Source organism: Pleurodeles waltl, chromosome 4_2, assembly GCF_031143425.1.
Source record: "Pleurodeles waltl isolate 20211129_DDA chromosome 4_2, aPleWal1.hap1.20221129, whole genome shotgun sequence".
Classification (NCBI taxonomy): Eukaryota; Metazoa; Chordata; class Amphibia; order Caudata; family Salamandridae; genus Pleurodeles; species Pleurodeles waltl.
In genome coordinates this window covers 62,262,984-62,335,072 of record NC_090443.1, presented here as the reverse complement: position 1 = coordinate 62,335,072, position 72,089 = coordinate 62,262,984, and positions in this window count along the sequence as shown.

Below are 72,089 nucleotides of genomic sequence, written 5' to 3'. Positions count from 1 at the left end.
GTGCGACGGGTGCTACTGCACCCGCTGCACATCAGCATTGCCGCCGGCTCTATTACGAGCCGGCAGCAATGTTGATGTGACATTTCCGCTGGCCCAGCGGAAATGTCATAATAGGGAGACAGAAATACGGCCGGCAATGGCGGTATTGTCTCCTGCGGCCTCGGTGGTCTTTTGAAAAGACTGCGAGGTCGTAATGACCCCCTTAATCTGTTATGAGGGTGTAATTGTGTATAGGTCTGTGTGATTCAAAAATGTAGGCTCCCATTTGGTGTACGCAGTCTTGGTTCATCTCCATCACTGCCTATAACATACAACACTGTTGCTCCCCGGCTAAGTTTGTATTATAACTATATAAACCCAAACATGTTTTTGCATTATAAAGTTATCCCACTTATTCCTCTCTGTGAATGCCCCTTCCTTTTGAGCTCTATGTGAACATCTGTCATTTTTTAACATTACATCGAAGTCCTATATAATTTTCTTTATCCGAGTATATGTGCCACATATTTAATAGAGTTCATATAGGTCTCCTTCTCGATATGAGAGGGAGCACTTTCTTGTGTTTATGTGGGGATCCTGCCCATAAACATCTTTTTGTTCCCTAAAGTATTTGTTTATTATGTGTCTGATGTTGCTTTTAGTAAGAAAATACACCTTTACAATGGCTTTCTTTTCTGTGTGTCAGGCATGCACGCAGGTACAATATTCACTTGGTACAAATCATCTTGCTGACATCTGATACTCTCAGGCTTGGTGGATAGCCTTGAAGATCCGGCAGTGCTTAGGGCATATTTACAAGCCCCTTTGCATCGCTCTTGCACCACTCAACGTGTTGTAAGAGTGACACTGCTGAAAAATTAGATTTATGAAGCCACACAAGGCCACTTTGCGTGGCCTTAAGTGGCTTAAAAATCTCGAGTAAAGCAACCAGGTGCAAATTGCTGCATTGATTACTCTGCACAATTAAGGCATTTCCATGGGTGAATGGGTGCTCCCATGGAACATCCATGGATTTTGAAACATTACCCGATTTACCAGCAGTGGTAGACCTGGGAATGTGCCAGGAAACGTATGCCTTCCCCAGTGAGGCATATTGAGGAGAAATGTCTTTATTTCTCCTTGTTGTTTCCTCTTTTTATGAGGAAAAAGTCTAAGGGGATTGTTTTTGTGCAGGAGGGCACGCCTTCCTGCAGAAAAATAATTCTGCATGGAACAGAGGCACCCTAGTACCATGGTGCAAGGGTGTCTTTGTTGGCACTAAGCTTCCAAAAGGGCGCTAGTGCGGGGGAAAAGGCAGGAATGCACCGATTTGACTTAAATACAGCACATTCCTGCCCTTTACCTGTCACACAGTGCAGGGCAGCAAGTAGTCTTACTGCAAGATAATCTCATACATATTCCCCCAAGTGTTTGAGTGGAAATTATTAGCAAAGCCAGTAGATCTGGCTTTAATGTGTCCATGCATGACAATACAGTCATTCATGAAAGTTGTTTGTACGTGTTAGTGCATTAAAGTCAGACATATTCGCAATGTGTTGTCTCATACTGACTGATAATGTCTCTTCCCACATTGTGTAAACTGGTAGCCCCACTATTGCCAATTAATGTACTAATGCCCCCCCCCCCATCCAGAGTTCGGTTCTAGTTGCACACCTGGGTATATACCATGCATTTGGAGCATAAAAAGGCAAAATGATAGTAACGGCTAGAATATTGCTTCATCTTTTAAAAATAAAGCTACATTTAGAAATGCTCCAACATTCCATTAAAATTTAAATGTTTGCATAGATTTATATTTTGTGTATTAGTTCGATGTACTCGTGTTTCTTATTTTTATGTATTGTTTTGATGTTCAAATCAGTCTTAAATGGGGTCTCCAGCATCCTGTAATGCTGGAATGGAGGCCCACACAAGAGAAAAGTTTAAAAAATGCTTCACTAGAACAGTGTTAAATTTTTTAACAGAAACAAATTAGTACCATACCCAAGGCTCTATTTACTGAATAGTGAGAGACACTGCCCTGCTCCGGTGTGGCCCACTCACAGCCAGTGCAAGAGACTCGAGTTGTTGGTTTTTCTATGTCAAGTCTTAGGGTTCGGCTTCTGCATACAGAGACATTGGAATTTTTCACACACTTCATTGAACCAGGCCCTTTATGGGGAGCACATTGGTGACTCTGTGATATCCCAGAAGTTAAATGCTTGCCTCCACTGATGTAAATCACAGTGTAATCAGCTGCTGTATACCAGCCAGTTTGACGCATCAGCTAGCGTGACCACCCATCCGTAATTTCCACGGACAGTCCGAAATTGGAGACTGATGTCCATTGTCTGTGATAACTTCCTTTACAGAGGCAATTAGTCCATTATTTGGGCAATGCAGGATTTCACTCTCCAGTGCCTGCCTAATAGGTGGCCGGAAGGCATGGCCCATCCTTTAGGGCTGAGGGGCTATGCCCCCCACCTTTTGCCCCTCATGAAGAGTGTCTGTCAGGCTGAACAAAGGTCAGCCTGACACACACTCTTCATGTTCAGGTCATGCAGCCAGGAGCAGACATGCGCGATTTGCGCAGACTCCTGGCTGCCTAAGCTGAACTTTGCTGGGCTAAGGAGGTCACAGCTCCCATGGACGTGACCTCCTCGGCTCAGCAAAGGTGCCTCGAGGCCCTCCCCTGGGTGACGAGGAAAGCGTCACCCATTGACTTCGACCTGGGCGCTTCAGGTTTAAGCCCTGAAGAGCCCAGGGCGAGTGTCAATCAGTGACACTTCGGCACAGAGTGGGGTGGGGTCAGCAGTCTCACTGACCTCATCCCACTCTTTGACGAGGCTGGGACGGGTCAGCCAATGAAAGAAGGCAGCAGTCCCAACCCTCCTGGGACCTCCGAGGCTGAAGGTGTGAGAGATAGAGAGAGAGAGAGAGAGAGTTCTTTTAGAATGAATGTTTGGTGCGTGTGTGCATGTTTGAATGTTATGAGTGTTGTTCATGGATGTGCATGCGGCGTGAAAGAATGAGTGTGTATGTGTGATCTTTTAAAATGAATGTTTGGTGTGTGCGTGCATGTTTGAATGTTATGAGTGTTGTTAATGGATGTGCGTACGTGTGTGTGTGAAAGAATGTGTGTGTGGGTGCTTCCCGCCCTCACCCTTCCCTCCTAAAGCTGCCGGCCACCACTGGTGGACAGAGCGTGTAAGGTTTCCTAGGATTGGCTTCTGTGACCCTAACCAATCCTAGGGATCATCACCCTGCCCCCCCACCCAACAGAATAATTGAATTAGTCCTGCAGTTACTTTTAGGGATACCGAGTGCACACCTTCACTACTTATTTTTCCTTTGTTCCAGTGTGGGTGAGCCATAAGGGGGCTTATTGTTCCTGGCTTTCAGCTCCCACTTTTGAAAGACCAATAACATAGCTAGCAACAGACTACTGTTCCAGACGAAAAGAACTGACCACGATTGTGACAATCTTAGCTTTTACAACTGAGAAGTTAAGGTGTCTGAGGATGGTTGTTTTACTGTCCCATCAGTCCGCATAACTCTCACTACCACGGCCTCCTCCGCTTTGCGCAGCGCCTCGAGGCACTCACTCCCCCACAGGATTAAATTAATGTTCAGCCTTTGTTCGTTTGTTTCAAGTGAGGGTTTTACAAGGGCAGATACTCACCTCGGGACAAACCTGAAATGTCAAGTTTCATACTGCTTGACCACATTTGGTGATCCTAGGTAAATATGTGTAATAAAAAAATCCTCCTTTATCTGTGTGGTGTATTTGAGGTGGCAGAGCCGAACCCAGGGTCTTGTGTGGCTTTAAGAGCCCATGCACAAGCTGAGGGCCCTGAGAATATTTGCCAAGTAATTTATGTATTAATGCATTTCAATGCTCTGATGGTTGGTTCCCCAATGTCTCCTTGGGATGGGGCAGAGAAAATCCAATTTTTTAAAAAGGGCAGTAGGTTGCACCCGTCCAACTATCAGCCTTGTTGACAACTCACAGAAGCTATTCAATCAGATTGTGCTGGGTAGGTAGCACGATTGGACGGACGAAGTGGGCTTGCCTTCCACCTTGCAAGCTGGCTTCAGGGATGGTGTCAGTACAATTGGTCAGGTGTTTCGGCTGCAACTTATTTATTTGAAACATGTTACTCTGGGGGGAGGCTGTTTATATGTATTGTCTGTGGACCTACCAGAATATCTCATTGATGTCATCATTAGGCTTCACACCAATAATTTTGCACAGGTCAGGTGTGGCCCCCTTGGTGAACTGACTGACTCCATTTCTGTTACTCGGGGTGTAAGGCAAGGGTGTGTGTCAGTCGATGCCCTTTTTATTTTATACGTAGACAATTTAGTGCTCCATCGTGGACTGTGTAATAGTGCTGCCCGAGTCTTCCCAATGGAAGGGTCCCAGCACTCTTGTTTTCTGATGATACCCTCTTAATTTCAAAATCCCCACATGAGGATTCAAAACTTCCTGAACCAATTTGATATCTTTTGTAAGCAAAGAGGTCTGGAGATTAATCTCTCTAAAACGAAATACATGGTCTTTAACACCTGCCCATCAGCATGTTCCCATCCAATCTTAAACGGTGTCTCCCTAGAACGGGCTCACACAATTTGATTCTTTCAAGGTCACGCTCACAGAGCAGTTCATTTGGTCTCCCCATATACAGAAGTGTAGACTAAAGTTAAAGCAATATTCTGGGGGTGTTGTGAGGTCTTTAGGAGGCTCCACATTGCGTCCATTATGTCCAGCTCTCCAAATATACAATCGGCAAGTTTTTGGGGCCTCCTTATATGGTGGGGAACTTTGGGGCCATGAGAATGTATCCATTTTGGAGTTAGCTGAAAAAAACGCTTTTTGCGCCTCCTCACCAATCTTCCGGTCAGCACTCTGGATGTGATTTTTATGACTGTAATTGTCATTCTTTGTCTTGCTTGTTTATGGTTCTGTTATTGAATGAATTTTATGTATTTTAGTTATTTATTGTCTTTTACTTGTTTTATTGCATTTTATTTATGTACTTTTATGGCAGATATGCCCAATATAGATTTTTGACATGATGATAATTATACTTAGTACTTAATGCAGGCTACTGGAGCGTCTAAGCTCTGTAAGAACAGCAGCTCCTATTGTCATCCAGAGTTTGAGCCCCCTTGCCTGCTTCCAAATGCGTTGACCTACATACTGCCACAAATATCTGCAGCAGACACGTTAACCCACTGCACTATCTGCGCAAGGTGCGTATTTGAAACACTAATCGACCTCTTCTCATGCAACAGACTCATAAGAGGTCCTTTGCTGCTTCTATAATCTGACAGAGCTGTCCTTGCACTGTCTTTTAAAGAGTTGGTTTCATTTCCTAACATGTGATATCCTGCTTCCCACCTTCTCCCCCTTTCACCTTGAACTCAGAGGCAGCTGCACCTTCAGCTTTTACTTCAAGCTCTCACTGAAAGCTCCACGTCTGCAAAACCCGATCCCAAGCAGAGCGAGTGACAATACCCCTGCGAAGAACAATGCCCCTTTTGACAAATTCGTCTCACATACAAGCGCTGCTGGGAAGGAATGCATTGCTGGGAGCCGTAGGTCACAGATACAACCCAAGCCTCAAGACTCTGGCATCCTGTGCTGGCAAGGGGAGATTTCACGTGTCTCCCCACTCCAGGTGCTTGGAGGACTGGCACCGAGATGGTGAGACCTCTAGTTGTGTGCCACTACATACCCATTCGTTTGTCCCAGTTAATAGTTAAGGGCAAAGATTGCCGGAGGACTACAGATTATTAATAAAATTACATGTACAATAAATACTATATTGCTAAAAAATGCAATTAACGTTTTTAACCTAAGAAAAGAATAACAGCCACCGTTTCCAGCACAGTGATGGAGCAATAAAATGTATTCTATCTGTAAAGAATCCGCACTCTCTAATAGGATACTTTCTAGCTATGGGACTGTCTGAGCGCTTGTGATTGGCCAAGGGTCACCTATCTGTATGGGCTTATCAAAGTGCTACAGGGCTACAAGTCCTTCCTTCTGGTTAACTGTATGTATAATCGCAGCAACATGGCAAAAGCATAGAAGACCTTCCGCATCCTGGAACATGTATGCTTGGCACTAGGATACATGCTCTCACTCCAGCCGGGCTTTCGGCGTAGGGGGTTTCCACAGGGATTAAAAGGCTTCTGCCTGTAAGAATGTATTTGTTCATAAGATTGACATAGGAATGCAAAGAGTCTTAGGGGGTCATTCTAATTCTGGCGGGCGGCGGAGGCCGCCCGCCAGAATTCCGCCCCATAATACCGCTCCGCGGTCAGAAGACCGCGGAGGGTATTATGAGTTTTTCCCTGGGCTGGCGGGCGGTCTCCAAAAGACCGCCCGCCAGCCCAGGGAAAAACTCCCTTCCCACGAGGATGCCGGCTCGTAATCGAGCCGGCGGAGTGGGAAGGTGCGACGGGTGCAGTAGCACCCGTCGCGTATTTCAGTGTCTGCAAGGCAGACACTGAAATACCTTGCGGGGCCCTCTTACGGGGGCCCCTGCCGTGCCCATGCCATTGGCATGGGCACGGCAGGGGCCCCCAGGGGCCCCGCGACCCCCCCTACCGCCATCCGGTTCATGGCGGCTTTCCCGCCATGAACAGGATGGCGGTAGGGGGGGTCAGAATCCCCCATGGCGGGGCAGCAAGCTGCGCCGCCATGGGGGATTCTGAGGGCAGCGGTAAACCGGCGGGAGACCGCCGGTTTACCCTTTCTGACCGCGGCCAAAGCGCCGCGGTCAGAATGCCCTGCGGGGCACCGCCGGTCTGTCGGCGGTGCTCCCGCCGACCCTCGCCCCGGCGGTCAAAGACCGCCGGGGTTAGAATCAGGGCCTTAGTTTGGAACGAAAGTCCTGCTCTTGTACGTTTCTCAAAAGCCTTGCAAACCCACCCCCACCGCCTTGGCAGGTCAATAATCATGTGAGGGTTCTACTATTTCAACCAACCTTGAGACATTAGAAAATGGCTCTGATAATAGGGGTTGTTAGAAATGGGGTTTCTGGTTGGCTAGGGTATGCACCTAAGCCAGGCAGAACCCTCCCACTCTAGTCAGGGCAAGGGAGTTAAACGTCCAAGATAACCCCTGCTCACCCCCCTGGTAGCTTGGCACAAGCAGTCAGGCCTATCCCAGAGACAATGTGTAAAGCGTTTGCACAACACACACAACACACGTGACGCACTATCCACACCACAATGGAAAAACAACACCCAGTTATATGAAAATATACTGTATTGTACACAAAGCAATTATTAGACCAAACACAAAATGCCAGTAGTATCCTGGTACCCAGCAGTTGTCAGAACGTTACACATTAGTTACTCTGCGGAGCCAGCAGTAGTCACACATAACATACAGGTTACTTAGGCCCTGATTCTAACCCCGGCGGTCTTTGACCGCCGGGGCGAGGGTCGGCGGGAGCACCGCCGACAGACCGGCGGTGCCCCGCAGGGCATTCTGACCACGGCGCTTTGGCCGCGGTCAGAAAGGGTAAACCGGCGGTCTCCCGCCGGTTTACCGCTGCCCTCAGAATCCCCCATGGCGGCGCAGCTTGCTGCGCCGCCATGGGGGATTCTGACCCCCCCTACCGCCATCCTGTTCATAGCGGGAAAGCCGCCATGAACAGGATGGCGGTAGGGGGAGTCGCAGGGCCCCTGGGGGCCCCTGCCGTGCCCATGCCAATGGCATGGGCACGGCAGGGGCCCCCGTAAGAGGGCCCCGCAAGGTATTTCAGTGTCTGCCTTGCAGACACTGAAATACGCGACGGTTGCTACTGCACCCGTTGCACCTTCCCACTCCGCCGGCTCGATTACGAGCCGGCATCCTCGTGGGAAGGGAGTTTTTCCCTGGGCTGGCGGGCGGTCTTTTGGAGACCGCCCGCCAGCCCAGGGAAAAACTCATAATACCCTCCGCGGTCTTCTGACCGCGGAGCGGTATTATGGGGGCGGAATTCTGGCGGGCGGCCTCCGCCGCCCGCCAGAATTAGAATGACCCCCTTAGTATTCAGCAACATAAGCAGTAGTCAGGAATCACATTACTGCACAAATGCACTTGTCATAGAAATATTATAAATGCCCATATGAGGAACACTATAAAACATATGGCAAGTCAGGAAAACACATTAGCATGTTATGCCCATAAAAAGAACATCAACGCATGTATGTAGTACATCATAAAATAAGCAGGTTAGCATATAAATCCAAAGTGTCCATACTAGGAACAAAAAAAGAAAGTACCTGTTTTCATGATGGAAGGCACTTTCAGTGCCAAAAAGATCAAAATGGGGCCCCCAGCGCTCCGTGTGCTCACTCTGGGGCCCACTCTGATGGTTGAGGGAGGAGGGAAGTGACATACACTCCCTCTGGTTTTATAATGGGCCCCTCCTGGGGCCTGTGATCTCTGCCCCCCCCCCGGACCTCCACTGGCCCTACAGCGAGGGGGGCTACAACAATGCCTCAAAAGAACAAGTGGGGCCACACAGGGAGAGCTGCAGTGAGGGGGCCTCCGGCGAGGCTTCTACCCTGCCTGCGGTCTCTGCCCAGAATCGTCAGGGCTTCAAAGGGGCAGGGGGAGAATCCGATGAGGCTTCCTTCCCTCCTGCCCATGCACCATACACTCCTGGGCTTTGGCGGGTGGGGAGCCTCCGATGAGGCTTCCTTCCCCACCCGATCCTCTCCAGCCTAAGCAAAGCGCTTGCCTCGGCTGCGACGGTGATCGGCCCTAAGTTAGGGCCTTCTGGTTCACTGGGGGCGTTCCTCAGAGCAAACCTCGCCCGGGGGCACCAATAGGAGCACACTTGCTCTAGTTTCTTTTTTTTCAGGTTCTCCTCGTGCCCTGGGGGCACAGAAGCAGCGCGTCACTTGCGCTTTGAAGAACAACCCACCCGGGCTGCGGCAGTGATCAAAAACACAAGCTTTACCAAGCTCAACGCCCGGGTCACGGCGGTGAATGCTGGTGGCAGAAAAACGCTTTCCAGCGCTGGGGACAGTTCCTTGGGTACCCGACCGCGCTTTAAGAGCACTTTTAAAATCAATAGATGAGCGCTCCTCCAGGCGCTAGATTCATGTTGCAGGGGTCCAGGCCCATGGCACCCAGCCCATGGGGGACAACATTAAAAGAGAAAGGAGCACAGGGTATGAATTATAATTACTAGGGATAACTATAACTGGTGATTTTCAGTGCTTTGACCTTTAATTTTTTCAATGAATATATCGGTGGACAAATTAGCATGATCAAGCTTCATCACTGTGAAAACTCTGTGGCGTATCTTCCCCATCTAAAATTTTCACACAAGGTCCAGGATGCTATCTCTCTTGTACTGTCTAAACTGGATTACGCCAATGGCCTCAACCATGGATCATCTCTATGAACTCTGAAAAGACCACAACATATTAGGAACTCTCCCACATCTCCCCTGCCTTGAGGGTCCTACCTTGGTTATTGGTTGCCAGATGATCCACCTTCAAACTGCTTTATATTACTCGCAAAGCAATACATGGAACAAGACCACTTTTCATCAGGAATAAAATCCCGAAATACATTTAACATGGAACCTCTGCTCAAGATTGGCACCTCGCCTCAAAACCCCACAATGCAATAAAAAGACAATAGACAATCTTTCTCTGCTCAAGCAGCCAAACTATGGAATTCATTACCCTCAAATATAAGATCCAGTGATAACTAGAGTCCTGAAGAGTTGGCTCTTTCCTACATAACCACTATACTCAACACTAACGTACAGCATATCCCTGTGTACGTAAACCTTTATAATTTGATTATAGGTATATATCTAGATATGTGTATGTCTTTGTACAAATATGTATCATAGCTATGTTTTTTTTAAATACGTAGATACTCTTTAGGCCTGCTTAACAAATGTATATGTTACTTATGGTTATTTATATATATATATATATATATATATATACATATATATATATATATATATATTCACTGCAAAAACAAAGGTTACAGGGATGTTATAGTTAGGTTCTGAATTTATTCACACAAAACCATAGAAATTCAGCAATTATAGTTAGAGTTCTTTCAAGTATCTATAACTTGCGCCCTAATGTAACAATAACTTGCACCCTTTCCATGCACATTTTTCTTATCAATAATGTTATTGAAAATGTTGCAGTGATATCAAAGACCCCATACAAGATGTCACCAATGACATAATATGTGGTGTAATTAGCTAATTAGCTGTTCATGGCGAAGGCGCACATTATAGTTACCTTAGGGCTCTGTAATTGGCTGACCATAACCTGACTAGAAAGTTGCGGCTGCCATTTTATGCTATCGGAAGGGGTCCCTGGGGCTGAAAATAGAAATGATAAGTGGTATAATGGGTCAGGGTGGTGGTACCCCGACCAAGGGGTCTGATATATAATGATGTTTTAGGGTCAAATTATGGGTTTAAAATGATTTTTCTTCACCATGCCCGATATTCGTTAATATCCTCGAATATTTGAGAATAGTCAACGATAATCAAGGATATGCAAAAAAAGTTACAAAAAATATTCACCAACTCATTCATACACTAATTCATTCACTCATACATGTACTCAAAGACTAATGCACCCACTCACACACCCAATCAGACACTCATACACCCACTTAGACCCACTCATAGACTCACACACCCACTTTCAGACCCACTCAGATACTCACACACCCACTCACAGATCCACTGACAGAGACAGGCCCTGTGTCCAAACTCAATAGCGCGAGGCCAAAGGCTGAGCATGGTGTGGGGTTGGCTGGTTATAAGGACTTGGCTGCAGGGTCTAGCCACAGACCAGGCCCTGCGACCAACACCTGCTGTGCGCGGCCAATGGCCGTGTGTGGTGGTGGTTGGGATAACGCATAGTAATTGAAATTACTTTACATTAAAGAACATGGAAATTTACTGAAAAAAAACAAAGGTTTGGGGGACTTTTTAGTTAGGTTCTAAATGTACTCATACAAAACCATAACTTGCGCCTTTGCCATGCACAGCTAATTACTACACCTATTCTATTATTGATTACATCTTAGATGGCATCTTTGATATTATCACTGCAACATTTGCAATAAAATTAGTGAAAACTGTGCGTGACAAGGGGGCGAGTTATAGTTAACTTAGGGTGCGAGTTAGTGAGTACTAGTTACTTGACATACCTATAACTATAACTGCTGAATTTCTATGCTTTTGTACGAATAAATTCAGACCCTAACTATAAAGTCCCGCTAACCTTTGTTTTTTTTCAGTGATATGTACATATATATATCATTGTATGTTATATTACACTGTACTCCACTGCACTCTATGCCACCTCACTCTACTCTGCACCGATCTGTGCTGCTGCACTCTACACCACTCTATTTTACTCTGCAGCACTCTACTCCACTGCAGCAAAGTGCACTATACGCCACTCTATTGTACTCTGTAACATTGTATGACACTGCACTCTACACCCCTGCACTCTACACAACTATACTCTGCACCACTCTACTCTATGCCACTGTACTCTATGCTACTGCACTCTGTGCCATGCCACTCCAATTTACTCCATTCCACTATACACCAATCAACGCCATTGTATGCCACTCCACTCTATGGCACTTCAACCTACGCTAGTCTACTCTACTCCACAATACCACTTTAAGCCACTCTGCTGCACTCCACTCCACATGATGTCACTCTACTCCATGCCATTCTACTCCACCCTACTTCACTCTACCTTACTTCACTGGATGCCACTGTACTGCACGCCACTGTGCTCTACACCACTCTTCTCTATGCCACTATACTTTATGCCACTCCAAGCAACTCTACTTCACTCCACTCTGCAATACTCAAACCCACTCTACTCTACTCGACTATGTACTGCGCACCATTGGATGCCATGCCATTCCACTTTACACTGCTCCATGAGCTATTGTCGTGAAAGTACTGTTGTACTTTTGAAATTGGAAACAAATAGATGAAAGAATGAATACCAAAACAAAGACTATTATATGATTAGAAAGCAATTTTTTTATTAAAACACATAGTAATTAAAATAAAAATAAAAAGTTGAAGATAAGATCAGGAAAACTTAATTTATGACCTCTATACAAAAAGAATGTAAAGTACACAAACCTTAGAAATTAAAAAGTTATAGTTATAACGTAAAGTTCTAACTTCCACAACACAAAAATGTCTATAACTCACTCGCCTCTGTACAGAATGTTGTGAACTAAAACTCACTCTGCTGTCATGCACGGTGTCCTCGTAAATGATGTCATTTGAAATGGCATGAGTGTTGTTATGAATGTTATGATGTAACAAGCTATGTGTGATGGAATGTGAAAGAGTATAAGCAGTGCATAGGGAAGGTGTGACTTACAGTTGATTTAGTCTGCCTACTGAGTTCACAGCGCTCTGGACAGAAGTTAGCAAATTATAGAAAGTTTTGGAGGGGGTGGAAATTATACTTTTAAGTTATAACTATAACTTTTTCATTTCTAGGGTTTGTGTAGTTTACATTCTTTTTGTATATACATTATATACATAATTAATTAGGTTTTCCTAATTATAACCTATATTCAACCTTTGGTATCTATAGTTATATATATATATATATATATATATATATATATATATATATATATATATATATATATATATATATATATAACACACACACACACACACAGCATGTACATACATGTAAGAATATTTACATGGCCAGACATACATATATAGGTAATGCCTAAATATACATATTCTTTTCGAAACATTCCTTTTTTATGTATCTCTCTCTATAGATGTATTGTAAGGCTTTCTGGAATTGTTACACTTGTAAATGTTGATGATGTACTACTGGGTGGCCCCTTTCATATGGCTCACACTTCACCAGTATGGTGAGTAAATAAAACGCAAAAACCATCCTGTGCAGCATCCTGTACAACATAAACTGTGCTCTCCCATCCATTGCCTTCCTTTTTCAGTGGGTGTAAATGGCCCTCCAGCTGTTGCTGGCACCAAAGAACCTCCGTGATGGGTGACTTGGGTCGACTGAAAATGAATGAGGGAAAAGTTTCATTACAGTATGCAGTAGGAAAGAACCCCCATCCCGCCCCGTAGACTTTACGAAGAGATTTTTACCCCAGAATCATGGCATTTACGGATATATGCAGGGCGTAGCTTCGGCGATGGGGGGAGGGGGTGTTACACCCACCTAATAAATGTAATTTGTGATAAGTAGTTGTGTGTAGGTGCTTTCAGTCGGGATAGTGAGGCGGGTGTCAGTCGGATTTCACCAGGAATTTTTACACACATGGACAAAAACGCACACACACTTTCACCACCTCTCTCTGTTTGGAAAGACTTCAAAATGTTGATTATTTCACAAAATAATGTGCTTTCTCTCACTTAGTACCCCTGCCTATCCCATTCCTCAGCCTTTCCACCGTCCCTGAAGCCCTTCTCTCGCACACTGCTTTGTCCTATAATGTTTTAAACATTATGGCCCTCATTACAACGTTGCCAACATACTGCCGCCGTGGCTACCAGCCATCTACGCGTATCATGACCGCCAACGGTATACCCCCAGAATGCTGGCAGAACACCGGCGATGGTCACGGCCACGGACAGCGGTAGGGTGGCGCTGCTGACAGCAGCACTGCCACGCCAGCAAAACACCTCCGACCGTATCATGACCAATGATACAGCCTGGTGGTGTTTTGCTGGTGGATGCTGCTGCTGACAGCAGTGCCGCAGACTGTCTCAAGCCGGAGGACCCCCTGCAAGCAGGTAAGTCGGGTTCTCCGACAGGAGAGGGGGGTGGGTGGTGTTGTGTGTATGTGGGGGGTGTGTGTATATGTTTTGGAATGCGTACATGCGAGTGTGAGTCGCATTTAATGCATGCGCAAATGAGTGATTGTGAGTGTTGTGTGTTGTGAATGCATGTGTGTGACAAGGTATGTTGATGTGTATTGCGGTGTGTGGGTGTGTATGTGTGCACATGTGTATATGGGTGAGCGTGCGGGTGTGTATATGTGCGAGGGGCAGGAGAGGGAGGGGAGAATGGGGGAGGGCACTCTGGAGGGGGAGGGGGGGCGGGGGAGACCCTTATCAGTGCCAGGGAAGGATTCCCTGGCACTGATAGTGCCTACCGCCATGGTTTTCGTGTTGGTAAGTTTGGCACGAAAAACCATGGCGGTAGGCCGGGTCGTAATCCCGAGGGTGGGATTGTGAGGGCCACCGGGCTGGAGACTGAAGTCTCCAGCCCAGCGGCCGTTACCACCCTGGCGGTCAGTGTGTTAAAGTGGCAGTCTTTGATGGCAGTTACCGCCAGGGACAAAATCCCTTTTTTTTTAACCACCAGCCTGTTGGCGGTATTAACGCCACTTTAACACCGACCGCCAGGGCTGTAATGAGGGCCTATGTGCCAGCGTGGTTGTTGGGAAATCAGACGCTCGGAAAGTGTTAGCTTCAGAGTGAAAGTCTTGATGATCATTATTTTATAGCTGCCCACACCGCCAGCCTGTTGTCCTCAAATTACGCAGAATTTCATTGTTAAACGTTTATGAGAAATGGCTGGCAAAGCTACATATAAACTACTTCTGGATTCAGAAAATATTCTTAGAGCTTTTGCTTGGATTTCTTAAGCGAAAAAGAGACATCTCTCAGTCCAAATGTGCAGTTCATAACTCAGAAGAAAAGCGTGGAAGTAGCGCGTTGAGGCTTTTGATGCCACTAGGGACACCAGTTGAGTCAAAGAAGGGGGTATGACATTCCATGGATGCTCCCAGAAAAAAGTGAGTTGCTAAAGTTAACTATGTTGATTGATTGATTCATTTGTTAGCTCAGTGATGCACCATATCTATTTCTTTATTCATCCATTCATTCAATCTCTATTGCATTTGCCTTGCTATTAAGTACCTATCATGGTGTCCCATGATATATCGAGGCTGCTCCCACTCCTGAATGTCTTTGGCAAGTGGAGGGCATGCTCAGTATTAAGCCGGGCTACAGGACCAGGCGCTTCTGGCCAAGTCCTGCCTTAAAAACCGAAGGTGCTTATTTACAAGCCCCTTGCTTGCGTCACTTTTTCCCATTTAAATAGTGATGTGCTGGTGACTCAATAGGTTTGTAAATAAGCCACAAAGTATTTATACAGCTGCTAGAACCCTTTTTCTTGGCAGGGTAGTAGGGCCACTGTCAAATCTAGACACCATTTAAATGCCCCCTCTTGACATTCAGGCCATATATGATTTTCGGCTTTATCCAAGAACACGCTACATTTTTTTCTTGTTGTAATTATTCTTTACGATGTTCCTCTGTATGTTGTCATCTCAGTAGTGACCTCTGCTTTGTAATAGTTTGGGAAAGAGGGGACAACACCAGAACACTCTTTGTTTTGTGTGAAAATGGCTGCTCTATTGAAAACAGGTGCACTTACAATTAACAAACCATGGCCTTCGCCTCACAAAACTAAAAGCTCAGTACACTGCCAATTCACCTAACAAAAACTTCCCCCTATCCTACCCTGCCCTCCCACCTCCGTGTAATCTTAACCTTGCCATCTCTTACTGCCTTCATCCTTTAATACTGTTTTCCCTGTCAAACCTGTTTTGTTGCCTTAATTGGCTCCTGATGCAACCTAACAATTGAACTTGCAACTAGCATAACTCCTAATGCTAAGCTTCCTGCCTGTCTGACCTGTCCTGCTGTTGTCCACCCCACTTCAGTTCTCAAAGTGTCCTGCCAGGTTCGCTATTCATACCTATTATCGTTGGCATGTGAACTCCACTGTGTCACCTACAACAAAATGGTGACCGTACCACAAAATGGCGCCTCAAATACCTGGCAACCCCCAGCCCAAGGAAGGAGCCTAACATAGCCCAAAGCTCATCCCGGGCCGTACCACCTTCCCCAAAATTCCTGGGGGGGGGAGACCTCTCTGCGTTCGGCAGTCGCCCCTCCCAGCCCCATTCTGCAGATGCGTCACATGTTCAGGCAGGTTGTAGTATTGCTACAACGCTTTTGCACTGATCAAAGATGCGGTAAGCACCAGGAATAAAATAAGGTTGACAGTCAGTGTAGCCTTGGCTTTTTCATAGCTTGATGAGTTATTTGATGAAGCCCAGCAGTGGAAATAAAAAGGGCCTCAATTCTGTTGTCTGATGATAAACACTGCAGATGCTGAATCAAGCCCTGCAGTCTAGTGACTTATAGTCATGCAGTACCCACACACTGCGGAGCTACAAACCCAAATTTCCAGACTACAATCACATTGTGTTTTTGATTAAGTGCAGATTTCTGATGAGACCTACTGCAGAGGCATAGTGTGTATCCGTGCGTGCGTGAAGTAAAGCTTGATATATCCTTATCAGCAAACAAAAGCTGAACAATTGTCTTTGCCAATGCGAGGTTGCTCAAGATAAATAAGCATTGGTATGGATAAGATTATACTGAGCTTGACTAAAACACACAGCACAGGGGTAGGATATGCTGCTAGATTGCAAGTGGAGTAGCCGTATCGATGCTGGCTTCTATATAGCTGTGAGATATCCAAGACAAACATTTGCGTATCGAACACATATTTAAATAACACCCTCTGTTCCTCTGGGCAGCAGTAAGGTTCTGACCTGGCTGCTCAAACTGGATCTTTTTTTCTGTAGTGAAGAACTCTGGTAATTTGCAATTATCTTTCAAAGACTTTCGAGTCTCAGAGATAAGAGGATCAGGGCAAGCTGAAGGTGTGATGGGGCTCAATTCAAACAAGCACTGGCAAAGCTCTTAGGTCTTGCTTACGTGAGAGCTATTGGCTTTGGCCAATGTGATTTAGCCATGTTGTATACCAGTGTGGCTTCTGTCCAGAATGGCTAAAAGTTAGCGGTGTACAACAGAGTGGTGTAGAGTGGAGTGTCATAGAGTGTAGTGGAGTGTTGTAGAGTGGAGTGGCATAGAGTTTAGTGTAGAAGAGTGTCGTGGAGTGTAATGCCGTAGAGTGGAGTGTCATGGAGTAGAATGTCGTACAGTGGAGTGGCACTGAGTGGGGTGACATAGACTGGAGTAAAGTGGAGTGATGTGTCGTAGAGTAGAAAGGAGTGTCCTTGTGTGGAGTGGCATAGACTGGAGTACAGTGTCATACAGTAGAATGATGTAGAGTGGAGTAGAGTGCCACAGACTGGAAAGTAGTGAGTATCAGAGACGAGTGGCATACAGTGGAGTGTCGTAGAGTGTCGTCGAATGGAGTCTAGTAGAGAGTCATAGATCAGAGAAGTGTAGAGTGAAGTGGTGTGCAGTGGAGTATTTTTGTAAGGTGGAATGGAGTAGTGGAGAGTGGAGTGGCATAGAGTGGAACAGAGTGCCATAGAGTGGAATGGCATGGACTAGAGTGTTGCAGTGTTGTACACTCGTGGAGTGGAGTGTCATAGAGTGGAGTAGAGTGGAGTGGTGTGGAGTGGCGTAGAATGTTGTAGAGTGAAGTAGTGTTGCAGAGTAGACTGAAGTAGTGTAGAGTTGAGTGGCATGGGCTGGAGTAGAGTATTGTAGAGTGGAGTAGAATGCCATAGAGTGCAGGTGAGGCTCATCCGTATGGGCGCAGGAGCGTTGTCCCCCGCCAGCAGCAACCGCTGCAAATCCTTTTACATGGAAAGGATAATAAACTCAGTTTATTATACTTTCCATGTAAAAGGGGTGGGGCATTGGGGATGGCTAGCTGAGGGGAGTGCACCGTGCACTCCCCTCAGAGCGCATGTGTGTTTGGCTGGCCGTCTCAGTTGCTGGGCTGGAAAGAGCCTGCACAGGCTCCCAGTCTGCCTGGGAGAACCATGGCTGGGTGCTCCCAGCCAATCCTGACGCTGCTCAGAGCAGCATCAGGATTGACACAGGGCAGGCTGGGAGCCTGTGCCTGCAGCAGCGACTGAAGAGGAGTGGCGCAGGAGCAAAGCAGGTGAGTGTTTTTTAAAATTCTTTTTTAATTAATTTTCTCCTTCGCCCTCGCGCTCCTCCCCCGCACCCACCACCCAGCCCCAGCCACGCGAGCCGCTTCTAATAGAGTGTCATGGAGGGGAGTCGAATGTTGAAGAGTAGAATGGTATAGAGTGTCATAGGATGGAGTGGAGTAGATTGGGTTTTCGTAGATTAGAATGTTGTAGAGTGGAGTGGAATAGAGAGGCATGGAGTAGAGTGGCGTAGAGAGTGGAGTAGAGTGGCTTACAGTGGAGTGGCGTAGAATGGAGTAAAGTGGCATGGAGTGGTATAGAGTAGAATACTGTAGAGTGAAGTGCCATAGAGTGGAGTGGCATAGAGTGGAGTAGATCGTTCTAGAGTGAAGTGCCATTGAGTGGAGTATTGCAGCGTGGAGTAGATTGGTGTAGAGTGGAGTGGCATAGAGTGGAGTGACTTAGAGTGTCATGGAGTGGTTTAGAGTGGAGTAGTAAAGAGTGTCATACAGTGGAGTGACATAGAGTGGAATAGGGTATCTTAGAGTTGTTTAGACTGAAGTGGTGTGGGGTAGAATGGAGTCTAGTGGCGTAGAGTTGAGTGTCATTGAGTGAAATGCTTAGAGTAGAGTACAATTGAGTGGCATAATGAGGAGTAGCATAGAGTGGAGTGTCCAGGTTAGAGTGGCCTAGAGTGGAGTAAAATGTCACAGAGTAGAGTGTTAGAGAGTGGCATAGAATGAAGTGTCATAGAGTGGAGTAGGGTAGGGTGGAGTGGTGTAGAGTTGAGCTAAGTGGAGTGTCATGCAGTGCAGTGGGATGGCGTAGAGTGGAGTAGCGTGTTGTAGAGTGAAGTGGCATGGAGTGGCATAGAGTGTCAGAGTGTTGTGGCATATAGTGGCACAGAGTGTAGTAAAGTGGAGTGGCATCAAGTGAAGTAGAGAGAAATGGCATAGCGTGGAGTGGTGTAGAACGGAGTAAAGAGACGTGGATTGGTGTAGAGTGAAGTAGAGTAGAGTTAAATGGAGTGACATAGAGGGGAGCAGTAAAGAGAGTCATAGAGTGGAGTGCAGTGGAGTGGAGTAGAGTGTCATGGAATAGCGTAGAATTGTGTGGCATAGAGTAGTGAAGTAGAGGGTCGTAGAGTGGAGTGTTGTAGATTGGAGTGACATAGAGTGGATGGAGTGGCATAGTGTAGAGTGGTGTAGATTGGAGTGGCAGAGTGTGCTAGGATTGAGTGGAGTAAAGCGTTAAAGTGTGAAATATTGTAGAGTGTGGAGTGGAGTGACAGAGTGGCATGGTGTGGCGTGCAGTGGAGTAATGTGTCGTCGAGTGGCATAGAGTGGAGTATTGTGAAGTGGTGTGGAATAGAGTGGAGTAGAGTGTCATAGAGTGGAGCTGTGTAAAATGAGTAGAGTGTCATTGAGTGGCGTATCATTGAGTGGAGTGGCATAGAGCAGAGAGTTGTAGAGCGGAGTGGTATGTCATACAGTGGAGTGTCATAAAGTGGAGTTGCACAGAGTGACATAGAGTCGAGTGCTGTAGATTAGAGTGGCATAGATTGGAGTCACGTATAGTGGAGTATAGTGCTGTAGAGTGGAGTGGTATAGAGTGGAGTAGAGTGGAGTGGCATAAAGTGGAGTAGCTTAGAGTGAAGTGACGCAGATTGGATTGGCCTAGAGTGGAGTAAAATGTTGCAGAGTAGTGTTGTAAAGTGGAGTGGTGTGGAGTGAAGTGTCATTGAGTAGAGTTGAGTACCGTAGGGTGGAGTGGAGTGGTGCAGAGTTGAATGGAGTAGAGTGGAGTGGAATGGCATATAGTGGAGTACAGTGTGGAATAGAGTGTCAGAATGGAGGGGCATAGAGTGACAGAGTGTAGTAAAGTGGAGTGGCATTGAGTGAAGTAGAGAAGAATGGCATCGAGTGGGGTAGAGTGGAGTGGTGTAGAATGGAGTAGTGTGGTACAATGGAGTGACATAGAGGGTAGTAAAGAGGCATGTAGTGGTGCAGAGTGAAGTAGAGTAGTATAGAATGGAGTGGCATACAGTGGAGAAGCATAGAGTGTCATAGATTGGAATGGCATGGAGTGAAGTAGAGTGTCATGGAGTAGCATAGAATGGCGCAGCATAGCGTAGCGTGAAGTAGAGTGTCACAGAGAAGAACACCCAGGGGGCTGCAGAAGCTAATGTGCGGATTTGAGCAGTTTGTGCCATCAAGGATTATGATAATTAACAAACCCAAAACATTCACTATGGCTTGTGGCAAGAAAGTAAAGAAATGCAGAAGTTTCTACATTGAGAACATGGAAATTAATACTGTTAATTGCTTTAATTATATGTGGGTATTGTTCTCTAGCAATGGGCAGGGGGACCAGCTGGTTTGTTCAGGCAGGAACAAACTAAGAAGAAATTCAGGTGCTATATTCATATTTGCTTGTAAACTAGGGAGTCGTCCCATAGGCACCATGTTGAACATTTACAGGGCTAGAGTTGTTTGTACGGTAGCATATGGTGCAGGGGTGCTGGGTTACACTAAGAACAATCCCCTACAAATAGAGGAGAACTGTTTTCTAAAACGCATGCTATGTTTACCCACCTCAGCCTCTAATTGGATCACACATCAAGAAATGGGAATACATTATTTGGAAGATGTGCTTCAGGTGAGACCTCTGCTCTTATGGCACAGCATATGGTCTAAGGAAACCACTAGTTTTACAAAAGGTCTCATATTAGACTGTATGAAATTAGATAATGCCATGTGTATACCATGGCTGGCTTTTATTGATTCCTCTTTTAAATCTGTTTTTAAGAGATCTATAAAACCTAAACCAGAGGACGTGCTATCACTATCTAGAAAATGTATAAAGGACACTTTTATGCAATATAAGGCGGACGATAGGAAGCTAATTGAATCTACTAAAACCATTGTTGGCCTTTACTTGTCTTACTCATTGGTTGCAAGTAGGTTTGGCTATCTTTCCATAGCCACCAACATATAGCACTGGTTTATTTTAACTAGACTAAGACTGGGCATTGCGCACCACCTAGTAGCATTGCCCACAAGAGTCTGTTAGATGCACTTTGGATGCAGTTAGTAACAATGAACATTTCATTTTGTCTTATTAAGTAAATTCTATGAACATCTTAGGATCTTATACCTCAAACCGCTTTTTAATGAACTTAATACAAGATCTTACCAGAATGCATTGGTATCCTTGTTAGCCTTAGACTCCCCAAATATGTGCTATAGGGTGGCAAATTATATCTTGAAAACAATTCATGTTAGGAAAAGCCTTATTACACTTTAAAAACTTGTTTTAAGCATCTATTGTATTTTTGTAAATGGTGACAGAATGCAGCTCGATTATTTATGTTATGAGTCTTATTGATTTATTGTCCTATTGTTTTATTACATTTTATTGTTTATGTGCTTTTATGGTTTACTCTTGGTATAGCCGAATACAGATTATGAGCTGAACTGAACTCAGTAGAGTGTTGTAGATTGTAGTAGCAAAGAGTGGAAGAAGTGGCATAGTGTAGAGTGGTGCAGACACAGAGTGGAGTAAAGTGTTAAAGTGTGAAGTATTGCAGAGTGTGAAGTGGAGTGACATAGAGTGGTATGGTGTGCAGTGGAGTAATGTGTCGTATAGTGGCATAGAGTGGAATATTGTGGAGTGGTGTAGCATAGAGTGGAGTAGAGCGTCATAGAGTGGAGTGGTGTAAAATGGAGTACAGTGTCATTGAGTGGAGTGGTATGGAGTGGCATAGAGTAGAGAGTTGTGGAGTGGAGTGGTATGTCATACAGTGGAGTGTCATAGAGTGGAGTGGCATAGAGGGTCGTAGAGTGGAGTGCCGTGGAGTGGAGTCACGTAGAGTGAATATAGTGTTGTAGATTGGAGTGGAGTGGGACAAAGTGGAGTGCTGTAGAGTGGAGTGGCATAGAATGGAGGGTCATAGAATGGAGGGTTGAAAAGTGGAGGAGTGTTGTAGGGTGGTGTAGGGTGAAGTGGCATAGAGTGGAGTGGCATAGAGTGGAGTAGAGTATCATAGAGTGGAGTAGAGTGGAGTATCATAGAATGTGGAGTGGCATAGATTGGAGTGGCAGAGTAGAGCAGAGGTTCATGGAGTGGAGTAGAGTGTTGAGTAGTGTGAAGTGAAGTGGGATGAAGTGGCATACAGTGGAGTGGCATAAAGTGGCATAGAGTGGAGTAGAGTTTTGTAGAGTGGAGAGGCGTAGAGTGGCATAGAGTGTCATAGAGTGGAGTGACTTAGAGTGCAGTAGAGAGGAGTGGTGTAGAGTGCATTGGTGTAGAATAGAGAAGTGTCATACAGTGGAGTGGCTACAGTTTCACAGAGAGGAGTAAAGTGGCATGGACTGTCGTAAAGTGGAGTGCAGTAAAATGGAGTAGAGTGTCATTGAGTGGAGTGCCATGGAGTGGCGTAAAGTATAGTGTTGTAGTGTGATGTTGAGTGTCATAGAGTTGAGTGCCATAGAGTGTTGTAGAGTGGAGTGGTGTGGAGAGGTGTAGAGAGTAGTGGCATAGGGTAGAGGGGCATAGATTAGAGTGGCAAATAGTGGAGTATATTGTCGTAGAGTAGAGTGGGATAGAGTGGAGTGGCATAGGGTGAAATGGCTTTGAGTAGAGTTGTGCAGAGTGGGTGGTGGTAGAATGGAGTAAAGTGGTGTAGAGTGAAGTAAGGTGTTGTAGAGTGGTGTATGGTGAAGTGGAATAGAGTGGGGTGGCGCATAGTTGGGTTAGAGTGTCGGAAAGTGGAGGAATGTAGAATGGCATAGAGTACTGTAAACTATATGTGTGGAAATCAACATCATCTAGTGTATTGATATGTTTTGATTGTAATGAAATATTTGTTTCCACCACACTTCAGGATTAGGGAAAAAATTGCTTCGTTTGTGCTTTCCTAATACTGGCATATTCTGAAATATTTGTGAGTTCATTTAATGGCATTTAAAATGTCTTTTGTGGTGGAAAAAATAACATCCTACAGCCTTTCCTAGCATGATTGTCACATAAATCCAGTCACTTTGCCGCCAGAGAAAGAAAACATAACACACCAATCTCTCTTAGAAGATGTAGCCTAACATGTATCCTGTATCTTTTCACAGCAAATGTGACAATATAAAAACACAGTTTAAAGGCTTGTTTATTGCTCATTCACTTCTGAACTCCAGCATGGTAATTTTGGGGGCTGCTTCAGGATCCCCCACTCCCCTGCTTTCAGCACCTATGGCATGGGCATACAATTGAGGAAAAGGATTGTTTAAGCTACACTATTAGTAATGAGCACCAACCAAAATACACAAGCTTGTAGATAGGACACAGGCATGCAAGATTAGTAGCAAAGATAAGTAGAATCAGTAAAGCTGAAAGATAGGATGTGGGAAACATATTCCATGGAGTGTCTCACCAAAAACAAAACAAAGAATTCCCAGAAAGTGAGTACTTGTGGAGGAATGCAGGGAGCCATTCACATAGGTGGTAAACAGGCTATGCTCCACAGGCAGACAAGGACAAGCTGGACAGCCTAAAACAAATAAAGCAGGCAAATTTAAAGCAAGCAGGTGTGAGCTATAAAACACAGAGCCAATGGTAAGAAATGGGTGGAATGCATTCCTGAAGAAGCTTTCAGCATGTCCCAATATGTCTTAGCAACTAGACAACTGCACTGTCTGGTAGGCTTTGCCCTAAAAAGGAAGGCCCCTCATCTGTAAAATTCAGGGTGAATTGGCATTACCTACTACAGGATTCCAGTAATATTAAACTGTAATCATGTTCAGTGTAAAGTAATCTCTTCTAATGATATCTGGAAGCCAGAGCGTAACCTTTACAGATGACCAGTAAGCTGTCTGTCATGTTTCTTCAACATTTAGGAGTACATGTTTGGTTGCATACTTTGAGTGTTTAGACAACAATTTCTTGCTATAGCTGACTTACCCAACCTAATTCCAGGAGTGTTGGATTTATGTGTAAGTTTCAGGATAACTACTACCTAATGAAAAGGGGGAATGTAGCTAATATGGACATCTAGAAAATCTGGCATGGTTCAAGACATCGTTGGCCTACAATGGACTCCCCCATGAAATAGATATCCTTATGAACATATGCTTCTGCAACACTAAAGACAGTCTCCTCGATTGTTCTAAATAATGCCTCTTACTGTTCTATATACTCTTTCATACACCAATACTGTATCTCCATGGTGCCAGCTACCCTCAACATACAGTTCTATATCATGGGCATCCAACATAAAGCCAGGATGGCCAGATCCATGGCAAATTTTAAGATAACCACAAAACACAAATGTACATTTAGTGGATCTATACGGGGCTCATTCACATAGTTTATATTTGCCCTGAAAATCTGGCAAGCACACAGTCCTCTTGGAACTATGTTGGACATCCTTGTTCTAAATGCATTCTTTTGTAGCATCCTCTGTACAGTTCTGACTTAGTGAAAACAGGCATGTACGTTGCTTTGTAAATAGAGACATGCACCATGTCTATAATTCTGAATGCCAAAGGTGAGGGATGTGAAAAGCTGAAACCACCAAGCCTGGCCACTATGCAGCACACTTGGGTCCAAATGTCAGGTAATACTTGAACAAGCATTAATAATGCCTTTTCTTTTTTGTTCTTGAGTTTAGATTTTGTCTTTCCACCAGCAATGGTTACTTTGTGGATTTTTAGTGCATTATTGTATAATCTTAAATTTTGAATTAAGCACATAACATAATTGCCAGATGCCCAGTTCACAGCAGTCTTTCAAAGCACAGCTCAGAGAACTGTGGTCATTCCAGCTGGTAAAAATGTTCTCCTTAGTTGCTTTTCTCTGTCTTACTCCTCTGCTCCTCTTTCGATGTGTACTCTTCTCTGGCTACTCAGAGACCTCTGACTTTGCTGAGTAAGAAATGGTGACCTGTGCCATCTGCATGTTTCCCAGTGAACCAATCAAACCTATAGCTGTGATCAATGGATTGTCATCATAAGAAATTCAGGATGCTTCTACTGAGCGGAAACACACATTTTATGCCCAACCATAAGCTCATAGAGAAGAACAGCATATGGGTAGCGCTTAAGCCCCTCTCAGTACAGCTTCCTAAACTTTTTTTTCTGGTCATTGCACACAGTCTGAGAACAGCTGCAGTAACTAGTCAGACCTGAAGAGTCAGAGAAAGGAAGAGTGATAGTGAGAAAGGAGTAAGTTAGTGAAGATGGTTAATCAATCAATGCGTCACCGACTCCCAGTTGAGATCATACGGTTGACTCACACGACGTGTAGAGTGAAGAGTAAATTTTCTTGTTGTGAAAATCTTTTACTATTTCATATCCTTTTTAGGTTGAGCTTGGAGACCTGTTGTGTTCACTTTGTGGGCTTAGAGCCCACCCACTGCTTTTCATTTGTTTGTTTCAGTGCGCTTTAAAAATCCCTGCTTTCAAGTGGGTATTTGTTCCCACTTGTCCCTCCTTTTCATTGTTTGTTCCCTCCCATGGAGCAGGCCCCCAGGACTTGTAGCCTCCCACTTGTGTGCATTTAGGAATGTTATTGACACTACTTTTATCTTTTGTTTCTGCAGGGAGCATGGGAAGGCTGCCTGGTTGCACAGCTGCTCCTCCTGCTGCTCCTCACCCTGTGCAGCCGCTGACTGCCCCTTGTGTGCGCAGAGCTCGGGTCGACCTCTGCTGCTTCTGCTTTTTTTTAGGCACGGGGGGATACAGTGATGTGCCCATAATCACAGACTGTTGAGCCGATGTCAGGACTGGAACTCCGTTCCCCAGTTACAGAGTTTGTTGCTTTGTCTGTAAGGAATCAAATATTTTTTAACGGGGATCCGTGTTGACTATAGTCAGGACATTCATATGTTTTGTCTTTTGTCTCCCCTTTTTAAGAGGGAATTCGCAAATGTGTCAAATGGACTAGAATTAATATTTCTATGATCTTTCTATACAGGAGTTAGATGATTAGGGCTTAGTGGTCCAAGCCCAGAAATGCACACAAACTACAAAAAGCAACAGGAGCTTCCACACTTCAAAGAATCCAAGCAGAATAATGAACAAAGTACCTTACTATTGTTATCCACATTGGCTTGTAGTTTTGTTTTCTCAACTAAGGGTAATCTTTGATTCTGATGGGTAGAAACGAAGTGTGGCCATACATTTCAGTGCAACTACACTTTTGTGGCACGAATTATGAGTTAACAACTTTGCCAAAGTTTTGTCCCAGGTTACCCCACCATATAGCGACTGCAACCTATTAAGGATTAGACCATACCATGCCTGGTTCTTAAGTGAGTGTACCAGCGAAAATGTATCTTGTTGTGAGTTAAAATTAACATTGTATCTTGCATTTCCACGTGTTTTCTTTGAATGCTGTAAATCGCTTTTCATCTTTGTTTTGTATTGGGCATATTCATATCTGATTGCTCCTTCTCGGATAGGGCAGAAGAAATGACTCTGTATCCCTTCCACCCTCAATTACGGTGGATGTGCAAGGTAGTCTCCCTGGGTTTCCACACCTGCTCAGTCTTTTTGAGTGATTTAGTCAAACGCAAAAAGACCATTATTTCATATTGCTTTAGAATCTGGCTCAAAAATCATTATCTAATAAATTTATGTATGGAATGCACTTTTTGAAAATGAGAGGATGAATGTGCAACATTCACAAATTGTTATTGTTTCACATCTGGCAAGGCTAAATCCCCTCCCTTTGTTGGTTTGTAGAGTATGTGAAGTGCCAACCTTGGTGCTTTATTGGTCAAAATAAATGCAGAAAACTCTCCCTCAATTTTTGTAAAAAAAGCTTTGTGTGCAAAAAACATGGAACTGCAGTATATAAAAAAATATGTAATTGGGGTAAAACCGACCTTCTAATCATAGCTATTCAACCTATCCAACTGCTCACAATCTCTGCCACTCCAAGAATTTGTCATCCAAGTTCTAATATCTGTTCAGTTCTCACTCCCTTTCTGATATTAGCAGAGATATAGGGGAGAAGTTTAAATGTATCAGCCCCATCTTGTCTTATTTCTGGTGACTGAGATGAGAATTGTATCCCACCCCATTACAAAATCATTATTTTTAATTTCTTTTGATCTTTCTTAAGTATTTAACCATCTTTTTTATATGTTTTACAGATGAGACACCTTTCATCGAGGCAGCTGGGTACTCAGATTACTAGTTCACTCTTGCCACGTTTCCACGTCAACCAGCAATTTATCATCCCTTCTTGTTAGTTTGATTTTTATTTCCTGGCTAAGGACCACCCTCCCACATCCCTGAACCAACTCTTTACACTAGGAATTTGGGGGCTCACCCAATGTATTGTCTGTCCTCGTTTAGCCAGCAGAAGTATAAAATGTTCTCCTTATCTTGTTCTTTAACCGGACAGCTCTTATATCTATGAGACACTTTTGTTGCTGCAATGCTAAGTCCACTCTTATGCCCTTTCTGTATCTGTCAACTACTTGTCTCCTATAATCATTCACCTTTGCGCAATCCCACATCACATGGTAATAGGTTGCCTCTATTTGCTAACATTTTGGACACCTTTTCCAGTTACATTTTAATATGGAATTTCACCTGTACTGTTCTATTGCTTCTGCAGCCACTATAGCATTTTTATTGGCAGCATTTAGAAACAGCAGCATATTCAGTTAGGTGTCGTATAGGTACTCGTGCCGTGTGGCTAGTTTATGATAGGGAAATCCAAGTTCTGAACACTCCACCCATTAGCATCTTATCCATCTCAGCGTACATGTATTTCTTTTGCAAGATGTAGAACACTTTCACAACATCTATCAATAGTATTCATGGGCCCCTGCAGAAAGTTTTTCAACGGGGTCATGATTTTTACATCATCCATCCTCCAACCCTTTTTGACAATGTCAAAAATGGCAGGGGCATAGTCATTATTACATAAAGTGCAGGCATGCAAAGGGTTGCATGCCTGTGCTTATGCACGCCTGTGCTTTATGTGATAGGGTTACAGCAGGCTGTACCTATATCCAGGTTGGAACAAGCGGCCCACCCTTTCCCCCCTGTGGACACCCATGCTAGTATTCATGTATTTGGGCGGGTGTCAGATGAGTGATGAGGGGCTTGGAGGAATCTTCTGAAGGTAGTTATAGTGCCAGGTCTTGGACTGAAGGCAATGTCAAGGGGGTGTATTAACCTTTATGTTAATAGTGTCTAGTCATGAATATTTTGCTCAGTGCTTTGTAATTGGAAATGTCATTGACCAGTGCCTATATGATGCAATGTATGCTTTGTCTAAGTCCTGTTTAGGTAGGGACACAATTACTGTCTCTTTAGTCATATGTCAGAGACCCCACTCTTTCTTAGCAGTGTTATTTACACATACCATTGTTGATGCTAGCTGATCAACATACGTTATTTAAAATTCCGCTTGAAGTCAGTCTATGTCCGTTGTTTTCCCAGTGGCTATACTTTTATCCAAGGCTCCCACTACTGATTCAGTGACCGCTACCTCATTATAGTGTACTGTGGCGAGTCCTGCATTTTGCAACTGAACCATCATCAAGTGCCCATCCGTCTGTGTGCGGAGTATTACAGCCTTTTGTAGTATTCTGTAAAGGCATGGTTTATGTCTCTTCGCACCTCTACTCTTTTGGGTCCCCATAATGGGGACTCCCCTTCTTTCTGTGCTCGCCGGCTAAGCCAATAGCCTTCATGCTGTATTACATGCATTGTAGGATCATGCCAGGTATTCTTTATAATTAAAATATCTAAGTTTTTCCACAAGATGTACTAGCTTTTCCCTTTCCTCTATTAGTAACTCATGCAAATAGGTCAAGTCTCCTATTCTCAAGGTCGCTCAGTGTTACTTCCTGCTTCTCAATTTCACATAATAGTGACTAATCCCTACCCTTGTCTTAATGCGGACCCTCTTATTACCATTTAAAGACCCCCCATTCAATTAAGCAATGTCCTAATTTCCACTGAAGTAATTTCGAATTGCTTCTCCTTTTGTCTCAAAACACCTGGACCCATATTTCAGAAAAGTGACACTTCATTACATGAAGTGCCTCTTTTCTTGCACCCCATTGCGCCCCCCTAACACCACCATGTGGGTGCCATATTAATGATACTGCGCGCCATGGCACACGTTAGGATCAATAGTGTCTTCATTTCTGACCCTATTGTGGTACTTTGCAGGATTAGCTCCAAAAACGTTGGTGCTAATCCTGCAAAATACATAGGCCCAAATTTAAGAAGGGACGTGTGCCACCTAGCACCACAGTAGCGTAATTTGTTTACGCTAATGGGGCGTGCAATGGGTGTTGCCGTGGGCGTGCCACAGCAACACCCATTGCATTTTGACGCTGCCTCAGATTTATGAAATCACGTAAACCTGAGGTAGCACCAAAATCTAATGCCACCCCCAGGGGTGGCGTTAGCAGGGCGCAACGAGGTGGAATGCTTTTATTCCTCCTCGTTTTTTGCTTTTTCTATGCGTGCTGCATTCTGCTGTACGCATAGAAAAAGCAAAATGCCAGAAATGATTGTTCATGTGCGGTCAGGTGTCCCTTCCTGCACATAAACAATCATTTGAAAATTACGCTTTGGCACTTCTGTGTGTGCTGCATTGTGCAGCACACTCAGAAGTGCCAAAGCGCCATTAGTGATTGTTTATGTGCAGGAAGGGACACCTTCCCGCACATAAACAATCACACCCCTCAACACAGACATCCTTGCACAATGGCAGCTGGCAGCTTAATTTAGCGCAGCGCAGGGGGAAATGCAGGGGTGCGCCGTTTTCAGTTAAATACGGCGCATCCCTGCATTTCTAAAGTGACACAGCGCGGCGCTGTCAATTTTGCCACAGCAACGCATTGCACCACTTTCCAATAAATCTGCCCATTAGTGTCCAGTGGGCGTCTCGTGTTTCTCACCGTTCATCTGCAGTTCTCAAAGTCACTTTAGGCATTTGACTTTCCCTCCTGGTCTAAGACTAGTCACTGTGCGGGTGTCCCTTCTCCTGCTGCCTCCATAGAGTCACCTGCCAGTGCATCGTTCCACAGGCTCGTTACCACTGTCATTGTTTTATCTCTGTTGAGCTGTACCTGTAACTGTGTTGGATGTCTGGGGTGGATCTTCTTACTCCTTAAAATCTTTCTCTGTTGGGTGTGAAAGTTGCTGCCTCATGTTGACTGCCCACATCTGTTGTTTATTGTTCAGCCCGGACCCCAACTTTTTGCGGATCAGTGAAGCAAGCGCATTCCATTGTCCACTAGGACTTTCAATTTTTCTGGGAGCAGAAGAGCATATTTAACTCCCTTCTCAGCGTCGGTTTCAGTTCTATAAAAAGGCTCTTGGCTGTTGAACGGCAGCTGTGAAATCTGTAAAGATCATAATTTTGCTTTATCTTTTTTACATTGAAGCAACCTTTCTTCTGTGCCTCATGTAGTAGACTAACCCAATAATGCAGTAATCTTGCTACAGCTGGTCTGGATGGGATGCCTGGTCAGTAGCTGCCGTGAATGCACCATGTGTGTACTTTCCGGTTCGTAAAATGATTCCAGACCTTCTGAGGCTGCACGTTGCACCAGCTGTTGCTCAAACAACGTGCTAGTGCAGTTGCGTTCACTCTTTTCTGGGTCCTTTGCTCTATATTCTGGAAAAATAGCACCCTTGGTGGGCTCGCTCACTTGCTTCTCAAGTTTTTCAGTGGTGGGTTTAATTATTGTGGTATGTGTTGTGTTTGAAGAAAGCTTGCTCTGTTGACCATGCTCTTATCTGTTCAGCATGTGAAAAAAGCTTCCTGGCTGCTGGTCCTGCTGTACCTGCTGAACGAAGCTTGCACTGTTTCTCACAATTAAGTATATATTTTGACTTTCAGTGAATCTCACCCTGATACTGTCTGGTAATGCCTGAGTGATAGAAGCCTGTACAGCTGCTGTCTGTGTGAGAGAGAAGAGTGCTGTGCTGCTGCCAATATCTTTCCTCTTGTGTGTGTGCATAGGATCATAGCATTCCTATCTCATCCATATCTATTGTCATGGCTTTCTCTTTCCTCACCGCACTTTACCTGTTACTACCCCATCCTCTATCATTGCTACTATCTCCCCAGTCCCTCTTTCCTGTTGCTGCCACCGCTACTGCCGCAATCAAACTCCACATAATTCCAGTACATTCAAAACCACATAATTATTATCCATGAAATTCCACAGCACACAATGAACATAATTCCACTACACAAATCCGCTCCACAACACACTATTCCACACCACACAATTCCACAACTAACAATTTCGATCCAACCCACATAATTCCACTCCCCACCACATACATCGACTCCACTCCATAACTCAAGGATAAAAGACATTGGCCCTCATTATGACCTTGGCGGTCAGGTGACCTCCACACCGGCGACGGTGGTAGTACTGTTGCAAGGCCGGCGGTGATGACCACCAAATAATGACCATAGCGGTGATCTCTCCCATAGACAACCAATGTTCCACGCCAACCGCCAGTGCGGTACGAACACTGAAGATGGTGGTAGCAATCTCCAGGCAGGCTGAAGACAAGGATCCGCCCACCATATTATGGCATAGCACACCACCAGGATTTCTGGGGCGGTAGCAATGCCACCAAAAGCCTGGCAGAAACACATTATATAAAAGGAGATACTCACCTCCAGGGACACAGAGAAGTCAATGGCCACCATGGAACCTGAACTACAAATCATCCCCATGCTGTACCACGTCATGGCCGTCCTGGAGCACCAACGACGACGGTGAGTACAGCTGCCTAGCACACAAGGGAGGGGAGATTGACACGCACAACACACCATACACACACACACACCACACACCCAGAACTATCTGCAGAGTAAATCGACAGTAGCAGAACCCAGGAGCAAAGAAAGCCAGGACACATACCTCTGTTCCAACCACTGTTATCCAGTAGGATGAAGAGCCCAAATCCAATCAAAATAGAAAAACATATGTACAGGCAGGGCCATTGGCCAGTTCAAAGTTTGTAATGCCCATAGGGCAAAGTCCAAGCCCCAACTTGACTCCTGACAACATGGAACTCCACTGTGCAGGGGCATCATGTTGGAAATAGACAGGCACCTCAGAAGGTAGGGGGTGGTGGTGGGGGCTTCATTATGGGAGGGGGCTCCTTGGGTTTTGGTTTGGGAGAGGACTTCTTGGGTTTGGCCTTAGGAGGGGTATCCTTGGGTTTGGCTTTTGGTTTGGGAGGGGGCAGCACTTTACCCTTCTGTTTTGGGGGCAGAGGAGTGGGCATGGGGGGGGGCGGAGTCGCACTCTTGTGCCCCTTAGTGGCAGCTGAAGTCTTTGGGGTGGAACAGGGTCAGACTTAGTGCTGGAGATACTGGGCTGGGGGGTGGGACCGTTCTCTTATGGGTAGGACGAGGGGAGGGCGAGGGAAGAGGTCAAGGCGTGAAAGAAAAAGCTTCTTAGGGCCAATGGGCAGGTTCTGGGAGGAGGGATGGGAGTGGAGGTAGAGGGAGTGATTGTAGGAGGAGGAGGTGTGCTGGACTTGGATGCAGGTGCATGGACAGTGTGCGTGTGTGAGATGGATGGCTGTTGGGGGTCTGAGTGCGAGCGTTTGTGGGTCTTTGGGGGGAGACACAGTAGGGGAGGTCAGACAGGATGTGTGGATGGATGTTGTGGTGGTGTTTGCAAGTGAGGTGGGTGTGCTGCATGAGGTGGTGGTGACTGTGCATGTTGTTTGTAGGGTGTTTGCGGGTCTGCTGTTGTGGTGACTGTGGGCAAGGCTGTGCAGGTGGCAGGTTCAGGGACTGTTGATGCAGTGCATACAGGTGTGAGTGTGGATGGACTGTTGATGCAGTGCATACAGGTGTGAGTGTGGATGTGACTATTAGGGAGGAGCAGGAGGGGGAGACAGTGGAGGCAGTGGATGATGTTGTGTGTGCATCTGTGTGTTGGCTGTGTGAGTGCTTATGGACTGAAGTGTGCTGCCTGTGTTTGTCTGTGTGAGTCTTGTCTGTTGTTTTGTGTGCATGCTTGTTAGAATGTATGCGTGGGACGGGCTTGGGGTGAGGAGACTGGGAAGTGGTAGTTGGATGGGGGACGGAAGAAACAGGGACACTGGCTGCCATCAAGGAGGAGGCCAGAGACTGAAACGATCTCTGTAGGGCCGCCAAGCCACTGTGAATGCCCTCCAGGAAGGCATTGCTGCATCTCAGATGCCTGCTCCTGGATGTCACTCACTATGGTTGACTGCCCTACAGAGATGGATCTCAGGAGGTCAGAAGTCTCCTCACTGAGGGCAGCAGGGCTGACTGGGGCAGGGCCTGAGGTGCCTGGGGTGAAGGAGACGCCCACCATCCTGGGTGAGAGGGCACGGGCAAGTCAGTGGGGGGCCACTGGGAGGGCAGTGCTGGTATGTGGGTGGCGGTTGAACCTGTAGCTGGGGTGGACCCAGAGGGGTCCACCACTACCAGGGAACTCCCATCGGAAGAGGTATCAGAGTCAGTTGAATCAGCTCCTGTCCCACCCGTTGTGCTCCCCTCGCCCTCCATCCCACTGGTCCCCTTGGCATCGGTGGACTCTGCCTCCTGGGCCCTGTGGGCTCAGCTACCTCACTCGCCGGTGTCCCTGCTCCTTCGCCAGATGATGCTAATGCACACATGGGTAGGATGACAAAAGGAGGGGGGAGAAAGGGAGCACAGGGTCAATCACAGCAACAACAGCACAGATGGCATACACATCAACATCACACACAGGGATTAATAATGGTTAGCATGGACCACACTGGCATACCATTGGCCAGGTACCACAGCAGGTAGGAGACAGACACTGCCACTTGCACATCAATTGGAACCAACTAAGCCCTGTCTGACATGGAAAGCCTGCTACCTAGCCTTTTAACATATGCATTACACCCCAAATACCTAAGCTGGACCACGCTGAAATGTCTAAGCTGGCATATTGGGGCATCCACTGACTAAAACCCTGCACCAAAATCCCATGCCAGGCAACATAGATGGTTGTCACACTCACTGCACTAACCCCCTTGTGGCTGCTGTGAAGCCCTCAAGCGCCCATCCAGCTCTGGGTAGGCCACTGCCAGTATGCAGGCCATCGGGGGGGGGTCAGGTTCCGATGGACACCCTTTCCTCGTTTAGAGGCCATCCCCAGCTCGGCCTCTGCGGTCTTCCGCGCCCAGCGTCTCAGGTCCTCCCACCGTTTCCTGCAGTGGATTCTTTGCCGGCTATGGACTCCCAGGCGCACCACAACCCCTTCTTCTGATGGCCGCTGATCTGCAGGGAAAACAGAGACAGAAGGACACCATTAACCACACAATCCAGCCTGTCAAAGAAATGGCTCACATACTGCATTTGACCCTCATCAAGCACATACATGACCCGTATCACTGCACAAATACTTCCACCAGCCACCCCCCAGAAATTACACACTGCGAGCACACACACACACACACATCTCCGTGCAGCCATGTCGCATTCAACGTACCCATGGGGTACTCACATGTTGGTCTGGAGGTCCATGCAACTGTCCATATAGGGGTACGACCCAATCCACGAGCCACCCCAACTCCCCCGACATGAAGGCTGGGGCCCTATCCCCTGTTGCACGAACCATGGCAGGTTCCAGACACAGGTCTCAGCAGCACACACAGTGGAGATGTGGTCCTGTGGAAAGTCAGGAATCAAGGGAAGTGGCAGAAATAAAATGGCGGTCACCGCCGGCATTGATCGTCATTGGTTCCTATACTCCATAGAGGCCCATGTTAACCAATGAGGAATTGCACGGCGGTGCAGACCACCTCCTGCCATGAAGCCTAACGCAGGCGGAGTGAGGTCACTTCCACCTGTCCCTGCATACAGGACAGGTGGTTGCCATTTTCTACTGCTAGTACAAATGTACAGATTTAAAAGTGTGTAATTGTTATGGACTGTTGGATTTCTGTGTCTAACATACAAACATGCTCTGTGTACACTGATGTAGTGTGTCCATAGTTCCTGTTGTCACTCCCTTCTTACTTTTTGGTCCCTTAGGTACCAACCACTGCGGAGGAATAGGAGGAGGAGGCAAGCTCCCGTGTACAGACCCCTTGTGGTCTTGGCTACACTGGACGACAGGCACATCATACTTACCTATTGTCTTGACAGGACCACAATCACAGAGCTGTGTGCACAACTGGAGCCTGACCTGCTACGTGCTATCTGTTGCACTACAGTAATACCTCCTCTTGTGCAGGTACTATCAGTGCTCCATTTCCTGGCATCTGTGGGCTTGGCTGCAGTAATGTCACAGCCAATATTCTCTATTGTGCTTGTAAGGGTTTTATCTGCCTTGCTCAAACCGATGTGCATCTACATCGCATTCCTCCAGGTGGATAAATTGCCCACTGTGAAGGCTGGATTCTATGCAATGGGACACATACTACATGAGTTTGGGGTCATATTGCTTTAGTTCCCCCCCCCCGGGCCAATGAACAGGTGTACAGGAATAGGAAGAGTTTCCACTCACTCAATTTCCAGATGGTGTGCCTTGCTGACCATTACATCTCCCATGTCACTGCCAAGTATCCTGGGTCGGTGCATGATGCCTTTGTCCTGAGGAATAGCAGCGTCCCACAGCTGATGGCACAACTACAGAGGCACAGATAGTGGCATATAGGTGAGCCTGAGTCCCCACCCAATCTATGTCAGTGTATGCCTTCAGGAGTCATCCCCCATGTCTTTGTGCAAGGCTAATGTGTGTCCCTCACTTCTTCCAGGTGACCCCAGCTACCCAAACCTGTACTGGCTCTTGACCCCTGTAAGGAATCCTAGAACAGGGGCTGAGAATAGGTACAATGATGCTCATGGGCGTATCAGGAGGATTGTTGACATGATTTTCGGTCTCCTGAAGGCCAGGTTCAGGTGCCTCCATCTGACAGGTGGATCCCTATGCTACTCCCCTGAGAAGGTCTGCAAGATTGTTGCTGTGTGCTGCATGTTGCACAATTTGGAGGATGTGGACAACAGGACACAATTTATACTGCAATACTTCCAATGACACTCAGGTAAGACTGTTGAACTATATTACACCATTACGTTTTGTGCTTTGAGGCTGTAGCATAACGCCAGTCACTAGCTTTGCAATCCACCTGACGGTCACCTATGCCTTCCCTTATTACACATGTTAGTGTAGTTTCAACAGTGTAATGCTGTGATGTGTACTGACTGCTGAGACACATATGTAATATGGACCAACGTATCACTGGGCATTTGCTCAGGATCATGCAGTTAAATACAGTACAATACATTGTACATTTCCTTCAGATAAAGCACTATTACTCAAGTTGTGTCCAAGGGAGTTTATTTGAAAATTTGGTAAACTATGCAAAGTGCAATGGAGTGGGGTGATGGTTGAGAATGGTCCAGTGTAGTGGGCCAGTCTGTTTGTAGCACAGGTCCAGGGTCCAAGGGGCCATAGGAAGGTGTGCAATGGCAGTTGAAAGTGGACAATGTGACACAGTCGAACACAATATGGACATTCATGGGGGGGGTCATTTCCTGGCAGTGGTCTTGGTCTTGGCAACTGTCTCTGGTGTCTGTCTGGGTCACAGGGAACGTTTTTGGGGTGGTTCACCTTCTGCAGGGGGAGGGGTGCTGGTGGCCTGCAGGTCCTGTGCCAGGGGCTCCTGTCCACTAGCTGCAGCAGATGTGGAGGGAAGCTGGGTGGAGTAGCTAGTGGAAGTGGCCCGCTGGTGTGCTCTGTCCTCCTGCATGGTTTTGGCTATGTCACCCTACAATGGAGGCCATGTTGGCATTTATGCCCTGCAATTGCTGCATGACCTCCTGGTGGTGTACCCCCTGCATCCGTTGGTTTTCCTGCATGATGGTGATCACCTGACCCATTCTGTCCTGGGATTGTTGGTATGCCCCCAGGACATTTGTAATTGCCTCCTGGGCAGTCGGTTCCCGGGACCTGTCCTCCACCTGGTGCACAGCTGTCCTTCGAGTGTCCCTAACCCCTTGTGCCTGTGTCCCCTGAACGTTGTGCCCACTCCCACTGACACCAGGACCCTCATTGCCGTGCCTGTGTGTTATGGACTCGGGTCCCTGCACAGGTGGGCACACTACTGATTGAGGTGTCCTGGGGACAGAGGTGTGGGGGCAATGGCTGGCTACTGTGGTGTTAGATTCAGAGGCGGGGCTGTGGTGGACTGGCTGTGGGATGGGGTAGCCGACTGACCAGTGGTCCCAGATGGGCCAGGGAGTTCATCCAGATCCAGAGCTCCTGGGTTGCTGTCATCACTGGGGGCATCTTCTGGTGAGGGACTGGGTAGCCACACACCTCCACGCCACTGACATTGGCTGTCAGACGGATGTCCGCCTCCCCGGTGGTATGCTGGCGGTAATCAGCATAGCGGTATTCAGTATTTACTAACAGTGTCATAATGACCACCATTATCATTTACAATGCCAATAGCTCTTACTCTAGCAAAAGCAAGACCTATTGATTTTACCAATGCTTTTTAACTTTCCTTTTACAATGAATTATCAGTGAAATTGGAAACTGGTGTGATATTTTTCCACCTGCCAAGATCCCACTTCCATAAAGTTTGAACTTGTAAGATACTCACGGTGCGTTTCATTTAGTGTCCTTACAGAGAAACACAATGTTGGCCCTGAAGAAGAGAAGACCTCTGTGAATTGCATCTCTAGTCTTTCAGATCAAAATGCATTCACACATAAGTCTTGAGGAGGAGCTTTGAACTGAATGCACAGCTGATTTAAGATAACAAGGAGCATTAAGTAACAAAATGACTATTTATTGATAATCTCCCCTCCCTGTGGATTATTATTGTTTTTCTGAACAAATATATGAGACAAGTACTGTATAGGTTTTTCTCAAGCCATTGTCAGGAAGTTAACAAGAGTATGCACTTCGAAGAGATGTTTATGTACATCATTTTCAATGTTTGTTTACTCATATTTTTATACATATCTTTGTTTACCACTACATGGATGCGCTGGGACAAAAAAAGAATCATACCAGCAAATAGCATAGCTCAGCACTTTGAATAAAGCCTGTAATATTCATAACTGGAAAAATGTACAGATTCTGCAGCTTTGACTTGAGAAATACAGAGCACTGATTGGATCCAATAGTGCTTAGGTAAGACTTAGGCGGTCATTTTGAACACAGCGGGATTTCCCGCCTTGTTCAGGCTGGCGGTCCTTCCATCGACCACCAGCCTACTGGAAAATCCGCCGGCCGTATAATGTTTTCCCCGCCAGACCGGCAGGTGGAGACAGTGGGGCTCATTCTGAGCCCGGCGGGCGGCAGGAGCCGCCCGCCTGGAGGGAGCCGCCAAATGACCGCACCGCAGTCAAAAGACCGCGGCGGCCATTCAGACATTTCCTCTGGGCCGGCGGGCGCTCTCCAAAAGAGCGCCCGCCGGCCCAGAGGAAATGCCCCTGCAACGAGGACGCCGGCTCAGAATTGAGCCGGCGTAGTTGCAGGGGTGCGACGGGTGCAGTTTGCACCCGTCACGTATTTCAGTGTCTGCATTGCAGACACTGAAATACACAGTGGGGCCCTCTTACGGGGGCCCCTGCAGTGCCCATGCCATTGGCATGGGCACTGCAGGGGCCCCCAGGGGCCCCGCGGCACCCCCTACCGCCATCCTGTTCCTGGCGGGAGACCCGCCAGGAACAGGATGGCGGTAGGGGGTGTCAGAATCCCCATGGCTGCGGAGCGCGCTCCGCAGCCATGGAGGATTCCCCCGAGCAGCGGGAAGTCGGCGGGAGACTGCGGACTTTCCGCTTCTGACCGCGGATGAACCGCCGTGGTCAGAATGCTCGTGGGAGCACCGCCAGCCTGTTGGCGGTGCTCCCGTGGTCGGTGGCCCTGGCGGCCACCGGCCGCCAGGGTCAGAATGACCCCCAGTGTCTCCGCCCGACGTCCTGGCGGGGAACACGGCCGCAACATTGAGGGCGGCTCCATGAGCCGCCGCCAATGTTGGTGTGCGGTGGGTGCAGCAGCACCCGTCACGCATGTCACTGCCCGTAAATCGGGCAGTGACATGCGCAAGGGGGCCTGCACGGGGCCCCTGCACTGCCCATGCATAGCGCATGGGCAGTGCAGGAGCACCCCCTCCGCCAGCCTTTTCCTGGCAGGATATGCTTCCAGGAACAGGCTGGCGGCACTTGAAACATTATACACAGGGTAGCGCAGCTACTCTGGCGAATGGTGTTTCATTCCGCCGCCAGGCTGCCTAACGGCGGGAGCATGGCGGTGGGTGACGGCTGCCGCTGGCAGCAATCATCCATTTCATTATGTGGCGGTTTGGCCCGCCACAGCCGGCATGGCGGGCCGAACCGCCATGTTCATAATGACCGCCTAAGTGTTGGACCTTTTTCCTTATGCAGGATCATCCTCAATCTTTTTGCCTCCTGCCTCCTATTTTTTCTGACCTGTTGCTGTTGGTTTTTGAACTCTGAGCACTTTACCACTGCTAACCAGTGCTAAAGTGCATATGCTCTCTGTGTAAATTGTATGGTTGATTGGTTTATCCATGATTGGCATATTTGATTTACTAGTAAGTCCCTAGTAAAGTGCACTAGAGTTGCCCAGGGCCTGTGAATCAAATGCTACTAGTGGGCCTGAAGCACTGGTTGTGCCACCCACATACGTAACTCTGTAATCATGTCTCAGACCTGCCATTGCAGAGTCTGTGTGTGAAATTTTAACTGTAAATTCGACTTGGCAAGTGTTCCCACTTGCCAGGCCTAAACCTTCCCTTTTCTTACATGTAAGGCACCCCTAAGGTAGGCCCTAGGTAGCCCAGGGTGCAGTGTATGGTTAAGGTAGGACATATAGTAATGTGTTTTATATGTCCTGACAGTGAAATATTGCTAAATTCATTTTACACTGTTGCAAGGCCTGTCCCTCTGATAGTTTAACATGGGGGCTACCTTTAAATCTGAATAAAGTGTAGATTCCCTTTGGGGGCGGATGGACATGTGGAGTTTGGGGTCTCTGAGCTCACAATTTAAAAATACATATTTTAGTAAAGTTGATTTATAGATTGTGTGTTTGAAAATGCCACTTTTAGAAAGTGGACATTTTCTTGCTCATACCATTCTGTGACTCTGCCTCTTTGTGGATTTCCTGTCTGGGTTAGTTTGACAGTTGGTTTGGTTGCACCTCACACTAGACAGTGACACAAAGGGAGCTGGGGTGTAGCCTGCATATCCTGATGAGCCATCTGTGCTAGGAGGGAGGGGAGAAGTGGTCACTCACACCTGAAAGGGCTGTGCCTGCCGTCACACAATGCAGTTTCCAACCCCCTGGTGAGTGTCTGGGGCCTGGCCTGGGCAAGGCAGGATTTCACATTCACAAGAGTCTTTGCTTTGAAGTAGGCCTACTTCAAAGGAGAAATTGGGTATAAGAAGGGCACCCAAAACCACAGACTTCAGAACACTTCTGGACATCAAGAGGAACCTCTGCCTGGAGAAGAGCTGAAGAGATGAGGAGAAGTGCTGCCCTGCCTGTGACTGTGCTTTGTGGAGCTATCCTGCAGTTGCTGCTTCTGCCTGTGAAAGGGGACAAAGACTGGACTTTGTGGTATATTCCTGCTTGAGAAGGACTCTCTAAGGTCTTGGACTGAGCTTGCCCCCGTTCTGAAGTCTCAGGGCCATCAAATACTTCCCTTACCAGCACCTGGACTCTCTCCTGAGACTCCTGCCCTAACAAGTGGTGCCCTGTCCAGTCCCTGGGCCCTTCAAAGGAAAAGCTGGTGAAAATTCAAGGAAATTGACTTTGGACGACTCCGAACCGACACCGCTGCTGAATCCGGTGACGCCGCCTGCAACCGACTTCGTGATCTTCGCTGGAACGAGACAACCTTCACAGGCCCGTCACCGCCGCAGCCCTGCCGAAGTCCGTGACTCTGTGGAAGTCGCTGCACCATGCCGTGACCGATGCCACTCGAAGTGCGTGGATTCAGCGTTTCGCACAGACGCCGCGATCCCCAACTTCATGCATCAGCTTGTTTCCATCTTCACCATGGTACTGTACCTGGGGGTCTACGTGACTCCGTGCTCAGCGCCGCTGGTGTCAGATTGTTGGGAACCACTCCCTCACGACACCGAGTTAACGCCTTATCGAAGCATTTTGTGTTTCTAAGGGCTATTTTTTTATTTAATCTTTAAAAATTCATAACTTGACTTGTGTATGGTGGATTTTTGTCAATTTGGTCTTGTTTTGTTTAGATAAAATATTTCCTATTTTTCTAAACCTGTGTTGTGTCATTTTGTAGTGTTTTCATTCAGTTACTGTGTGTGTTGGTACAAATACTTTACACCTAGCACTCTGAAGTTAAGCCTACTGCTCTGCCAAGCTACCAAGGGGGTAAGCAGGGGTTATCTGAGGGTGATTCTCTTTTACCCTGACTAGAGTGAGGGTCCTTGATTGAATAGGGGGTAACCTGACTGTAAACGAAAGACCTCATTTCTAACACTAAGCTTATAGCTGTATCTGAAAGGGGCACACACTTCCAGGAGTGATCTCTGGGTGTGAACGGAATACGGATAAATATTTAGTGGATAACCTGACCGTGCCACCTTGTTTGCAAGAATGAGCTTTTTCCTATGAGTATTGGCAACTTTTTTGTAAGCTACATAGGCTTTTTGTAACTGAAAAACAGAGTCCCTTTTTGCAGTCTAAATAAGTTGTAGCAGGCCTGCAACAAATGGGAATGATGTTGTTGGAAATTGGTGGAGCCATAGGATGTTAACATTTATGAGATCCCCCTCACCCCCATCACCAAGCGAACTGTGAATATTGTTAGTGTACGACTATTCTACTGGTGCTAACCAGGAACTCCAATACTCTTGCCTATTCACGAGAAAGCAACTAAGATACTGTTGAAAGGTTTAATTTAGTCACTCAATTTTACCATGTATTTGGGTGATAATAGCTTGTGGAAAGTAAATGAGTGATCACTATTCTCTTTGTTTATTCCTGCCAAAAGCAATGTTGAATTTGGTCCCTACATTTGTGGCTATGGAATCGCAAGCCATGTAACTTGCAGATAAGGTCTATGAATATGCGAGTTGGTCCCAATGGTCTAGGGAGTTTTTTCAGTGGAATGAAATGACCTAATCTTGTGAAATAGTAAATTGCTACAACATAGTATTATTTTCCTTCAACTCAGATAAATCATCAATAAAATACATAGAAATCATTGTCCACGGTTGACAGGTGTGGGCAAAACTGTGTAATTCTCCTGTATATCTAGCATGTTCTACCTCGGCTTAAGTACACATTGCACATCGATGTATATATTTTTTCACTGCCTCTAACATATGTTGGCCACTAAAAATGTCTTTAACCATGTCCACCATTTTTCGGGTTCCAGGATGTCCTGGTGCTGGAGAGTCATGGCACCAATTTAGTGCCTGCGTCTATACGTTAGGAGCAGTAGCGCTTCCTTTATGCACACAGTTGTTCTTTATGAATCCATTGATCTTAATTTCTTGCTGTGCTTGTTGAACCTCAGTTAGAAGTGTTGCAGATATTCTACTTCTGCTGATAACTGCAGACAGGATGCTAGAAGGAGGGAAAGAGTAGCTGGTGTCTTCTAATTCCCTGTAATATGAGGTGAAATTATGCTTATTAGGTGACAGAGTTGTTGAAACATATATGCCCAGGATGCAGAGCCCAAGTCTCTGGATCTTTTGGAGACAATGCTTTCCACACAGCAAAGGATGCAGTATTGGGTTTAATGAAAAACAGATTACTGTCAGGATGGAGAAGAATTGGTGCAGTTGTAAGTACTTTCTTTAGTGCATCAAAGGCTTCTACTTTTAGGTTTCCCCATCAGTAAGTTGCTCCCTTCTTGGTTAGTCTAGTGATAGTAAACGCATTTTGGATGAAATGATGGTAAAATGTTTAAAATCTGAAGAAGTGTTGAATTTCCTTCACATTAGAGTGGCGTGGCTATCCTTGAACTGCCTGCACCTTGGACGTGTCCAGGCTGATGTCCTGGGCTGATAAATAAAACCCCAAGAAGGCAATCGAAGCTATTTTGATTATGCACTTATTCACCTTAGTGTACAGGCATGTGTAGGTGTTGTTTATCTAGGGAGTCAATTAACATATCATCAAAATAGGTATTTAACATGGGTATTAAAAAGATAACAGAATATGCGTTGAAATACGGCTGGGGCATTTCACAGTACAAAAAACATGACTAAATATTCAATGTCCATATCTTGTGTTGGACGCTATCTTCCGCTCATCTGCCTGCCTGATTCTCACCAGTTTGTAGGCTCGTCTTAAATCCAATTTAGAATAGATGGTGGTGCTCTTAATGTGATTTAATTATATTGGTATGAGAGGGATAGGGAAACGATTACAGATGGTAATGATGTGTTGTTCTCTACAGTCAATACTGGGATGAAACTCACAATTCGGTTTGGGGATGAAAAAGATAGGAGCTCCTGCTGGTGAGGTGGGGTGTAAGATAAATCCTCTTTCAAGAGTACCTTTCAGATAATATTGTAACACCTCATCTTCTTGCACAGTAGGAGGATAAATTCACCTAAGAGCAATCCTTGCCTCAGGAATGAGATCTATAACACAATTGTATTCCCAGTGGAGAGGTAAAGTGTCAGCACCTGTATTACTGAATGCATCAGCGAATTTTGATAGGCTGGAGGCAAGTAAACCTTTGATTGACCCTTTTCATATTTATTGGGTGGTCCATAGTGTTCAGTGCAAAAAACCTCAAACTCTGTGTCTTTTCAAACTTGGAACTAAGATAACAATGATTCAGATAATATTCTGAGTAAAATTTGATGTGTAAGTCTTTCCAGTATTGTATTATGCTGTCTCAGCCAGGTGGTACCTAACATAAGTGGAAACAGAAAAATCAATTAGATCAAATGATATTGTTTTATAATAGCCCAATGATGTAACCGTGATCAGTGGTAAAGTCTGATGAGAGGTGTCTCTTGAGACTGTGGCCCTCATTCTGACCTTGGCGGTCTTTTCGCGAGACCGCCGAGTTACCGCCGCGGTGAAGACCGCCGACCGCGGCGGTATGCCGCTGTGCGCATTCCGACCGCTGGGAGCGTTCCGCCGGGAAACCGCCAGCAGCCACACTGGCGGTCGGCGGAAAAGTAGAGACTGGTCAACCTCCACCGCCACGCCAGCAGAACACCGCCCACAGAATTACGACCCACATATCTGTGTGGCGGTCTTCTGTTGGCGGTGTTCTGTTGGCGGTCACCTCCCCATGGCTCCCGTCGCCTCCCGGAGGACCAACGCACAAGGTAAGTTGACCGTCCGTGAGGGGAGGGGGAGGGGGGGTGTTGTGTGATGTGGGCGTGCATGGGGGTGTGCGTGTGAGTGTGTAGAGTGGGTGTGTGAGTGCGTGTATGCGGGCGGGGGTGCTGCTGTGTCTATGGGTAATGTGTGCTGTTCGGCAGGTGCGCATGTCTGCATGTATGTGTGCGGGTATGTGTCCCCGTTGTGTATGTGTGTGTAGGGGGTGTGTATATGTGCATGTTGGGGGTGTGTGCATGTCGGGGTGCATGTATGTGCATGTCGGGGTGGGGGTGGGGAGGGGGTTCGTACCACTTCTGGGGGGTGGCAGGGGGGTGGAGGGTGTGGGGGGAGGACTTGGGTGGGTAGTGGGGGGTGGGGGAGACCCCTATCAGTGCCAGGGAAGGAATTCCCTGGCCCCGATAGTGCTTACCGCCATGGTTCGCATGGCGGTTCCCGACCGCAAGAAACCGCGGCGGTAGGCAGGGTCATGATACCGTTGGCGGTCTTGGGACGACCGCCGGGCCGGAGTGCGCAAACTCCAGCCCGGCGGTCATGACCGCCGTGGCGGTCGGAGTGGGGAAGTGGCGGTCGATCGCGGCGGTGACCGCCGCGGTCAGAATGCCATTTTTCGGACCGCCGGTCTGTTCGCGGTCCGACCGCCGCCTCTCCGCCGACCGCCAAGGTCAGAATGAGGGCCTATGCCTCTTCCATCTATCCCTTAGATGGCTTCAGGTCTTTAGTTTCACTTTTAGGGATATGTTGTTTTTCTGAAATGCTCAGTCTGTGAAACACCCAGATGACCCTGAATCAATCACTGCTTAGATTATTTGTGTTACTTTAGGTAATGACAAGTGGACGTTCAGGTAGTAGGAACCATTTTGAAGGTGGACAGACTTTTCGGGTGTGAGCTCATTCACCATCGGTCTCATAGCTAGAGAGGAGCCTGTCCTTTTCCCACCCAAGTGTAGACTCTGTTTAATAAAATGACAGCCTGTCCACAGTAAAGACAAAGGCGGTCATTCTGACCCTGGCGGTAATTACCGCCAGGGCCGGGGTCGGCGGTAGCACCGCCAACAGGCTGGCGGTGCTCCGCCGGGCATTCTGACCGTGGCAGTACAGCCGCGGCCAGAAGCGGAAAGCCGGCGGTGTACCGCCGACTTTCCGCTGCCCATGGGAATCCGCCATGGCAGCGCAGCTTGCTGTGCCGCCATGGGTATTCTGACACCCCATACCGCCATCCTGTTCCTGGCGGTTCGCCCGCCAGGAACAGGATGGCGGTATGGGGTGTCGTGGGGCCCCCATAAGAGGGCCCCACAAGGAATTTCAGTGTCTGCTTTGCAGACACTGAAATTCGCGACGGGTGCAACTGCACCCGTCGCACCTTCCCACTCTGCCGGCTCCATTCTGAGCCGGCTTCCTCGTGGGAAGGGTGTTTCCCACTGGGCTGGCGGGCGGCGTTTTGGCGGTCGCCCGCCGGCCCAGTGGGAAACCCAGAATGATCGCCGCTGTCTTTTGACCGCGGTACGGTCTTCTGGCGGTTCCCGCTTGGCGGGCGGCTCCCGCCGCCCGCCAAGCTTAGAATCACCCCCAAAGTTATTGTCAGCAGTGTTATTTTTTATCCTCAGAAAAAAGAGGTCTTTGAAAGTTCTCTTTTTCCCAGGGGGGCCCCAGAGCACTTGTCGGATAAAGTATTCTGCCATCGTCAGGCTGTCTGTCGACAGTAGCCTGGCGGTGGTGGAAGGCTGCCTGTGGCGGTCCCCACAGCCTTCATTATTTGGTGGCAAGACCGCCATGCCGGCGGCACATTACCGCCGCCAAGTTCATTATGAGGGCCTTGGTATGTCATTGATTGATGTTGTATAGGATGGGATTCTGATTGAATCCCAAGGGGGTGGCCCACATCATGGATTCCTTTTTTGGGTATATTAACAGAAAAGGCACTTTTCCTGGATCATTAGGAAACTGTGGTGTCTGAGAAATGAACTAGTTACTTACTAGCAATCTTCACTACCCTTGATATAATTCTCCTCTTCATAATTATAACTACAGACAGAAATTGCTTTACCAAGCTTTCTTCTATTTCTTTTTTTAAATTATCAAGATGTGCATATAATCTCTCCCCTCCCCCCCCACTTCCTGTGTTTCCAAGCTCATTTAATTGTGTCTCTGGAAGGAAGGGAGGGTGGTATCTTACAATAATGAGGAGTATTATCCTAAGGGTACTGATAATTACCAGTACGTAACTAGTTCATTAACCCCATAGAAGTCCTCTTCATTATAGTATAACTTGTGAGGATGTACCCCAGTAAAAAAAACACACCACAGACACAATTACATTTTCGGGCATATTCACCCCCATATAAGAATAGTCATGAGAAATTGCCTGTCTGACCCATGTACTGATTGTTGTGTAAGATGCCTGTTTCACTTTATATGCCGCCCAATGAGAAATAAAGAGAGACTGAGAAACTCTAAAAATCCTTGTCCTCTGTAGGTACACTACAAATGCTCTCCGAACATCCAGGGTGTAGGGATTGTTCTCAGGGGACTGGAAAATGGGAAGAAATATGTCTTAAGGGTAGTGAAAAGTAGACTGAACTTTAGGGCGTAAACTTTGGATCTGGCCTCATGACAACGCTGTCTGGAAAGAATTTCAAATCAGAGTAAGTTATAAGGAAGAAGACAATCCCTCTATCTTCCTCACTGAATTAATGGTGACTAATAATGTCTCTTTGGAAGAAAGACAAGCCAAATTGATCTAAAGGTTCAAATGGGTGTTTCTGCAAGCCTTCCAGAAGTACTGACAAGTCCTGGGGAGAATTTGGAAAATAAGCCACTGTTTTATTTAGCCGAAAACCTTTAATGAGCTTCTTTGCTAAAGGAAAAATAACAACTATGGGGGTTATTCCAACTTTGGAGGAAGTGGTAATCCGTCCCAAAAGTGACGGTAAAGTGACGGATATACCACCAGCCGTATTACGAGTCCATTATATCCTATGGAACTCGTAATACGGCTGGTGGTAAATCCGTCACATTTGGGACGGATTACCACCTCCTCCAAAGTTGGAATAACCCCCTATATCCCTCCGGATTCACTACAAGATCTTATGGCTGCTCACTGGGCATATAAGGTCAAGAGAGCTAACCTTTTAGTAAAGTCATCCCTTAAGAAATACAAAACTTTAAAGGGATCCCCAGAAACTGGTCACAGGGAGTTCTAGCACACAATACAATAAACCTTTTCCGAGGTTCAGAGTATGTTTTGTCAGTGAATTCCTTCTTAGTTGATTGAATATCACAGGCCCCTCCTGTGAACATCCTAAATGTTGCAACCCGACCCTCTCCACTTTCAGGCTTTCAACCACAACTGGATGACCTGCCTGAAAGTTAGCTCTCGAAACTGAAGTGGACTGTTATTGAAAGGTAGCAGGAGATGAGAATCTGAAGCTAGAAGAGTCAACACTGGAAATCACGGCCTCCTCAGCTGGAACAGTGCCATGAGAATTAATGTAACCTCCTCCCTCTGAATCCTCTAAAGCACCTTTAGGAGGAAGAGAATCAGAGGGAAGGCATACAGAAGTTCCTGAGGCCATGGGGTCGTTGACAAATCCACCCCCGATTCCTCCTGACACTCCCTCTCTGTACAAAAAAACAAGGAAGAAGGGCATTCCATGTGGCTGCAAAAAGATCAAGCGTGGGATTTCCAGAGTAATTTGTCACCACCTCAAATGTCTGAAAGATGAGGTGGAAATCTATGGATAATTACATATTCCTGGTGAGGTTGTCTGCTTGCATATTGAGCACCCTCAGATCATACATCTCTGATTGATAGCAAATTGATTTCCGCCCAAAAGAGGATCTTCGTCGGCCAATCTGGTTAGGGACTGAAACCTTTTCCCCCCCTCCCTGTTTACATATGACTTAACCACCTAATTGTCTGTTTTCACAGAAACTGGAAGGCTAATTACCCAGGGAGCACAGCTGAGAAAAACCTTTCTTTTTGCAGTAAGTTCTCAACAGAGACAACAAACAACTGAAGGCTCTGAACTATCTCCTGAGAGACTGGAATCTGAGTCTTGTAGTTGAAGGAGGCTAGAGACCAGTGAGCTAGGACATGTTGAACCAGTGGCTTCAGATGTAAATGGGACCAAGGTACCCCTGCTGTAGAAAATGACATCAGGAGCCAGATGTACGTATGTCCTGAACTGCGACTCGCAAATTGCAAGTCAGAGTGACTTGCAATTTGCGAGTCGCAATTCATGATGCAGGATGGTGTCACTGACACCATCTGCAACTCGAAAGGGGGTCGCAAAGGCCCACCTCATTAATATTAATGAGGCGGGTCGCAATTTGCGACCCCCTTGCAACTCGCATCACTCACAGGGATGGTGGCCTGCTGGAGACCGCAGACCATCATGTCTGTGACTGTTTTTTTTTTGTAATGCAGCCTGTTTTCCTTAAAGGAAAACGAGATGCATTACAAAATGAAAAAATGAAACGTTTCAGTTTCATAGGACCAATGCCTGCTCTGAAAAAAATTTTTCCAGGCCATTCACAAAGGGGAAGGGGTCCCATGGGGACCCCTTCCATTATGCGAGTGTGACACTGGTGGTAACTGCGACTGCTTTGCGACCGTGTTCGCGGTCACAAAGCAATGCAGCATCGCGCTGAGACTCGCAAATAGGAAGGGGAACACCCCTTCCTATTTGCGACTCGCAGTCTTGTTTTGCGAGTTGGTAACCAGGTTACTGACTCGCAAAACTCGCAAAACGTGCAAAACAGGAATAGGGCATCGCGATGTGGGTTTTGCACGTAGCAAACAGCGAAATAATGTTTGCGACATGAAAAACCTTTACTACATCTGGCCCCAGATCTTGAACTTTTAACAATTCGAAAACAGGAGCCAGTTGAGCCTGAAGAAGCACTTGGGGTGACATTGCAAACTCAGCATCTGCTTTTCCATCAGGGAGACTCTCACCCTTTCTGTATCAATGAGAGCTCCAATGAAACTTTTATGACATGTTGACAGAAGTTGTAACTTGTCTTCAATGAGAAGGAGCATCTACACCTGCCTTAGAAAGAGAGAATGCCACAATTAGCCAATCATCCAAGAAGGGAAATATGTGCACCCCAAGCAAATGCAAATTATACAACCATTGGTGCACGTACCTTTGTAAATTTTTCTCTGTGAAGAAGAGAGGCCGAAAAGCAGAACCTTGAATTGGAAATGTTCTTTCCCCTCTTCAAATAGAAGGAACGTCTGGGAATGCACATGAATTGGTACATGGATACAAGCTTCTTGCAAGTCCAACATCATGAGGAAATCTACCTGAGAAATCAGAGGCATTATTCTGTGTGGGGTCACCAGCTTGAAAGAAAATGTTTTTACAAATGTGTTGAGGTTTTTCTAATCTAATACTGGACTATCTTTTCCACCCACTTTTGGTACCAGGAATAACAGAGAGTAAAATCCTGTTATCCTTTTTGACTAGGGTTCAACACAATTGTGCCCCTCTGTAAGAGAGTCTTACCTTGAAGTAAGGCTTGTCTCCTCAACAGGTCTTTGGGCACTGATGTGTGAACACAAAAAGGGCTGATGGAAGAGACTGGAGCTCTGTCTATTAACCTTGACTTACCACGGGCAGAACCCATCTGCTTGTAAACAAGCTCTTTCCAAAGATCTGAAAAGGGGCATATTCTTCCTCCCACCATAGGAGAGTGATATTAGTTGCTTTTGCTGAGGCTTTTTGAGGCCTTGAGGTTGCTGTGGTTGGGATTTCCCAGCTGCTGCAGCCCCCGACCTCAGGCCCAGCCGCAGAAAGGGCTGTTTGTGTTGGGATGTTTGAGTAAAACGCTTGTTAATAAAAGACCGTTTCTTGCAATAAGGTCTGAAAATGTGAAGTAACTTCTTCTCCTCTGCCGGAGGAGAGAAAGTTGCTTCAGCCAATTGTGAGGAAAATATTCTATTCCCTGTTAAGGGGAGCCAAAAGAGCATAGACTTTTGAGTTTGCTCCGGTTTCCACATTTTTAGCAACAGTGAATGCCAAACAGCAATAGAAGTCCCTGAAGAGGTAGATGAGGACCAGAGAAAATCAAAGGAAACCTTAGAAAGAAACTTCACCAGAAGTTTCTTACTTCCTGTAGAATCTTTCTACTCCTAAAAGCAGTCAAAAAGAAGCTGGAAATCTTTCAAAAGAGTCTGAGAGGAAGAGGCTGCATACATTGCTGACCAAATCCCCAAAAATGTGTTTCTGCATACGACTGTGTCAAAAAAACATTATCTCCTTATCTGTTAGGTCTGACAAGGAAGCCAATGATGTAGCTGAAGTCATATGTCTAATATGGTGTTCAGTTTGGGATCCTGTACCTTTCCTCATATACTCCCAGAGGATACCTTTTTAAAAGGAAGAGTAAAAAGTTCACCTTGTCTATCTCTTTTCATTCTTTGGTGAACATCGTCTCAGTCACCTGATATATTGGCTGAATATCCGTTAGAAGAGTCTTATATTGGGAGCAAGATCATCTTCTGTCATTTTCTTGGGATGGAAGCTCACCATTTTCCTGATATGCTTAAGTAATTCCTGTAGATGAACACCTTTTATATATCTATCCTTGGAGGCAGCCTCTGATTCCTACCTATCATCAGCAGTATTTTATGTTTCTTTGAAGAAGGCTAGGATAATGCAGCACTCACTGCCTCAGCAATGATAGATTGGAGTTCTAACCTTGGAACAGCCAGAACATCTTCATCCACTAAGAGAGCACCTGCCAAAGTACTCATGCTGAGACTGAAGTTGACCCAGAGACAGCAACATTTATTTATATAGATTGTCTAGCAAAAAAATATAATGCGGAATGATAACTTGTTGTAGGCAACCCTTGTGGACGCCTATTGAACAGCCACAAAAGTTGACGAGGAGGACTTCTGTGGGGGTAATGAAGCATAAAATACACTGCACCAGAAAGGTTGGCATGTAAGAGGACCCGTAGTATATTTCTCTGGTGGTATAAGGAACTGCCTTTTTTTTGCATCTCTACCCCCATATTTTTGGGCTGATGCGGCTGGTTTTTTTACTCTGAGAGTACACTGAGGCCTGCTCCAGACCTCAGCGCCAATGTTCTAAGCCCTTACAACTTATATGTTGAATTGGCTAAACCCAATTGGTAAGTACTGACTTACTTATACGGCCCTAGTGTATGGTACCCAGAGCATATCAGACAGAGTGTCCACCCAGGGCTGAAGCATTGTTTGTGCCATCCTGAGTGTGACAAAGGACAACATGGCTCCCACCCTGCCACTGCAGACTGAAAGAGCAGTGTTTACACACTGCTGGTTTGACTTTGCCATTTAAATCAATGGCAAAGCCACAGCTTTCCTTAATCTTCTATGCATGCATCCTGTATGGAAGGCTCATGGCTTGGTTATGCTGAACCAGATTATTTTGCACAAGTGAGAACTCAGCCACGGAAGTTAGTAGCTTCCGTGCCAAGATGGCGACTGGTCTGGATGGGTAGCGGCCCCATACTTTGGCGGGTTACTGGACCACAATAGAGCGTGTTGCTTGCAGAAACAGCACTTTTCACCTATATCTACTGCAGGAGGATGGACAGGCTGTGACAATACCTTCACCACGGACCAACACGAGAAGACTGCTTGGTCCAGAGGAAGAGGTGCCTGTGAAGCTCATGCATCAAAGGTTTGACTCAGGGCTTATGCAGAGCTTTCCACCTGCATGACGTCAGTGGCTCCATTGCCTCAACTGTGGATTTTGTCTCACCTTTGTGTCCTTTGTAGACTCCCCACAGCAAGAAATAGTCAGTAGGCCCACTCTGTGCAGATAGGAATCCTGTGCACTGCTTCGTGGGTCACTCTCCATTGTGCAGTGGCATTCCACCATAGGCAGAGGGCCTAAAGTACCGAAGTCCCTTTGGTTATATAACCCATACGTTTTTTGGTCTGAGATGGTGGGCCTGTACTTGACCTTCGGATATATTTTAAGGGACTTGCAAAAGTATCAGGCTTATTGGCATACCGTGGGGAAGTCAAAGCCAGTGAAGTAGTCTTCCAGTATTAATGAAGGTACAGCAAACATGCTAGAGATCCCAGAGGACATCAATGCCCCTGCTGCAAGCTCGAAGGTGGTCGATTGGTCTACAATGCGGCTGGAAAACTGGGCAAAGTTTTTGAAGCTATTACTGCCATCTGAGAAGCCCTAGATGCAACGATTGTACAGCTAAGGTTGACTTAGTCTTTCTTCATAAAAACCAAAATAAGTTGTTAGACAGAGTCAAACAAAGTGTGGAAGACATAGGTAAACTTCACCCTGCCTCAAATTCAGTGCAGCAACAACTCAAAGATTCAACAGAAATAGTAAAGTTACTCGATTTTTGAGTGGAGGTCTCTGATTGGGGTAATAGAAGGAATAACATCCATGTTTTGGATTGCCTGAAGGGATTGAAGGATCTGATAGGGTGGCTTTCCTGGAAAAGTGGTTGAGGGAGGAAGTGTCCCTGACTGATTTATACAAATTCTTTGCATTGGAAAGAGCACATAGAGTTCCAGTGAGAAGGCCCCAGCCTGGGGCAGTGCCAAGACCAGTGGTGGAAGGACTGTTTCACTTATGAAATTGTGACATGATTTTGCAAAAGTCTAGAGCTGCAAGGTGTAAGACATTGAGTTATTAGTTGAGGGAGGTAAGTACCCACTTCAATAATTACCTTGGTGGTCAGGGTGAACTACTAATGCCAATAAATTATTCTGAGCTCAACCCCCCTCTTAGCTATGGCACAGAGCCGATAGGCTTAACTAGGGCAATGTGTAAAGTATTTAAGCAGTATGAAAATAGCTTGTAGGTCTTTTTCAGTTTAAGGACATGTAACATTAAAGTTTTACACATCCTACTTTTAAATTTCATGCACCCTGCCTTATAGGCAATGAGGCCTACCTAGGGATGACATATTCATTTATGAAAGAAAAGTTAAGGCCTGTCAATAGGAGTTACTTTGACAGCTCAAATTTGTCGTTTTAAAACTGTACAGCCAGGCTACAATAGTAAGTCTAGAGACGGATTTTACAGTGCTACCGCTGTAGGTGGTAGAATGAGTGCTGCAGCCCACTGATAGCTTTTGTTTTAAAGACCCACCGTACACATGGTACACATGGACGTAAAATGAATGGGCCATTTAGGAGTATACCAATTTTACAATCTTGAAAGGAGAAGCACAAGCACTTTACTGCTGGTCAGTAGGGGTAAGGTGCACAAAGTTCTATAGCCAGCAAAAATAGAGTTCAGCAGAAAGGCGTAAAATTCCCTGCAAAAAGGGCACGTTTCCTACAAGGATATTTTAAGATAGAGAATCAGTGCGTTTTCCCAGGCTATACTGGTGCAGTCCAGCAGAGGTAGACTTTCTTTGTGGAAGTTAATAGAGTTTTGAGAGAGACTGGAATGTGATATGTTACTGTCCCTGGTAAGTTCTAATTAATGGAAAATAGCAGTTCAATACTGAACCCTCGAGTCATGGGACTGGTAAGAAAGCCACAAAGCAGGAACGGACAAGGGTGACTGGCAACAGCGACTACGTCCCAAGAAAAAAACGAAAACCCAGACTCACTCTCAAAGGCATGAAGAATCCAACTAAATTCCAGTCGGAGTGGAATGAACAGCACCGGTGGAAGCATCCTCTGCGCTAGAGACTGTTGACAGAAACTCAAATGCTGACGTTCTACCTTCAGGAACGAAAGATGAGTCAGAATCTGTTGTTTGGATGATTTAACATAGAGCTGAATCATCACTGATGTATGTTTAAACAATTAGAGGTGAGTTTGGGTGTGCTGGCCAGCAGAGTAGTGAGACAAACTTTCGCAGTGGTTCCCTGCTCACCAATATTCATTGAGGGGATAAGATGTTTTTGAATTTGTCCTTGTTCATTGGACTGAGTTCAGGTATTGCTCGGCCCTTGGGATGGGGAGTCAGTAATTATAAATTTGTTTTTGACTACACATGTATGGGTGCAACTAGCAGGATAGATAGAGACATGGTTGCAGGTAGGAGAGGAGAGATCCTAAAAGCCCCTAACTGCATATATTTTAGATTACAGGAACGTATAACACCCCCTTAACAGATTATGGTTTTCCCCAATAAGATTGCACTGTTGACCTGGAACAGTAGAAGAACGTGGCCCTTTAAAATATATTCTTATTTAAATGGAGCGGTGCTTAAATAAACTTTTTGCAAGAAATGCACTTCAGCACAACCAAGGTGCTGAAACTTCAGCGTAAATTGTGGGGGAAGATTTTTTGGACCAGGTTCTCCCAGGTTCTCCACATATGCAACAGGAGCTCTAATCTAGCTTAGACACATGGTCCATCTTATTGAGTCTGATATTGATACAGACAGAGCAGGGTGTTATGTTCTGATTAAGGGGTGCAATGTTGTCCGGAGACGCATTTATGCTGCCAATCTAGACCAGTTGAAATACTTAAACACATTCTCCTTTAAAGTGAAGACCTAGATGAACACACCCATCAGACTAGGAGGGTATACTAATTGTGTTAGAGATATCACTGCTGACATATATCCACCATTAGCTAGAACAAATACTGCAAAAATAGCAAAGGGGTTCTGGAAATGTTTAACCACTAAAGCCTTGTACGCTTATAGCAGCAGTGATATGGCATAGAAAGGAAATATACTTTTTATAAGCCAATGGACAACCTGCATGTAACATTAGACTGGTGGTTGGAAACCAACAATGTTTCTGGACTGGTGGTTTGGACTCTATCAGACTTTTACCCCTTGATAATGTGATTGAAATCGGGTTGACCATCAACTCCTATACCTACATGGAAGCAACAGCGTTCCATGCTGAAGGACAGACGTTTTAGAGAAACACTAAAAGAAACAATTCAAACATATTTCCGAGAAAATCAGATTACATGCACTAATACCTCATTGAAGTGGGAGGAGTTAAAATAGTGATGAGGGGACATTGTCTTGACGAAACAACAGGTATACGAAGGCCACTGATGTCAGATTTGTTGAAGTTAGATAACTTTTTACACGAGCTAGAAGATCATATGGTCACAAATTATTAGGCCATACGGAAGCTTCACATTGAAATAGAGAAAGATGCATGGACCCCTGGCACTGCCTTTGCGACCCCTGGCCTCAGAGGTGGCAACATCAATGCCAAGAACACACGGGGAGCTCACATTATCAGTGTCAGGCCCTATCCTCCTTTTTTCAGCTTTTTTTATTTTTACATTAATAGTGAATACTAGTATATCATTCACTAATAGTGTAATACAAATCAGAGCAGCAGGATCTGAAATGAGATCTTCACTGGCATCTTAGGTAAGTGAAATACAGTGTTTTAAATGTATGTTGTTTGCATTTGTGGGTGACTGGGTGAGAGAGCATGTATGTGCGAGCATGTATGTTTGTATGTGAGATTGGGTGTCTGAGTGAAAGTTCATGAGCAAGAAAATAGAAGAGAATCAGAGTAAGAGTGAGTGGGAGATTGTGAATGAGTAAGTCAGGGTAAGAGTGAATGCAATAGACTGTGTGAAAAAGAATGAGGGCGAGTGAGTCAAAGTGTGAGTGAATGAAAGTGAGTGTGAGTAAATTAATATAAGTGAGCATTAGAGAAAATGTGTAGTTATCCTTGCAAATCTACTGTTGGACCTGGCATGCTTCTTGGTTGAATGTGACACCAATGGTAAAATTCTGGCACTGGCATACTGGAGGCAATACGTGCATAATGGACACCCACAGCAAAAAGCTGGTGCTGGTTCACTGGAGATAAATCTTGGCATGGGTCAGCAGTGGAAAACTGGTAGCGTACTGAAGGAAATTATTGGCATAAGTAGCACCTATAGCAAAATGCTGGCACATTGGAGGACATTCTTGGCATTAGGAAGGACAGTCGTAAAATACGTCTGGGAAACATCAATCACAAAATATTGTCCCCGGGATACTAGATGTAACTTTGACATAAGTGTCCCCTGTAATATATGGACAGCAAAATTGGCACAGTTCTTACACTGGTATATTGTTTGTAATATGTAGGCAAAAATGGCACCCATGACAAAAATCTGGCCTTTCCATTGGAGGTAATTTATGACATATGCGGGCACCCACAGAACATTAAAAGCAAAATAGGATCAACTCATGTGTCCTGTCTGGTTCCATTATATTAGCACGTCGTGAAAGGACTTGAATATTTAATGAATTTCCTTTCAATGCATGTGAAAATTGTGTTTTAAAATGCACTAGTAGAGCCCATTTTTTTCAAACTTTTCCCAAGGTAGAGAACCCCCACCATCACCCCGTCCCTGTAGATGTCAGACTAACTAACTTTGCTCACTTACTAGAAATTAAATAATTCTTTTTTTGACACATGTTGTCACCCTTATACAGATATATAAAATAGAGATTTGTCTGTGTTGTCATTATTCATGCAGTGATAGCTAATTTTAACAATTTTAACTATTGTGATGCCATCAGGGTTAAGGTCACGTGACATTCAGGGTCAAAGGTCAGATGATGTCAATAGATTTGATATATTTGTATTACAAAGTATACTAGATCTGAACACACAAGAAGGCAGATAGAATGGTCCGTCTTATGCATGGCTTATTAGGCCAGACTTAATGAGCCAACAGGTGGCTCAACTAGAAGCATAAGGCAGGCAAATAGTGTACACCCAGGTAGAGTTCATTGAGGCTTTAATGACTATTACACAGTGCCCCTGGTCCAGGTGAGCAGAGGAGAAACCTGCAACAAAGCAATAGAGACTTGCGTTGATAGAATCACTATCAGGTTCTAGTTGAGGCTCAGGAGACCCTGGATGCCTCAATAACTGAGACCAAATTGAAAGAAACTATTAAAGCGATAGCTAGGGTAAGGAATACGAGGGTGGCAGATTACCTGAAAAAGTTTGCCATATGTGCACAGACATATTGGCTCCCCATATACTCACTTAGTAAATGACAATGTTTTAGGAGGGTAATGTTTCAGGAACCATCAGAGAAGCTGTTTTGGTGTCCCTGCCCAAAGCGTAAAGGAACATTTGGAAATGGTCTATTATAGGGTTCTGTCCACGCTAAACTTAAATGATAAAATCTGAATCAAAATGTTAGCTACAGGACTCCATGTATACTTCCCAGATTTCACACACATAGACCAGAATGGGTTTAACCTGCCAGGAACTCTTCTGTAAATATTAGGAGACTTTTTAGAATTTTAGAAGCAACTCCTGCAGATTTTCAACCAAGTGCCATACTATTGGCCATTGACAGAGAGAAGGCATTTGACACACTGAGTCGGAAGTTCCTTCTAGCTGTCTTGAGATGTATGGGCATGACGTATTGCGTGTTTAGATTGACAACATTACTGTACAAAGACCCCACCTGCAGTGTGAAAACTGGTACACTCATTTCAATGACTTACCAAATCCATGCTACTAGGCAGGGCTGCCTCAGTTTCAGATTCTTTTTGCGATTTCCATAGACCATTGTAATGGGATTGGTTAGAGCAGACAGAGGAGCGAGGGGAATAACATTATGTGGATCAGGTGCATGCCATTTTTATTTGTGCTGACTTCCTAAACGAAGGCCAAATGGCAGATGAGGCAATGGTTTGCTCCCTCAAGGAATATGGAAGTCTCAGGCCTTAAGGTTAATCAGTTTAAGTCATGTCACCCCATACACTCGGAATCAGCTGAACATACACAAACTAGACACTGGAAGATCAAGTGAGGAACAAAGAATAAGGTATTTGGGGGGGAATGTCTTCCACTGCAAGGTAGATCTTGTAGAAAGCAATCTGGAGCATGCTTTGATGGCCTTAGGGGGAGCCCTTCTATCGTAGGAGTTATCAATTATGTAAGGAATTGCTCTTTGTAAAATTGTGATACTCCCAAAGCTATTATATCATTGCCATAATTTGCCAATCTGGGTTTCTGTAAGGTATTTTAGGGAACTGGATACCCTTTGAGTGACTCTTTTTGGCGCCCAAGCACACATAGGGTTCACCTTGAGGTCCTGCAGTCACCACGGGAGCCTCGAATTATGAGCTGTAATATTTAGCAGTCCAGATACACGGAAAAGAAAGTTAGTTGGATGGGGAACTCTTTCATGAGTTGGGGCCATTGAGAACTGAACGAGTCCAACAATAGCTGGTAGCGCTATTCTTAAATAATACTGGGGATTTCTAGGAATAACCCAGATTTCTGGAAGTAGCTGTGAAATGCTGGAGCAGATCTGCTAAGAAGTCATCACTTAATCCACTGTAAGCCCCATCCATCTCTGGAAGGCACTGCAGCTGCCTGAAACATCTTGGTTAAATGTCTGGCCTGATACTGGTGTCCATTCAGTAAGAGATTGTTTTCAAATGGGTGAATTAATGGCCCTTGAGACTATGACGCAAGAACATAGTTTCCTGCCTCTCATTTTCTGACATATGGAACACTAATGCAGAGCTTTGGGGCTAAATGGGAAACGATGTCAGTTGAACCACAAACTCATGAAGCACTTCACTCCTTTTCATGATGGGGGTAGTCACAGGAGGGTGATGTGTTTTTACAAATTCCTTTTAAATATGGCTAGATGTAATTACTGCACATTTAGAACAAAATGTTAAAGCAACAGGGAACATGAGTCTGGAGTATGGGATTAGACCGAAGTATACACAGTATAGTTACCTGCACAACACTACATGAAACCGAAAAGAATAAATATACTTCTTTATAAATAAATGACCGTGATATTAACTCTTTTTTAAAAACATTTTTATTGCGTTTATCAACAAACAGAGGTTATATGCTCAAGGCACATAATAATACATTGCACAAATGCAATGGCTCCAGAATTAGCAGTGCAATAGAGGAAAGTAACCTACAAACTGACGGCATTTGGGGGGACAGGGAGAGCAAGGAAGAGGGATGTGGGATGGGATCCAGGAGTTAATTATCAGTGGTTGTATGTCGGGGGTTAGCTTTGGCTGGAAGGGGTCAGTGGCAATTCGACAAGATTCCAGAGTGAAACCTTGCGTTGTCTATCATGTGTCAAAGGTTCTTGGGAGTGTGCAAGGAAGGAGAAAGGCATGTTATGGGGGAGGAAAAGTGGAGAGGGAGCTTACTCCAGTATTTAATGTTATGAAGACGGGGAAGAGGAGGCCTCTCTATCAGAGCCAAGGAATCGTGACAGCAACTGGCCCTGGAGTATGGCTATAGGGTGGCGACGAATGCCTCTGCTGTCTTCCCTATGCATTACCATTGCTTCATCTCCCACTGCGCATTTCACCATGGCTGTCCAAGTTGCGCTGTTTGGAGGGATTGTGCTCTTCCGGTGCATTGTCACTTGACGCTTCACCAAGGCGAGTGCCAAGTCAAAGCCTCTTATACTTCTGTCATTTGTAGATTCCCAGCATGTCCGCCTCCCAAGCGTCCAAGAGTAGGAGACCTGGTGTCAAGGAAATGGTTGAGAAAAGAGCGTGCAAATAATGGCTAAGCTTTGAGCAATTCCATTAAATATGATGGGGCTTGGCACTGGGCACACATGTCTGGGGCAGCTTCGAAAATATGGTGGATGCACCGCAGTGAAAGGTGTGTTCTATGTAATACATAAAATTGGATCACTTGTAGTTGGGCATTGCAAGAGATTTTATGTGAGTGCTCAGGTGCCCTCATCCATTCCTTATCATGCAGTGCTCTTTCAAATCTACTTCCCACGTGTCCCAAAGAGACTGCAGGGGGGGTTCTGAATGCACAGGTATTGGCCTTTGTATGCCACGTCACCAACCTCCTCCCATCCTCAAGAGTATATAGATGGTCCACCAGAGTATTAGTAGATGCCTCAAAGTCATCCACATGCCATCTCTCCCTTTAAAATGTTACGGAGGAGGCCATATGTCAGGAACTTCCCCTGGTGGAGCTCAAAATGTTCTACCAGATCCTCAAAGGAGAGGTCTAGGCCTGAGAGTTAACAGATGGGCCTGGTCCCAGACCCGAAGTTCATGCCTGGATAAAGCACCGGATGGTCCGGAGGGGGGTCCGCAAGTGAACCAGTAACCCCTCTAGAGACACCGATGCACGACCGATAGCAGGAGTGCTCGAGGAGATTCAGCCCCAGAGGCCAAAGGGGTCAAGACCACTGCCACACTCAGAGTGGGTGTCGTACTGCTAGTGTCTACCAGGTCATGGCCAATGCCAACCAGTGTGTTGTCCATTGCAGCTGAGCGACTAAAGAGTGCAGTTCAAAATTAGGGGCTTTGCGGCTGCCAGATTCCGGTGGAAGCTGTAACGTTATGAGGGCCACTCTGAGACTATTGTTATGCCAGATGAGTTTCCCCACAGTGGGTGTATGTCTCTGAACAGTATCTGGCGGGGCAGATTAGTAAAGTGGTATAACATGCATGGGGTCATGATCATATTTGCATGAGCTGTGCTTCCTTTCATAGAGAGTGAAAGGGTCTTCCAAAAGGACTTGGAACCGAGGGGAGGACACCGTCCTGGTCAGACTATTCTCCAAAAGTTCTAAGTCAGTATGGAAAATGTGGATATCGAAGTAGTGGAAGGACACATCTTTCCATCGCAGAGGTGTTCCACCTATGACAACTGGGAGGTATGGTGCAGAAGGTTCTGGGTGGTAAACACAGGCTTTTGTCCAGCTTACCTGAAGCCCGATAGATCTCCAAATGTAGAGAGGAGACCGGCAATGCCAGAGAGGTCAGCGGAGAAACCCCTAAGGTAGAATAGGATGTCAGCTGCATAAAGGGAAATTATGTCGGTGTGATCCAGCAGGGGGATGCCGCAGGGGTTCCCCTCCTGAAGCATGAGCGGCCATTGGCTGTATCGCATGGGCAAATAATAATTTGTATAACAGGCATTCTTGGCGTGTGCCTGTCCCTACAGGAATGACGAGAGATATAAGGCCTCCCATATGGGCCCACACTGTAGGTACTTCATACAGTAGTCACATTAACTTTATTATATATCTTTGGTTCCGAAGCAGTGCAGCAGTGCAAATAAGTAGTCGCATCCAACTGAATCAAAGGCCTTTTCCAGGTTTAGGATCAAGGCGGCCACTCGGGCCCAGCGAGGTCGCAAAAAGTGAGAGCATTGTGCTTCATGGTGAAAAGAAGCAGCACGTTTTCAGGTGACAACTTGGACGTGTATGAGATGACATTACTTTGGCCTTTGCCACCCTCAACCTTCACGATGAGGACTAAGCGATCTCTAATAATTGAGACTTCGGAGGGAATTCATAATGGGGAAACATAGTGAATTCTCTAGTTTGATATTTGAGTTAAGATTGGTTTTCAGTCCCAACCTATGGCTAGATTGTGAATGGCAGCCAGAGTGAGTTATTTCTGTCTTGCATTGTTATTGTGTACCAAACAACTAGCCAACTCCTGAGATCATGGTATACACTTTGAGACATTTACAGGTAACACTCAAAGACAACTACAATGCTTAACTGTGTAACCAATTGATGAAAATATGATTTGCTTTTGTGTGTATTCTCATTCTTATTAAACATTAAAACAATAAACATATTTTAAAATGTTAAAAGGGCATGAGACAGCGTGGAGATAGCATAAATAAATTAATTTGGTTCCCATGGATCCCCTTGTTATAGTTAATAGTTTCCGTCTGGAGTTAAAGTGGAAAAGAAAATAGTGTGTGTTTGTGCAGGAGATCAGAATGAGTACCTTCATTGTTTAGCCGCTTTTGGATTTTGCATGGGAGTTTCAAATGTAAATAATCATGTTACTTGATTGATACACCTAATAAGACCAGCAATTAAATATGTTACCTGTGTGGTCAAAAACTCCTATCTGGCATAAAAATGCTGCATATAGGTGAACCGTCTATTTCTCACTTTCTTATACTTTGTTTGGCTGCATCCTTTTGAGATACAATCGCTTGCACCAGTTTGTGGGAAAGTACACAGATGACTTCCTAAACGATATGTGCTTGTACATATCTATATGTATATATATATATATATATATATATACATATATATATATGTATATATACTCACACATATTTATATATATATTCACACACACACACATATATATAACCTAGTGGCGGTCGCTGCTAGGTAGTTATAGTTAGGACCTAGTTTCCATAGGAAGAGCGTTTTTTGTTTTGCCTATAACTTTGACGCAGCTTGACGAATCTTCAAAAAAAATTCAAATGTATACTTTGCTAAGTTCAACTTCTGTCATGAAAGTTTTGGGGTGATCCGTCAAATGGGACCAAGAAAAAAGGGGGGGTCCCAACACACATTTTCCCCATACATTACCATAGGACCTTTAGACATGCCAGCAGCCCGAACCATTGGACGGAATTAACCCAAATTTGTCACAAAGCTAGATACTGTTCCGCAGATTACACTTTTTGTGGTTTGGAGTGAATCCATTCAGTAGTTTTGGAGTAATTTAAGGACAATAAAATATAGATATATAGGGACGTGGATCCTCGTGGCCTCCCCTCTTTGGGACCCCTAAGCCCCAGGGACCACCACCTCCCTTGTGATATGTCCTTGTTGAAGGGGGGGCCATGCAGCCCCCTCTTGGAGCCACTGATGCCTTTGGTGACCGCCACCCGTCAGGGCAGGCTCCTCCGATGTCCCAGGGTGCCCCTCCGGGGAATAGCTGTTTGCTGTGAATTGGCTGCAGCTGCATCCAAGCCACAGTAAACACTCCTGTGTTTGACAGTGGGACCTCTAGAGCAGGTCCCGCTATCAAGCAGTCAAGCAGTCAAGCTTTCATCTCTGTCCCATGCAGGCGTGCAGGGGACAGAGATGAAATGCTTCAGCAAGAACTGAGCTGCTGTCAAAGCAGCTCCATGCTTGCTGAAGCAATAGCACCGCAGGGGAAGCCTTGAGGCGTCCCCCGCAGTGCCAGATAGCCTGTAAAGGGCATTATGAAAAAATAAATAAATACATACATTTTTTTTAAAGTAGGGGCCACGGGGAGCCTTTGAGGGCTTCCTCGTGGTCCCAGATAGACCATGAAAGTCTACAAAAAAAAGAGAAAGAAACGAAAACCCATAGCTCATTGGAGGTTCGAGTCCAGCTGGACTCTTTTTTTTCAATTATTATTTTTGTAAGATAACAAATATATATTTTGATTTTAAATTGTACACAAATATCTCATTCTAAGTATAACAGACATCAAACTCTAAAAAAAAACTCTCTCTCCCTCACTTTCTTTCTCCTTTTCTGTCTCTCTTTTAATCAATTTCTTCCACTCACACACCCATTCAGTCTCCCATTCAGACACTTACACATCCACTCACAGACCCACTCAGACACTCCCGCACCAACTCACAGGCCCACTCAGACACTCACGCACCAATTCACAGACAAAGTCAGACCCTCATGCACTCACAGCCCCAGTCAGATACACACTCATACAGTTACGCACCCACTCACACACCCACTAAGACTGTCATACACCCATTCACAAACCCACCAACACCCTAATGCACGCTGTTACACATCCGCACACGCAGTGACACACCCACTAAAGCTCTGATGTGTCACACACAGAAGGAGAATCTGACAGTCACTCTCACCCCCAAATACACCCTCTCACACCTATTCTCACACCCAGAGAGGCTGGGGACAACTCCCACCGCTCATGGCCAAAGGGCAATGCGCAGCATGGGGATGGTGGGTTGGGGAGGTTGACCACAGGGTCTGGTTGCAGGCCAGGTCTTGCATGTAACCTCCACTGCATATGGGTGAAGGCCATGCACGATGAAAGGTTGGGTGGTACTAGGTGGTTGGACACAGGGCCTGGCCTGGTGGCTGCGGTGGTTAGATTAACATATAGTAATGAAAAATACTATACGTTAAAAAAAACATAGAAATTCACAAAGGTTACAGGGATGTTATAGTTAGGAAATAGAATTTAAAAAACATAGCAATTCACTAAAAAAAACAAAAGTTACAGGGTTGTTTAGTTAGTAACACATTTTAAATGTACAAAACCTTAGAAATTTGCCAGTTACAGTTAGAGTTATCTCAAGTAACTATAACTTGTGCCTTCAGGTAACTATGACTCACGCTCTCGTCATCCACAGTTTTTTCATCCAAATATTTACTGCAAATATTACGTTGATATTATCAATGAAGTTATGAAAGATGTCATGAGTTCCACAATTTGTTGGTAATTAGCAGTGCATAGTGGCTCCTGTGACTTAGAGTCCCTCTGTAGCTCACAGCAGCAGCAATACATTTTAATTTAGCAACAAAATTCAGAATTGCATATCACATACAGTTCTTCTGTTGCTCACAATCAAGTCCTTTCCAGTAAAGATAAATTCAATAACATCCAACTCTCCATGCAAGACATCTGTTGTAGTTTCTCAAAAAATTAATCACATAGCATGCATGACATGGTTTGGTTGACAAAACAATGGGTAAAGACAGTTGAAGCATATCTAGGGTTGCCTGTGTGACCATTCACAAGGGATGTGGCTTAAGATTTCGAGCTGGATTGTCCCTTACATGTTGGGTCAAGACTGATTCACATATTTGTACACCCACCTACTAATAATGTCCATGCAATGCAGAAACACGGATGAGACACCCTGTTCTAAGACATCACCTTTAGCTGCTCCCAATACATGCCCATGTACTTAAATTATCAATCCTTGTTTGCAAAGACATTACAACTTCTTCCCTAACTGCCTATGTCATTCTGATGGGAACTTCTTCTTGTATATTTCTCACCTTATGATTATTGTCCAGGTACTAGTTTGGATCCGGTAAGCTTTTTCCTCAGCAGTAGCTCTCCAGTGCCACCAGGTGGCACCAGACGACTCCAATCGAAGCTCCACCAATCTCTGGATGCAATGACCTGGCCTATATATTGCACCAACTGGGGTGCTGTTGTCAGTTTCTGTTTTTCCTGTCTTAGCGATGCAGGTCCAGCGCTCTTTACAGAATTTCCAAAAGTCTAATATGACAGCAGAGTAGGCCAAACGCCTCCTCCTATGGTCCTGAGGTTCAAACCCCATTAAAGATGTTGAAAAAGATGTCTTTGTCAGATCCCCATGACTTGTATGTGGTGTTTGATGCCGAACCACAATCCTTCCCGCAACTAGTCCTGCATCTCTATGCACCCGAAATCCAGCAGGTTAAAGGAAGCCAAACCTTTTTGGCTGAGGCCTTATAAGAGTACCCAAAATGATCCCTCTCCCTCCTTTAAGGTAAGTCTCAAGATGGAAAAAATCATCAAGAGGTCATCTTGCAAAAAGCATAAAAAATGTTGCAGGAAGGAAAAGTACACGTCTTACTCAAGAAAATGCTCCTTTTCCTGAGACCATTTAGAAACTAAGCAGCTTCTTTCCCCAATGCTTTTCTCTTCCTCTCTTCCTCATCTTCTTTGGATCTGATCCCTTTTCTAATGAACCTGTTCTAATGAAACTCAATCTAGAGTTTCTGGCTCCATCTGCAGCCCCTCAATCCCAGACATGGTCCAGACCATGTAGGTTTGGTGGTTCCTGCTGCTCTGACCCCGATGCCACCCTATTCTGTGTCCCCACAGGCTGCAGCATTCTTGGCAATTCCAAGTAAGGTTTCACCCAAAATTGTCTCACTACGAATTTTGACATAATCTATAGTGCAATTCCTGGTGCTGCTTTCAGTGCCACCTCAGCCCTAGAAGACTACAGACTTGGGCCCTGATTTATTCAAAAGTAACGCAATGCAGTGCTGCGCCAAAAATAGAAGCGCCTCGCTTCGCCACTTTTGAAACATAGGAATGCGCCATATTTACAGGAATGTGGCACACCCCTGCGTTTCCCCTTGCGCCGGAGCTGAATTAAGCTGCCAGCGCCAATGCAAAAAACGAGGAGGAATAAAAGCATTGTTTTGCCATGGTAACAGCATTAGATTTTGGAGCTGCCACAGATTTACGATTTCTCGTAAATCTGGGGCAGCGTCAAAAGCAATGGATGTTGTGGTGGAACACCCACAGCGACATCCATTGCACGCCCCTCTGACGCAGAAAACTGCGTTGGAGGGGCCCATATTTACAAGGAGGCGTAACGCCACAATAAGTGGCGTTACACCTCCTTGTAAATATGGAGAAGTGGTTAGCGTCAGTGGAACATCACGAAAAGCAACGCTCCAATGGCGCTAGAGGCTCTTAAATCTGCCCCTCAATTTGTATGGCTAGTCAGTTTCCTTTCAGACGTAGCTTCTTGCTGAACCACTCCTCAGAGACCATAGATTCACCTGAATGGATGTACTCTTTAACTTGAATGTATATGCCTTGGATATGCCTGAACTGGATTTTAGGTAATGGAGGAAGATGATTTGCAGGCTGGCAACCTCCTTTCTATATACTGAACTGATGCTGGTCTATATTTGTGTCTTCAAACTGTTAGTGAATTTTACACATCTTCAGGCAGTGATATCCCATATCCTCCTGGTTCTGATGAAGTCTATTTATTTATAGCTATTATGGGTAAACTGGAGGAAGCTCTTGAGTTTGCTTACCATCTCAGGAACTTAAGCCCAACATCCTCCTTTTACGAATACTGCAGTCATCTTCAGCAGCCACAGAGTCCGTTCTGCCATTCTAAGTGGTGTTATGCGAACCATTGTGGCTGATAAGGGAAATAATTTTTTGGGCCCCACAACTGACATGCAGATTGTTTGATGCAATTGGCCTGCATCGTCTGATCCTAAGGTTATATTTCCACATCCAAATTTGGTGAGTCTTGTGGTGCAAGCATCTTCTGTCAAAAGTTTACCCAAACATTTTCTCCGCTCCACTATCAAATGTGAGCCCAAATACTATGACTCAGATGGATGCAAAGTCTTCACCTCAGGCATTTTGACTTGATGTCTTGGACAGTACATCTATGCTTTGTCAAAAGTGTGTGGGCTGGCTATCATTAGCCTTCCAGATTACACAAAGTATCCATTTTCTGAGCTTGTGAGTGATGAACTGGAAGCCCCTGACCAAAACCTTAAAAGTTTCAAGATTGGCGAACATAACAGCCTTTTCTATGGCAGTGGCAGTTGACCTCCAAAAGCATGTGTGGATGTATTCCACAGGCTTTTCTGGGGACATGCCCCTTGACAGCCCCAGGAGGTTTGGAGAAAAATATGACTCTACCTTGGAGTAGTTAAAAAGTCATGACATAGTGAATTCACCGGGACTAGTTGCTCTGGCTAAGCAGTTCCACCAAAACTATTGCACCTTTAGAGCTTTTCCAGGTTGCAGCTCTCTAAGCAGCGTCAACTTTCCCAACTAGTTCGGATTCAGCAATAGTTCTACAGCAACTTTTGCAGGAGAGGTCGACCTAAGGGACTCCAATAATTGCATCAGCAGCTTCCGTTCCCACCCCCCTTTTACACTGGCTATGCCCCATCAAAACCACTTTGATTAATCCACCACCAGCTTCTAGTATAAGAGAAGAGGTCTCATTTCTTAATCAAATGGGTGATCCATTATGATAGATCACTGGGCAATTCACCTTGTCTGCAAGGGCTTCATCCTCCGGTTTGTGTCCACTCCCCTGAACCACCCACCGTTCTACAAGGATGCATGCTTCAATCTTGGAGGCAGAAGGTTTTGTTATAATACACAAAAGGGCCATATAAGTGATGACAGTGGACGTGAGGGACATGGAATTTTATTTTCTCTACTACCTGGTTCCCAAGGAGGATGGGGTAGGCCTTTTTTGAAACAGGGACTTTGGATTTGTTATATTTGTCAGGACAAAGTTCAAAGTCCTGTGCCTGAGTCACTTCCTACTGGCCCTCAACGCGCAGGACTGGATGGTGTTACTGGATCTCTCAGATGCTTCTTTTTATCTTTCAGTTCTGCATGTTCACACTATTACCACCCAAAGTGCATTACCCATCGGCCTGACGATGTGGCAGCTCATGCTACATTCTTCTCCCGAGCAGCAAATCCTGTTCAGCAGTCCTTCATCCAAGGGGTATCCGGCCTTGTGGAATTTATTTAGTCTACAGCCGACAGCCTCATCCCGCTAGAGATTTTTGACTTCCAAAAAAAGAGACTAAGTTGGAATGAAGAAATCTTCACAGCGAGTTCCTCCAACTGCTTCCTGACAACCACACTCCTTCTTCAGACACCTCCTTCTTCAGACACTACTTGCAGCTTTGCCCCATTGAACTTTACATTATCAGAACATTTTTTTAAATTAAACGACAACTGAGCCCAATCCACTTTTTGTATGCGTCTCTCGCTCCATTGCGGTTGGCCATATTTTTCAACTTTGACCTGGTCTCACGCAACTAGATTTTAGAATTGGAGCATTGATCTTTTAGGTACTATTTTTTTCCTTAAACTTTAAAAATTTACAACTCTGGTTCTATTGATTGGATTTTTGTCATTTTAGAGGCAAATAATTTATTAAAATATACTCTATTTTTCTAAATTTGTGGGGGATTTTTCTTGTGTTGTGTTTTCACTTTATTACTGCTTGTGTGCTGCGTGAATACTAAATACATTGCCTCTATGTTAAGTTTTTGTGACAAGCTAACACAGGGTTAAGCACAGGCTAATTTAGTGACTTTTGTGGTTCACCCGGACAGGGACTGTGAGTGTTGTCACTCCCATCCAACACACAACCCAATTACTCAAAGTGTGGCATGCCAATTAATGAATGAGGTCTTGTCAGTAGTGCTACAAGAGGCAGTAGCTTTAGTGTCATGGGAATGTCTTCTGCTCTGCCCTCCAAGTCCTCCATTGATGGATATGCCTCTCCAACCCCACAGTGGGTGACCCCTTCAAACCTCAGCATAGTTGTTATGGATTCCTCTTCAAGATGTGGCACTTATCTGGAGAGACAATGATATGGGGAATTTGGCCCCTGGTGGAACAGTATATACATGAATGAGCTAGAGTTGAGGGAAGTTCTTCCAGCCCTGAAGGTGTTTCTTCCCTCCATTTCTAGGCATGTTGTACAGGTTCTTTCAGAAAACACCGGCACTGTTCAGTACAACAGTGAGATGTGGGTTTTGCACCCTGTTATGTGAGGCCTTCTTTTGGAACTGGGCTGTGCAATGGGGCATTATCCTGGAGGCAGGCCATGTGGCAGGCATTTTGAGTGTAAAGGCAGATGCCATGAGTGGCCTGTTGTTGGAAAATCATATCAACATGACAGAGAGCATCTTCTCCAGACTTCACAGCCAATGTACAGGCCTCTGGCCTCTTCGCAACAGGTCTGAGTAGCCAGTATCTTTGTGAAGATATTCACATTTGTAATAAGGAGTGAAATTTGCCGTATGACCCACAGTTATCTTTATTTTTCCACAGTTGCAAAATAACATACATTCTGGCCTCTGTCTTGCTAATGGTTACTCTGCCTTTTGAGGAAAACAAATTGAAGAAGTGGGTCATCAGGCCCAGATTTTTGAGTCACGACATAAAAAGTCATTGTGAACTCTTTCAGCCTTGGTACTTGAGAGGTCTTCAGAGCTTTAGCTGTCTTTATTACTTCTTCTTTGCCAGTGAGGCAATCAAGGGCTCTTTGCTTAAAGGATAGTTTGCTTAATCAAGTGGTCTTTAATATTCTGTAATCTGGGCTGGAGCATGATTCTCTACTTCATGTAACTTTTGGAAGAATTGGCAGAACCCGTCTAAAATAGTTACCTCTTTCTCCAATTTCATACCTCCCTTGTCTCAAATTGTTGTAATGAAATTAGGGACTTGCCTTGCCTTCAAGAGTTATGCCACAAATCTACCAGCTCTATTCCCACTTTCATAAAGTATTTTCCCTAGGTTTGTAAAGGAGTAGTCCACCCTGTTAAGGTCTCACAACTCAATTGCATCCGAATGTGCAACACTTTATGCCAGCCCTTTTGCGATTGGCTTTTTTGTGGGAGTGTTCCACTGATTTGAATTCTTCAGAGAGGGAAAGTCTTGCTGCCTGTATGATTTTCTACAATCAGCTGCTTTTTCCCATTAAGCACCTCCTTTCTATTACCCTTAGTATGCACCAGGTCACGCCCAAGGGAGTGGCTGCCCTGTCATTGTGTTTCATCACTCTGGTCCCCGATCATCACTCTCACCACAGAGTCCTTTTGAATGGTGTAATTCAGTTGTCATGTGTGCTTCCTCTTGCATTCACCCCCACGACATCTGACAGATTACTGGTGCATGGTCTGACATGGAGATCCTTCTTTCTTCAACCTTATTGACCATATGCAAGAGAGCGTAGTCTAAGATGATCATGTTGATTTGTGAATATGATTTTTGAATTGAGGAGTAGTGTGAGCATTTTATTTGAGTAGGGCTATGTTCATGTCATGCATCTGAGAAACCAACCTCCCCCAGCCATTGTGTCCATTGCCTGGATAGCATGACTGTCCCTTCGATTCATGCTTGAGTTCTCAGTGAACCATTCCACATCCTATTTCATTTCCCCAAGCAGATTCTGCTGAAAGCGATGAACATGGCAATGGTCCAGCCCGAATTGTCAGGTCAGGTCCTCTCTGGAATGGAAACAAGATTCCTAGGTTCAGCAATCTGTCCATCATCTTTTTGTGTTGCTGTAGTCATCCTAAGTGTGAAGAGTATGCCCTGACGTGGGTCCCGTGCTCCATGTGCCATTAGATTCAAGTTAGCCTGGCTAATGAGCGGTGATACCCCAAAATCAATCCCAGATGCTTGTTTCCAGTCCAGGGAGGACCTGTCCTGGCAGTTCGAGCCAGACTGTTCCCATGGGGAGCAAGATAAGGACTGATTTGCATATAGCTGGATCCAAACTGTGGTGGCATGGTGAGCAAAAAGATGGATTTAACCCAGATCTGTGACTGGGAGTATCACATGGCTACAAATCATTGCCAAAGCCAATAGCTCTCATAGGCAAAACCTATTGGCTTTACTAAAGCTGGTTTCTTTTCTTGGTACCCTGCAGTATGAGTAATGTACTGAATTGCTGTACTTTGGAACAGCGCCATATAGTGCGCCTGAGCACGATGCCATATCCCAGAGCGCATAAGCAATTTTATGCATCTTGTGTTTTAGGGTGAGTGTGACACTTGCAAACCACTCAACCTGCATTGAAGCTCTGGAGAGGCCACTACATATCGCTTCCGTACCCCAGTAGAAACATTTATTGCTGAAGAACAATACAGAATACAACTGCTAATCAGACTTCCTAACTAAATCTTTCATTTAGTAGGCAGGCATTCAAAAGCATTCAAAAGCAAATACTGTTATTGTGTGTCCATGAAGTTCAGAGGTGTCTGTCCGTCGGGGGACATATCAAACTTAAAAAGTGGTCAGTGGTGTGATTCCAGAGGCTCCAGCTGTTCTCAAGCCAGTACCTCTTCTTAGTTAGGAGCAAATTAACAGAGACCTCTGATGATGCCATTCAGAAAATATCAGAGAGGAGCTAGACTATATCGCACCCTTTCAAGGAAACAAACGCCATGCCACCACGTATGACACTCATGAAAGGCCGTGCAACCTTGCCAATATCTTAAGGGGCTCAAATTCTGAAGGCCCGATGCATCTCACATCAGCTGTCATGCGGTTGGGTGGGAAGAGTTAAGGAGCCCTGGAAGGGCAGAAACATGCTACTGAGATCATGAGGGGGTAAAGTGCAAGAATTTTGTAAGCATGACAATGAATTAGATATCAGTGAATGCTCAATGGGGCCCTGCACCAAAAACCAAATTCTTCATTCATCCAACCAAACTGACTCTTCATTTCTACAGTATCCCAACTTTCTCAGAAGTTCTTACACAAGACCTTTGTTCTGAACCATCAGCAGTGAGTCTAATTCTGCATATGGCATACT